Raw genomic sequence first — 72089 nt, 5'->3', positions numbered from 1 at the left:
CTTTTGTTTCTGATCAATACCACAAATGTTTATCGCTGTAGTTACGATACGCTGATTAAAATTGAGAAAGAAAAACAGCACTTTTGTATCTTCCTAGTTAGGTCAATATGAGATCGATTTTTAAAAAGTCAAATTTAAATTTTTGAAAAATAAAGGTCGCTTATTTAAAAGGTCATGACGTGTCAGCCAGGTAATTTTGTAAAGTTTGTGTGTAAGAGTATAAAGAATTCAAATATCTGTTTACCTTCAAACAAAGTTTTTATCAGACAACGATCTTTTCAAAAACATATAATAATATGACTGTGGGAAGATATTTAGTCATGCAGCTTAAACAATTAAAAACAGGGGTGTCAAAAGATCTGAAATTAAAAACTCGGATACTCGGTCACGATACTTGCGAGTACTCGAGTACTCCGATGATTCTTTAGCGTCTGTTTTTTTTTTGTATCCGACAAAGTAGACACTATGTATCATCTGTTCATGTTAAGTTAGTATTATTTATATTACGACTTATCAATTAATTTTTCAACAACAGTATTGGACTTCAAATTACTAAATTAATTCAAAAGTACATGTTCGTGTTGCTCAGTCTAAGTTTTCTGTGTTATTTTGTTATGCACTATCGTTGGTCTGTTTGTGTTTTTCCTTATTTTTTAGCCATGACAATGTCAGTTTATTTTCGACTTATGAGTTTTAATATCGCTCTTGTATCTGTCACCTCTCTTTAAATTGTAAATTAAACAATAAATAAGTTTCAAATAAAGAGTAATTAAATAAATTAAGCCTTGACTAACAAACAAAGGGAAGTGGTGATCCGTGTACAAACACCGTTAAAATGTTTCCAATCAGTAGGGGTCTCCGCAGGGGACTTTGATCATGTTCTTTTTCAGAAATATGATCTGGTCAACAACTTCCGATGAAAGACTATTTGACTCTCAATTTGTTTAACAAGTATTGCACATGAAAATATCTCCTTAGAGCCTCGGAACGAACGTACTGCTATTTACCAATACCAAACAAAAATCTCAGTATAAACGTACGCGTAGAATTTTAAATAGTATCACGCAGAGAATATATTTCAACGGAACTAAGGTGAGCGGACATGGGAGGAGAAATATCTCACGATTTATAATAAACAAACTAGTATCCGAGTTCTGAAATTGTACTTGAGTACTCGGCCTTTCGAGTAAGTACTTGAGTACTTTTTTTCATTTCTATAAAAACAACATAATTTAAAACAAGTCCCATCATATTGCTATGAATCAATTTCTCAAAATAATATACAAGAAGGATTTTTTGTAGAATTCACTGTTGATGAATTAAGGACGAATAAAAAGAACTTCGGATCCTTATGTTTTTCTTTGTAAAGTTAGCTCTATTAATTTCTATTTTCGCTATATCCCTGGCTTTCAAATACTTTTGCTTAAACACTCCTGATGAATAAATCAATTTCAGCGGTCGAGCGTAAAGAATTTGCTTCATTCGCTTTGTCAAAATTAAAACGTTGAAGAAAGCTCTTGAATTGATATACTGTATTATCGGCGAAATGTTTAATAATTCTTCATTAACGATAAAAGAAACATTTTTGTAGCGCTAGATATTGCTGTTTAAAAGAAATTTGTACAAGTTAGATAATAAATGTGTTTTTAAAATATTGCATTGAAGGATCTAAATAAACGTATACATATTCGAACGATATATGGTTTTGCCTCTCATATTATTTAAATATTATAGTTTTGTTTAATGATGTTCAATTATCACATTTTCATTTAAAACAAAAACTCAGTTATGCACACCTCTGTAAAATTTTAGTCGGAAGTTTTTAAGTCATTTTTAGTATAATTAATATGTTAGAAAATACACAATCATGTGTTGTTACAGTTCGAAACTCACATTGAAATCTATAATCATGATAATTGTATGAATTTAAGAAAACAAGTATGAATAACATCCTCATTGAGATATCGTGTTTGTAAAATTGATTCAATTGTATTTAACCTTGTTTTTGTTAAATTGAAGTACTTGTTCAACGAAAGCCATAACGCCAGCCTTAAACCACTTTTTTTTTCTTAAAATGTCCTGTACCAGGTTAGGAATATTGCACTTACTTTGTTTTTCTCTTAAAGCTAACGTGTTTCTCTGGGTTTAAGTTTGTAACCCATAATTGTTTTCTCTAAATTGATGTATGAGTTTTGAACACCGGTACTTATGTTGCCTTTATTATTCTTTATTTATTAAAATAGATGTAGATTTGTGTTTTCTTAGCATTAAAGAAATTTGTAAAAAAAAAAAGATAAAAAGAAAACAAAAATAGAATAGAAAATGAGAATGAGAATATTAAGCAATAAAAAAACAAAACCAAAGACTACCTTAAAAACCGAACAAAAAAAAAATAAACATAAAAACACAGATCAATCGTACATACCGTAAAACAGAATTTTAGCAAACATCGTCAAAATATTATAACCTAAACAATCATATATAAATAGCAGTTATGTAATTACCGACTTTATCACTTGAGTAAATACTAACATGATTAATCTGAATATTAAACTTAAATCAAAGTAATAACATTTAGTCTTAGATGCATCCTTTTTTTTATATATTAGTTGTTATTGACTTTGAACTGGCAGTCAGTAACTGGGTGCTCAGGGTTTTTACTTAGCTCATGTGCACGTGATTTTGTTAGAAGTATTTCTATTTGTATCCAACTGATGAGTAGTTAATCTTTTTTCAATTTTTTTTTAATAATTCATTCTTATGTTGTACTCTGACACCACTGTTCCAGGTTATGAGGAGGATTTTGATGCTGCTAACATGTTTAACCTTGTCACATGATGTATGTATGTACCTAACCAAAGCCAGTAGTCTGCCATTCAGTGGTTGCTGTTTGTTATTTTTTTTTACATAAAATTGAGAATGGAAATGGGGAATGTGTCAAAGAGACAACAACCCGACCAAATAAAAAACAACAGCAGAGGGTCACCAACAGGTCTTCAATGTAGCGAGAAATTCCCGCACCCGGAGGCGTCGTTCAGCTGGCCCCTAAACAAATATATACTAGTCCAGTGATAATGAACGCCATACGAATTTCCAAATTGTACACAAGAAACTAAAATTAAAATAATACAAGACTACCAAAGGCCAGAGGCTCCTGACTTGGGACAGGCGCAAAAATGGGGCGGGGTTAAACATGTTTGTGAGAACTCAACCCTCCCCCTATACCTCTAACCAATGTAGAAAAGTAAACGCATAACAATACGCACATTAAAATTCCGTTCAAGAGAAGTCCGAGTCTGATGTCAGAAGATGTAACCAAAGAAAATAAACAAAATGACAATAATACATAAATAACAACAGACTACTAGCAGTTAACTGACATGCCAGCTCCAGACTTCAATTAAACTGACTGAAAGATTATGATTTCATCATATGAACATCAGGCACAATCCTTCCCGTTAGGGGTTTAGTATCATACCATCATAACATATATGAGAAGAACATAACCCGTGTCATGCCAACAACTGTTTTTAGAATAAATGCGTTTAGTTCCGATACAAAGACCTTATCAGTGACTCAATATTAACGCCAAAATATGCAATCTTTAATGACTTGACAACAGTATCGTAATTATATCCCTTCTTAATAAGTCTATTCAAAGGTTTTGTAAGTTTCTGAGGTGAATACTGACACCTTTGTGCTTTATAAAGAATATTTCCATAAACAATTGGATGTGAAATACCTGAACGTATTAGAAGTCTGCATGTTGAGCTATATTTACGAATGATGTCTTTATACCGATGATAAAATTTAGTAAATGTTTTGACTAGTTTGTGATATCGAAAACCCTGGTGTAATGGTGTAATAATTTTTCAGTAATACATAAATTTCTCTCGTTAAAATCTAAAACATTGTTACATACACGAGCGAATCGTACAAGTTGAGATATATAAACACCGTAAGATGGTGACAAGGGAACGTCACCATCTAAAAACGGATAATTAACGATAGGAAATGAAAAATCATCCCTTTTATCATAAATTTTAAAATTCAGCTTTCCATTAGTGATAAAGCTATCAAGATCGAGAAAAGGGCAGTGGTCATTGTTAGTATAAGCTTTATTTAAAGTAAGTTCAACAGGATAAATTTCATTAATATACATACTGAAGTCGTCATTATTGAGAGCCAAAATATCATCAAAATATCTAAAAGTATTAATAAATTTGTTTATCAGATGTTGTTTCGATGGGTCTTTGCTTATTTTTGTCATAAATTGTAACTCATAACAATACAAAAACAGGTCCGCAATAAGTGGTGCACAGTTAGTCCCCATTGGAATTCCGATAATCTGACGATATACGGAATCCCCAAAGCGAACAAAAATGTTATCTAGTAAAAATTCAAGGGCATATACAGTATCAAAGCATGTCCAATTAACATAGTTTTTTTGTTTATTGCTACTAAAAAATGACCTAAAAGAGTTTGAACATATATATTCACATTCTGATTTTTTGAATGCCCATTTAATTAGGTGTGTGAATTTTTTTTTAATGAGAATGTGAGGCAATGTACATGTGGTATACAGGGTAGAAAAATCAAAACTTTGAAGAGATTCAAAATCACCAATATAAGCATGCAATTTATCAAGTACTTCCAACGAGTTCTTGACACTCCAAAAGTAATTTATTCCTCTATTTTCGAAGGCCTTATTTGAACAATTTATTATCAGGTTTTTAATTGTACCAAGTGTGCTGGTAAGAAGAATAGACAATTTAGTAGTTGAACAATGGCTTGAAGACGAAATAAATCTATATTTGTAAGGGGTTTTGTGTAGCTTCGGAAGCCAATACATAGTTGGGACTTTCATTGTATTTGGCTCTGCTTGTAAAGCGGTGGCTAAAAGTTTATGTTTGTTACAGATTTCGTTTTCTGAAAATGGAGTCAGTTGGAATGTTGGTGAATTGGTGAGTTCCCTCTTCAGAACCTCAATGTAAAATTTACGTCAAACAATAATAATATTATTAGCAGCTTTATCGGCAGGGACAAAAACAAATTCCTTGGCTAGCTCTTTTAGTTTATGTTTGATACGAGAAATAGGTTTATTGTGGTTATTGTTAATAGTAAAATGTTCTTTAAAATGTTGAATACGTATATCAACTATCTTCATTACTGAATTAAAAAAAGAGTCCAAAGATTTTTGGTCAGCTTTTTCCCGTTTTATCCATTTCATACAGTAAGTATGGAGTGAGTCGTGGATGATATTACGACACTCATTCCAATTAATAATTGACGGGGGACGATATTTAGGTCCTTTACTGAGGAATGATTTTAACTCTCGGTCTTGAACGATGTTAAGATCTCCTGTTATAACATGGGAAATTGGTCCATAAATATATTCGGAATTACTGCAATTACATGAAGTAGGTGTAATTTCACTGATATTAACATCTTTACATAATTGACTATAATTAAACACAAATTTCCGGGTAGATTTCTTGTAAATATAACAAATTAGAGGTAGCTCAGTATTGTCAAAATATCCAGGAATTTGTTCTTTAACAGAATGGTCGTTAAATATACCGGCAATATTTACAAAATCAAAGCCTTTATTGACATACTTAATTTTAATAAAATGTTTTTTTTTTCTTCAGGGCGATCAATTTTGGGAAATAATTTAGAATAACAATATGCCATAATAATTTGAACAACTTCATACTTAGGACTGCTATATGAAATTATGTTGCAATCCTCCAATATTTTTTTATCGTTCATATTTTCAGACATTAATTAGGCCATTAGTTCCATCGTTTGAATTGTTTTACACTTGTGAATTCGGGGCCTTTTATAGCTGAATAAATATATGCTCATTGTTGAAAGCCGTACGTTGACATATAGCTGTTAATTTGTCTTTTATACGAATGTTAAAAATCTGAAAAAAATTCGATCTAAAGCGATATGTGGACACTGAAATAACGAGCCACAGTAGCTTTCATCATTCAGAACATTTTGCATTCTTAGGTTATAAAACAATTATATTGTCGGAATAGCATATGTTGCAATACGATTGGTACGGTTCGTATTATAACTTGTCAGAACTTTTGGTTATCTCAGCTAAAATAACATACTGACTCATTCAAGCGGAAATTTACAGGTACAGATGTTAAAATCTGAAGTAATCACAAATATTGATAGCGGCAATATCTTACATCGTCTTTCACTCTGCATGATAGCAACAATCTATGAATAGTATAGTTCATTTGAATACGGTAATACCTTAGTGGTATGATAGTTTATTCTAGTCTCCTTTTAACATTGTTTTGTATCGTTTTTTCCATCATAACTTAAAAACATTCTTTTTACTGATATAAGATTGATGAAAAAAAAAATAAACGAATAAACTGTTCCCTTACTTAAGGTTTTGCTAATATATGTACTTATATCGAGACAAAAATCGATTAACCATATAACTTCTCTTCAAGATACGCAAAAGATAATAAAGGGACATTCAAACTCGTAAGTAACAAACTAACAACGTTTTTGCAATCATACAAGAACAAACAAACAAAAGACAAAACGTTAAATAAAATAAAAAAATCGAGCCCTGCACAAAATCAAGGGTAAGCAGATCTTGCTCGACCCGTTTCCCCAATCGTGCTGCTAACTAAACATTTGCTAAAGTAAGAATGCAGCGATAATTAAATTCGTGAGGGCACATTAGAGGAAAACAGAACGGGACTACTATACCAATAATTGGAACATAAACTTTGTCATCTGTGAAACAAGATATTCCATGAAGGTCTTTAATTTGACATACGGTATCATTTTTGCAAAAAACACCACTTTTGTTGTTCGTGTTATATTGGAATTATCAGAAAAAATATCAAATCACAAAAAATACTGAACTCAAAAATGGAAAATTTAAAAAGGAAAGTTCATAATCAAATGACAAACTCAAAGGATGAAAAACATCAAACGAATGGACAAAAACTGTCATATTCCTGACTTGGTACAGTCATATCTTACATGTTGGAAAATGGGGGATTCAAACTAGTTTTAAAGCGCTAAACTTCTCACTTGTACGACAGTCGTATCAAATTCCATTATATTGACAACGATGCGTGAACAAAGTGCCACAAAAATGGATACAACAACAACGTTAACCCCACTAAAAACTTGGGTTGAAAGCAATTACATCCTTTTTTAAGAGAACAAATATTGGATCAAATAAATTAATTTACAGAACTGTTATCATTGTACTATTTACCTCGTTGTCGGTAAAAGGGTTAAGTAAAAATGTTTATGATTTTATATTTCTATTGAATTTGGTATTTTTTTTTATCGTAAATATAAAAGTAATTGCTTTCCTCTACTTGCATTTTTATTCCTAGTTCTTTTCTTGTGCTTTATTTACAAAATAAATCCAGACAAAAAGAAAGAAGCTATATATTAATTAACCTAAACTATGTGTACTCTGCAACATATAATTGCATGTATGCTACCTGCTTAACCTCAATACCTCGATGTAAATTGTGCTTTTTCTTCATCTTAGGGAATAAGTTGTTGATGGGAGATAACATTTAGTATCTCATTCTCCTTCTCTTTAAAAAAAGAAGTAAAGAAAGAAAATCTTACTTCTACAATTTTGCTATTAATGCATCACATCGATTGCCTAAACTGTTATAAAATAAAATTCTATTATTTGGAAGATAAATAAGGTGCCATTCATTCGCGCTTTTTGAATTTTTAGATATCATAACTACGGATCACTGTAGTGAATAGTCAATGTCAAATTGAATTCGTATTCAAGACGAACAAATGTGGACGTGATTTAAAATTATCCAACGAGATTTAATCGTACAAAGCTGAATATTGACCCTCGGTTCGAGTCGATAGAGATTATTGCTCTATTAAATGTCATGTTAACCTCTATTGAAAACTTTAATTTTATACTTATCTTCATTTAATTGATATACCGTATAGTTTTGCTCTTAAACAAAAGATATTTAACACTTTACTTTTATAATTTTAAGAAACTTATAATGAAGTTAATATATGAATTAGGTATGCACGTTGTTCGAACTATGAATGAATTCATAACAGGATAATGAAACGAGATGATAACAAAAATAAAACAGAATTTACATTGACAACTAAATGTTTATAGTTATCAAAGGTACCAGGATTATAATTTAGTACGCCAGACAAGGACGTTTTTGTTACCTTGAAGTAGTGATTAATTTATAATATTATAGATTGAAACTTGCACTTTTTCATATTGGCCCTGGTATCGTATCGCGACTTCCATATCATCCCGGGCTTTATGATAGGACCAATATGGGTCTAGAGATGATACCAAAGTTAATATGGGTCTAGAGATGATACCAAATTTAATATGGGTCTAGAGATGATACCAAAGTTAATATGGGTCTAGAGATGATACCAAAGTTAATATGGGTCTAGAGATGATACCAAAGTTAATATGGGTCTAGAGATGATACCAGGTTAAATATGGGAAAGACATGTTATATTATTTTGATCACACAAAGTCATGTAAGTACTACAGGAAAGAGAGAAAAAAAATTTCAAATATACATGTCACAATGTGATTAACCACTAGTTTCTTGCAGCCCGAAATTTTACAGTTCATACGCACCTGTAAATACAGTTACGCCTTTTTTTGTACCAAAACAGTTGTTGTCTTTACATATCTGAAGGATGAGGGTAAATATGCGATAACCTCTGTTAAATGTGTTAACTTCATTTCCATTGTTTTAGGATCCAGGTGATGTACAACTTTACATTACGGGAATATTCGTATACACAATTTAACTACATTCAGTGATACAATTCCGTTAGGTTTTTCGTAATCGTTTGGCACAGTGATAAGAGTTAAATTTCATCATATTTTTCAAATTTCTATTATTTGACAAAAGTTGCTGTGTATTATTACTTCAAACCACAATAAAAAGAAGAAGATATTGTTTTCTTTAAAAATAGAAACTAATATCTATTACTACCTGTATACCTTGGATTTTCATCAGAGTAATGTCTTTTGAAGCGCACTCCGCATCACAATATTCTTTATTTAAACTCATGTGTAGTTTTACCTTTGAACTGCCCTTCGGTTTACACAACTACTAATAGGAGATCAGTTAGTTTTAAAGTTATAAGTTATAAGTTCTATATAACTAGACAATTCTCCAATATCATATATGTAGATACAGGAAGATGTGGTATGAGTGCCAATGAAACAACTATCCTTCCAAGAAACAATTTATAAGTCAAGGTACGGCATTCAACAATGAGCCTTGGCTCACACCGAACAGCAAGCTATAAAGGGCCTCAAAAATTTACTAGTGCAGCGGGATTAAACGTTTTAATGGTACCGAACCTTATCTGAAACAATAGTATAACATCACAACATAGAAAGACACACTATAAAATATCAATTGGAAGGATCATGTATGATCACTTATTCAACAATGAAAATCACAATAAATACTGAACTCCGATGAAAATTCAAAACGGAAAGTCCCTAATCAAATGGAAAAACCAAATGATAAAACTTATCAAACGAACGGGTAACAACTGTCATATTCCTGACATGATACAGACATTTTCAAATGTAGAAAATTGTGGATTGAACCTGGTTTTATAGCGTTAAACCGCTCAGTTGTATGACAGTCGCATGTAGCAGAATTTTGGGGATTTGGGAGGAGCAAATAGCTATTTCTTCACTTTAGCATCGAGATTTGAACATCGTTACGAGTTATATGACAGACGTTTCCATATAAAAACTCATCGAACAATGCCCTTACTTTTCACATATTCATCTATGAAATCTTTACACGTATTTAAGTAGTAAAAAATATATTTCAATATTTACCATATTTATATATTATCAAGATGCAAGGATATGTAGTTTTAAATAAATGTTATTTTAAACACTATTCAATGAGATCTGATTATTAATTACAAATGTGACAAGCACGTATTTAATGATAATGATTGCATTATTTCATTTGAAATGTTGGTTAGTTTATCGATTAATATTAAATGTATTAAAACACTTTAAAACTATCGTGTCAACATTAATAAAAGGATCTTTTGACTTGATGACTCTGATAATTAGCGAAGGCCGTACAGTGACATATAGTTGTTAATTTCTGTATCATGTAATTTCTTGTGAATAGTTGTCCAATTGACAATCATAACACATCTTCTTTTTTATACTTATATATTTTCTTAAATTCACACAATCATAGATTCGAATGTTAATGTCAAGGTTTTAACAACATGTTGGAAATTAATGTTGTATTTTAAAAATTTTTGAAAAGAGAGTCTCGTATGAGTTTTAAGTAGACGAAAAGCATGTCTGGCGAAAACAATTGTATACTTGTATCTATGATAAATTTATTTCTAACAAGTGAAATATATCATAATGATGTAAAAAGTTTAAGCTTAAAATTTGACAGAGTTTGGCAAACTTTATTTTCCGTTAAAAAAAATTCGTAACCAAAACAATAATTAATATAGAAAGTGTAAAAAAACATTGTTATCCACATTATTTAATTTTGATATGATTCTACCTTCAATGTACTATTTTACAAACACTTGTATATGTTGTAAAACTTGCAATATTGTCTGCTATAGCAATATTAATTGCTAAAATATATTTCGTACTTAATCGAAAATAATACAGAAGAATTGAAAGTTTGTGCAAAAACTTATGTTATTAAATGTTTTAGCATTTACATACTTATAGCTTTTAACAAATGTATGATAGTCGTCTCATAGAAAATCATCTTCCTATATTATATATCGATCTGGTTAATTGCCCCTACTTTGTATACCCGGACTTCGAAAATTTCTAAATGAGATTTAAAATAGGGATTTTGTCAAAAGGAAAGCAACGTTAACAAAGAACCCAACACAGCCTAAGACAACCAATTGGTTATAAACACAGAGAGAAAAATTGCACCAAGGGCGGGCCTCAGGTCGCCTCTTATCAACATTAAATTTTGACTTGTAATCTGGATTAATAAACACAATCTGTAACGATCTGGTGCAAGAAAGTTTTGACAAGACGTGAGCACAGCAAAACATTTTTGCGTATTGTCGATATATATTAACATGTTAACCAGAAAAACCTGAAACGAATAAAAAACGGCGTTCTCTGTTCTGTATTTACTAAGTAACCTTTCGATTAAAATAACACTTTATAAGTGTGGTGAGAACGAAGTACTCTTATAGGGTTTTCTTTCATCACGAGAGCTTCAACAAAAAATATTCAAACGCAAAGGACGAGAAAACTTGTACAAACGTGATGAACTTCACGATTAAAATTCATACCAGACCAACTTAGCGTGATATGCGTGATACTCTTTTACATCTGTCTAAACTGTTTGATAATACAGTTTAATTTATTTTAATTGCTTTTAATGTCGTTGTATTCAATGGAGCTGTACTATTCGTTATGACCAGATATCTTCCCACGATCAAAAGGTTAACATTTTTAAAAGGATTTAAAAAAAACAACATTAGATATATGTAGTGGTTTGATAATACTAACTGTTTTGACACAAATATATCAAAAATACCTTGTTGAGGTCTATGCTGATGAGACCTTTAATTTTCCGAAAATCAAATTTGAATTTTTGGAATAACTTTATGTTTTGACATACTACTCAAAAATATAATACAGTTGTATAAGTGTATCATATCGATGAGCAACAAAGAACTATTGAATGGCACAGATACGAACATAACAGTATTTCGACTGCAATCTAAGGTAATCATTTTAAGTAATATTTTTTATTCTGTAAATATTAATGTACTACCATAGAATGTTTTAATAAGTTAGGGATTTTATATTTATTTGGCATCTGCCACCACGGAAGAGATACTTGATGTTGGAATGAGCATCGGATGCAGAAATATTGGTACTATCCATATTATTACATTATTTTTTGTACTAATCAAAATTTTAAGATACCTCAGCGAAACAAACAAGCGACGTAACATTGCACGAATTTCCATTCATTCATTATTTTGAATACGGCTGGACAGGGAGAATAGATATTCTGTCATTTTGAACTCCTTGTAGTAATTAATTAATTTTACCAATATGAAAATAACATATGCGATACAATCAATTTACTCAAGGAGATAATTTCTGATTTCATGTTTACTACTGCAGTTCAGCAGTACAATAACCCGTTTTAGAAGGTGCCAATTGCAAAACATTAAGGAAGTTATATATTAAGATACAGTTGGTGTTTAATTATATATGACACAAATGCTCACGAGTACAACATATAGTCGGAAACGGTTGAATAAAAAGCCTGTTTAAATGCATTTTGTGATTTTGCTATAATTGTATTCCGATGTTTGATCTTGAAAAACCACACACTTGGAAATGTATTATTGATTATGCATTGGTTCTTGTATGTATATATTTATATTTAAATTTCCTCAAGTTTTAATTGACGAGTCGAAATTCTTATAAAAACGATATTTGTTTGAAAAAATATAAATTTGAATTTGAAGGAATGCTATATTTTGCCCCTTCGAAATAGAAATAACAAAAATATTTTTTAAATGATCATAAGCTATCAGAGTTTTCTAACAATTAGCGAAAAACAAATTATTAATTATGCAGAAACGAAAACAAAAAGTTGTTATTGGAATTTAAGGTTTATATCTTTCTATTTTAGTGCTATCATTCAAAGTTTTTGGGGGATCTTATGCTCCAGAAGGATAAGCAGATCCTGTTCCACATCTGCCTTTTTTCGTGTTGTTTTTGTAAATTAGATTTTACTATGTGTCAGTATATGCAGTAACTTCTCCGACAATGATTGTGGTGATATGTTTGCTACTTGAATATTAATAGCAAGTTCTTTACCCTAGATGCATTGAAATCACTTGTTGGGTTCAATTAAAGTATTATGTTTTAAGTTATAAAATCTGTTGTAGTGTAAACATGAAATGGCAAATTTATTGTATGAAGCAATTCTAAAATGTTCTTCTTTGTGGTTTAAAAACATGCAAACATTTTAATTTTAATATTCCACTTTATTAAATCTGCTTGCTCTGTTTTAATTTCAAATCTTCCATGATACTGATGCATATTTGAAAAGAGAACCTGCAATTATGTAGTTGCAGACTTGATGCCTATTTGCTTATATGATCAACTGATGCAAACACATTTTGGAATCATGTATAAAGCAAAACAGCATATATTTATTTTCCTTTTAGACTTATATAAATCAAATTAATTTATTGCATAAAAGTAAACTTCGATGAAAGATTTTTATTTTTTTTATTTTCACGACTGCCAGAACATGTAACAATGCCATGAATATGTTGCAGGTATATTAACCAGGCAATGCACAGCATAATTTTCTTAATTATGGTCACTGTTTTGAAAAGTGCAGTCTTTGGTTGTCCCTCTGCATGCACTTGCCACCATGGCACGCCGAGTATTATTTGCGAAAGTAAAGGTTTATCAACAGTTCCAGCTGGAATTCCAAGTTCAACAACACATTTGTGAGTATCCAAAACAAGATGTATAAGTTGATATTCATAAGTGTGATACAGGTTTCAGTGCTCGTTAAAGGCCTTCCGTAGACAAAAATGATCTGAAAAGTCAAGAATAAACTTCAGAAACCATTTATATTTAATACAGATTTATATTTAAAAAATAAATAAAGACCGTATGTCAAACTCGATCTTTCATAGCTGTTAACTCTATCGAAAATAGATTTTAAAAGACGATATTTGATATGAATTGATTTTTATAAACTTATTCCGGTCATTTACTTAGAATGTATACCTAAAAGGTATTTCGTCAAATCTACACATTCAAGTCATTTTTTTAAGTTGCTGTTCAAGGAACTTTGATAAAAACTTCTAGTTTTTACAAGCTTTTGAGAAGTTTTGTTAACTATTAAAGGATCATGTACTATCTTAGACTAAACTTATATACAATTTGTTTATATTACCATATTTGAATTTTGTACATGTATTTTTAATGCGTTTATATTAGACATTTTATTATAAAATGAAATAATACTCTTTCTTGTTCTTTGTATAAATTTACTAGATCTCAAATTTGGCTTTTGTGAAGAAAGTCTTCACTTAGTTAAAATTATTAAACATTGTGAAAATAAACTTTGTGTTTCTTTTGTGTCGCTTATTTCCTCTTATGTTCTGTTTCTTTTGTGTCGTTTGTTTCCTCTTATATTTGAGTGTGAATTCACATTATTATAAGACGTGTCACGGTATTTTTTTATCTCAAATTCATGTTTTTAGTTTTGATGTTATATTTGTTATTCTCATCGGATTTTGTCTAATGCTTAGTCCGTTGCTGTGTGTGTTACATTTTAATGTTGTGTCATCATTCTTCTTTTATATTTAATGCGTTTCCCTCGGTTTTAGTTTGTGAACCGGATTTTTTTCGAATTATGAATTTTGAACATCGGTATAAATTAAAATAAAATTGTAAAATTTGCAAATGTATTTCTGTTGCTCACCTTCATTTTCTCAATATGCACTAAGTTAATATGTCTGGTCAGTGTTTATGAAGATGATATAGTTTATGTTGCAGTACAATTTGATTGAAACACATTATTTATAGGCACCTTAGCAGAAATCAAATTACAACGCTAGCGGCAAATTCATTCCAAGGCTTACCGGCACTTCAAACTTTGTAAGTACATTGTTGTGAATACGAAAAACTATTTAACCCTTGTTTTCTGGTTTGCTGTCGTTATATAACCAATATATTTTTGTTATTTATATGTAATGTAAGTTACATTGTGAGCAGCCATCTTAAATAGCCCTACTTTCGTTTTAGATGTACCATTCCTATGAATTACAAAATATGTGTTAGGGACAAACGATACAGTTTAAATCTCACTGTGATTTTTTACGAACATTTTTATACAAGCAATTTTTTATGTAAAATATAAATGAAAATACATTAAGGATGTATTCTTCTGACGTTTGAGTCTCGTTGAAATCCCGTTCTTGAATTTTTTTCAAAACATGTCATACAAGTGGAACTATCAATGAATCTTAAAAACATTATAATCAAACATAACTCTGTGAAAAAATTGTGTTTTTACTATAAATAATTTTCAGTAAATCAGCTTTTAAATTTTACGACAAATCAAGTCATTTTAGCCAAAATTTTGAGAAAACAGATGAGGGGTACAAAAAATTATTTTTCAAGAATCATGTTCATCACTTATCAATTTTGTCTTTTCAAACTTCTTTGATATGTATTTTTCAATCATGTATAACAAAAAAGTTAAAATAATACGCAATTTGGTTCTTAGAATTTAAAAAAAAACCCACAATTTTACAAAATCGAAAGCATGGTAAATTTGACAAAAAAAAGCTTCAAAATATGATAAAACTTATGTAAACACGTATTTATAGATTGTTTTAGTTAAATTTAATCAGCCTGGTCCATTTCATTTTAATTGAAAATATGAAAAAAAGTTTAATTGTGGAACTGTGATTTTTTTCACGATAAAAGCCCCCAAAAAGGTAAAAATTGATGAAAAAAATGGGAAAATTTTCAAAATTGGGTATTTTCAAAGAGCCGTAGCAAAAAAAGAAGAATTGATTTTTTCTTCACCAGTGATTTTACAAAGTCTTATAACCCCCACATCAGGTTTAGAAAAAACATTTAATTCTAAATGTTTGGCTCCTCAGAGGTGTTCATCCTTAATATGATATATTCAGATATAAATGGGGGGAAAATAATATGTTTACTAAATATGTTGGTTTTGAAGATACACATATACTTAACTAACTGTTTTGTTAAAAAAAAAATTAAACACATGCGAATTTTGTATACAGATTTTCAATATTTTTTTATATACGTATCTTCTTGATTTGTGAAACAGGAAATAATTAAATGTCTGCTATATATGAGTTGATGATTAAACGGTATTCAAAATGACTTGGTTGAAAAGTTTTGATTGATATTCATTTTACGTATTTTTTCTTGAAATACATCAATGCATACAAATGATAATGATAATTGGAAAAAAAACATGATAATGATTTAAAGAAAGATCATGAGGACATTGTTTCTGTAGCAGTTGTGGAGAAATTCAGTATTGGGCACAGAGCTGTGACAACATGGGGGAAAAATAAATGGTTTCAAATAATAACAGAATGTATGTATTCTTGAAGAAAAATATCATTTTTTTCCCGAAAACATACCTATTAGATAGTCGATGGAGTATTCTATCCAAAAATTCTGAAGAAAATCAAGTAATCTTTTTTGTTGCGTTCATAACAAAGTGTCTTAAAGTCAGCTTTTTAATGACTCCTGTGTATTTCAATAATGAAATAAAAAGTAACAATAATCCAAAAGAGAAACTTAAGTTAGATAAAACACATATTAGAATGTTATAAAATGTATGACATATTTAAGAAACAAACATTATGAGGACACCATTACATACAGAACGCAACAAACATTATACATTTTTAATACATATTGTCGAAACTATATTACCCTAGTTTCAATCTTAATGGAAAGTTAACTTATTATTTACCCATTAAGTACTCTTTCAAGTATCTTTTTTAATGTTGTGTCATCATTCGCCGCTTATATTTAATGCGTTTCTCTCGGTTTTGGTGTGTGATCCGGATATTTTTTCCTATCGATTTTGAGTTTTGAACATCGGTATACTACTGTTTATTTGTCAGATAAAACTGTAATTGAAATACATCAACCAAATATTTATAATCGTTCTTATTTTTGGTTAAGATTACACGAAAAATATCTTTAAACTAAAGTCCATCATTTATTAGATTGATAAAGAAGAACATCTACAGATTTTCCAAGTAATTTTTAACCAATGTTTTATTTTCATTTTATCAAACGTGTAAGATGTGCTATAAGGATGTCTTTTTTTCAAACCAAATAAAAATTGACTCTAAAACATATGTTTACTAAATGTAATCACATGAGATACAGATGAAAATTAGGGTACACATATTCATGTATATGAAATGTAGAATACATAATGAGAGGCAAAGATGTAAATATCCATAAACATCAAATATCATAGTTTCAAGAGTATATTAGATATATCAATTTAGATTGCAGCTAGTAAAGTTCAGTCTAAAAAAGTCATTAATCACTACATTTTGTTTTGTTTTGGCTTGGAGCATTACTGAAATGTGCATTGGGTTCAGACAAATAGTACATACTAAGCAATCCTAACTGTAAAAAAAAACATTTGTCAACTTAAGAATAAAACTTCCAAAAGAAAAGTGATCTGATTCAGCGTATTCAATTAGTAAATCTAAATTCAAAAACAATAGGCAATTGTTCTTAGGAAAAAATCAGACGAAACGGAAACTTGTCTATGTTACGATTGGAAATTCGATGTTGAATTACGTTTGGCAAAACGTTTTTTCCGGGATCTGTCCGGAATCATATCACGGCGCTACCTGAAAATCTATTTCAAGACCTGACCAAACTTTAGCAGTTGTAAGTAAATCAATTATTGAAACAACCATTGTATGTCCATGTGTTACTGTATGTTGTTTATTTGTCGTTGCTTAATAACTTTCATCTTTCATCTTTTTTGTTTGCTTGTTAGTTTATTTAAAACCATAAGCAATACAGCTTAGGTATACCAAAATATTCACATATTAAATATAATAACACACATCAAATACAACATTACAATAGACGGAAACACAAGGAATAACAGTTTCTTACACTTTTTAATGAGTATTCTAGAAAATTATGTAGCGTGATATTTTCCTAAATCTAACAATTCCCTTATATTCTTTGTTGTAATTAATTGTACAATTTCAAAACAGATACGTTTGTACAAATGTTAATATTTAATAAAGGAAATGCGGTATAATTCCAAATGAGACAACTGTCCATCAAAGATCACGTGAAACTGATGTTAGCAATTATAGGCAAACATACAGCCTTCAATAATAATAAAAAAAACCAAACCGTATAGTCTGCAATAAAAGGCAATGACATGAAAAAAATATAACAATATTTAATTGCGATTTTTTTTTTGTAACGGCACAACATAAAAAAAAATTATGCAAAATAATAAAGAAAATCGATAGCCACTCAATAGTCTTTAGATTTTGGATAGGAACATATCTAGAATGTGGTTGGGTTGAATTAGTTAGCTGGCGTCGAACCCTCCCCTACCCTGGGACAGTGGTATAACAGTACAACATAAAAACAGACTATACAAATCAGTTGAAATGGGCTTAACTCATCGAATCGATACAAAGCAGAAAACATCTAACGAAAACACAGACAGTCCGTACCTTTCACAACAAAACAGACACTATGTAGAGATTTGTGAGTACTCACAATTACTGACAGCAAGTTGAAAGCCAATAACAACTATTAAAGGATCATGTACTATCTTAGGCTAAAACTATATAATAATTTGTTCATATTACCATACTTGATTTTCGTTGATGTATCTATAATGCATTTATATTAGACATTTTATTATGAAATGAAATAATACTCTTTCTTGTTCTTTACATAAATTTACTAGATCTAAAATTAAGCTTTTGTGACGAAAGTCTTCACTTAGTTACAATTATTAAACATTGTGAAAATAAACTTTGTGGGAATTTCTCGCTACATTGAAGACCTGTTGGAGACCTTCTGCTGTTGTCTTTTCTATGGTCGGGTTGTTGTCTCTTTGACACATTCCCCATTTCCATTTTCAATTTTATTTGTGTTTCTTTTGTGTCGTCTGTTTCCTCTTATATTTGAGAGTGAATTCACATTATTATAAGACGTGTCACCCAAATTCATGTTTTTTTAAGTTTGATGTTATATGTGTTATTCTCATCGGATTTTGTCTAATGCTTAGTTCGTTTCTGTGTGTTTTACATTTTAATGTTGTGTCATCATTCTCCGCGTTTTAATGCGTTTTCCTCGGTTTTGGTTTGTGATCCGGATTTTTTCCCTATCAATTAATGAGTTTTGAACATCGGTATACTACTGTTGCCTTTATTTGTCAGATAAAACTGTAATTGAAATACATCCACCAAATATTTATAATCGTACTTATTTTTGGGTAAGATTACACGAAAAAATAGCTTTAAACTAAAGTCCATCATTTATTAGATTGATAAAGAAGAACATCTACAGATTTTCCAAGTAATTTTTAACGAATGTTTTATTTTCATTTTATCAAACGTGTAAGGTGTGCTTATAATCTTTTACACAATTGATAGTTGAAAACATATGCATGTAGTTATATATAACGTTTTACTAGTGAAAAGTAAAATCACAAAAATACTGAACTGAGAGGAAAATCTAATCGGAAAGTCCATAATCACTTGGCAAAGCCAAATATCAAAACACATAAAAAACGAATGGACAAGAACTGTCATATTCCTGACTTGGTACAGGCATTTTCAAATGTAGAAAATGGTGGATTCAACCTGGTTTTAAAGCGCTACACCTCTCACATTTGTCTCACTTTGATGACAGTCTCATCAAATTCCGTTATATGTATTATATTATATTCCAAAGGAATTGCGTTGTAATTTCATTTGTCCAGTCTTAAGTAGTAAGGAAGAAACGGTTAAAGGTATATTTATTTCGAGATGAAAACTTCATAAAAATTTAAATATTAATGAAGATTTACGTCTTTGATTAGTGAAAAAATGTTTTGAATAGACCACATTAGTGACTGAGTTGACACGTTTATACAATCTGTTTTACATATTCAAATGACGTCATCTTTTTTTTGTCATTTTTTACAATTTCAAATATGACGTCACTTGGCGTTGTGGTTTAAACATATTCGAATGTGTCTACATATTGTGTTGCAAATGTCTGGTTATGTAATGTATTTCAGTTGTTTCCTGTAATTAGTTAATATTTCAGTTCTATCATGTACAGCTTTTGTTTATTAATTTAATAAATTTACTGTTTGCAAAAGTATAAATTATTTTAAATGATAAGGATGTTCTGGTAACTAACAGAAAACCCTGGCCGTTTTTGGCACAACTTTTTTTAATCTTTTAGTCCTCGATGCTGTTCGACTTTGTGCTTGTTTCTGCTTTCAAACTTTTGTATCTGGGCATCACTAGTAAATCTTGTGTGTATAAAATGCAGTTCTGGCGTATTAAAATTTTCAACTTGTTGCCTTTTGTTGGCTGTTGTTCGTGTGTTTCTTTGTCAATTGTATTCTCCAATTTATTTATATTGTAGTCCTGTAGTGTTGAGTTGTCATCTTAATGTTATATTTCACATGGCTATAAAAGGGGAGGTTTGGCATGCCACAAAACCAGGTTCAACCCGCCATTTTTTTCTTTAAAAATGTCCTGTACCAAGTCAGGAATATGGCCATTGTTATATTATAGTTCGTTTCTGTATGTGTTACATTTTAACGTTGCGTCGTTTTTTTTCTCTTATTTTTGAGTGTTAATTCACATTGCGATAAGACGTGTCACGGTACTTGTCTATCCGAAATTCATGTATTTGGTTTTGATGTTATATTTGTTATTCTCGTGGGATTTTGTCTGTTGCTTGGTCCGTTTCTGTGTGTGTGTTACATTGTAGTGTGTCGTTGTTCTCCTCTTATATTTAATGCGTTTCCCTCAGTTTTAGTTTGTTACCCCGTTTTTGTTTTTTGTCCATGGATTGATGAGTTTGAACATCGGTATACTACTGTTGCCTTTATTTATATTGACATTCTTTGCCTTGAACCTTAGAATTCTGATGTAACAGCAATATATCACATTGCATGACATTTTCAGGAATCTTGCAGAAAATAATATTACTACTATAGATGCGAACACATTCCAGGCATTGGCCAGTCTTCGCAGACTGTAAGTGTAATTAAAACATAGATTTTTTGCATCAATTGTGATGGAGTAGTGCAATGTTTTTTTTCCTGGTATTTGTACAGCAATCGAATTTCATCTTCAGACTCAAATTCATTCCAAGTGTTGACGGTTCTTATAATCTTGTAAATATCTCCATTCTTGACGTGAGCAAGTTTGGTTCTATATGATGTTGGTTTGATGTAGTATTTAATCTCCGATCTCTTTTATCTATCTCATGTGATTACCTTTAGTAAACATATGTTTTAGAGTCAATTTTTATTTTGTTTGAAAACAAAGATGTCCTTTTTTTTCAAACAAAATAAAAATTGACTCTAAAACATATGTTTACTAAAGGTAATCACATGAGATAGATAAAAGAGACAAATTGGGTTCAGACAAAAAGTACATACTAAGCAATCCTAACTGTAAAAAAAACATTTGTCAACTTAAGAATAAATCTTCCAAAAGAAAAGTAATCTGATTCAGCGTATTCAATTAGTAAATCTAAATTCAAAAACAATAGGCAATTGTTCTTAGGAAAAAATCAGACGAAACGGAAATTTGTCTCTGTTACGATTGGAAATTCGATGTAGAATTACCTTTAACAAAACGTTTTTTTCAGGGATCTGTCCGGAAATCATATCACGGCGCTACCTGAATATCTATTTCAAGACCTGACCAAACTTGAACAGTTGTAAGTAAATCAATTATTGAAACAACCATTTTATGTCCATGTGTTACACAATTGTTTTAGGTTGGATGCCATGTTCATGATGTTATGCTTACATTAAATGTGTGTTTCATTATTATATGTTATTTTGATTGGCTAAAATCAATCCCGTGTCATTCGTCGATTTAAATTAAATTTCATGAAATGTAATATACATGATGACACACGTTTTCACAAATAAGTGCACAGGTTAGTAAAAGAAAAACGTGATCATATTAATTGTGTTTACATGATCATAGCAAACAAATGTAATTATAAGTATTGAATGCTTCTTTTAGTTATTTCATAGGGTTGTAGAAGCGTTGACTATGCGTACATTTTAAACCAGAATGTTCTTTGGTCAACTTTTATTTTACATCCGAACGAATTTACAAAAAGAAGCATTTAATTCTTAAATGTTTGAACGTAATATCATATTTTTTTGGATTTGGGTTTATTACGAAAATGGTTTCTACGTTTTTAAATAGCAATGTTGTAGAGTAATGTATATTATGTCACTTTGTGAGTACCAAACTGAGCAACAAGATGAGTATAACATGGGCAACATTAGATGCTCAACCTTCAAGAACACCTGAAACCACATCCGGGTTGTGGTAGGGTTCGTTTTGCTCATCCTTTTTTACCTTTTTTTTTATCAAACCTTAACTCCGTATATGTATATTTCGGAGAATCTTGTTACTTATTTACTAAAAATTCTAATTACCAACTGAAGTTTGTCGAAAGGTGGAATCACTATATCCTTATATCACACATTGTCGTGGATTTACTGTTATTACTTTACTATGTAACAAACGTCACTAACGTTACCTATTGTTAGCTTTGTACGCAACGTATCATTACATGAGTATAATTTGTTTGAACACAAGCCCTACTAATTCAAACGAAGTTCTAACTACAAGATACACGATAGTGATAATACAGTACAAACGACCTTCCGACAGAAAAAAAACTAATAAAATTGTAAAATTTGCAAATGTTTTTCTGTTGCTCACCTTCATTTTCTTAATATGCACTAAGTTAATATGTCTGGTCAGTGTTTATGAAGATGATATAGTTTATGTTGCAGTACAATTTGATTGAAACACTTTATTTATAGGCACCTATCCAGAAATCAAATTACAACGCTAGCGGCAAATGTGTTCCAAGGCTTACCGGCACTTCAACTTTTGTAAGTTCATTGTTGTGAATACGAAAATCTATTTAACCCTTGTTTTCTGGTTTGCTGTCGTTATATAACTAATATATTTTTGTTATTTATATGTAATGTAAGTTACATTGTGAGCAGGCATTTTCAATGACCCCTTTTCGTTTTAGTTGTACCATTCCTATGAAGTATACAATATGTGTTAGGGACATACGATACAGTGTTAATCTCACTGTGATTCTTTACGAACATTTCTATACAAGCAATATTTTATGTAAAAAATTTTAAAAAAATACATTAAGGATGTATTCTTCTGACGTTTCAGCCTCGTTGAAATCTCGTTCTGGATTTTTTTCCAAAATAAAAAAGTGGAAATATCAATGAATTTTAAAAACATTATAATCAAACATAACTCTGTGAAAAAAATGTGTATTTTACGATGAATAATTTTGAGTAAATCAGTTTTCAAATTTTACGACCAATCAAGTCAGTCTTTTTAGCCTATTCTTTTTTTTAGAAAACGGTTGAGGGGTACAAACAAATGATTTTTCAAGAAGCATGTTCATCACTTATCAATTTTGTCTTTTCAAATTTCTTTGATATGCATTTTTTCAATCTTGTATAACAAAGAAGTTGAAATTATACGCATTTGGTTCTTAAAATTTAAAAAAATTACAAATTTAAAAAATTGAAAGCATGGTAAATTTGACCCAAAAAAGCATCAAAATATGATACAACTTATATGGACACCTATCTAGAGATTGTTTTAGTTAAATTTAATCAGCTTGGTCCACTTCATCTTTATTGACAGTATGAAAAAAAGTTCAGTTGTGGAACTGTGATTTTTTTCACGATCAAAGCCCAAAAATAGGTAACAATTGATGAAAAATGAGTAAATGATCAAAATTGGGTATTTCCAAAGAGCCGTAGCAAAAAAAGAAGTGCACCACCATATAATTTTTTCTTCACCAGTGATTTCTTAGTCTTATAATCCCCACATCAGGTTTAGGAAAAACATTTAATTCTTGAAATTTTTGGCTCCTCAGAGGTGTTCATCCTCAATATGATATATTCAGACATAAATGGGGAAAAAACAAAATATTTACTAAATATGTTGGATTTGTAGATACACATACTTGAAAATTATCTGTTACTTTTTGCATAGAAATTTGAATAAAAAGGCTTAATACAATATCAAGGTCAACTTCAATTTAGATGAGGGGTTAATGTACTTATTTTCAAGCAAAGGATTTACATCACTCGGGAAGAAATACAGTTAACGTCGCAGAGAGTAATACTTGACGTTGTTAACGTAAACTTACCTCCCATGTACCATCGTATCCCTTAAAGAACCGCGTTTTGTTTTTCATAGATAGTCACATGTAAAAGCCAACAAAATGTTGGCAATTGTTTAGTTGTTCTTACACGAAAGAGTGACATTAATACACAGGAGGCAAGGAAGAAATCAACACATTTATAAAAACGAATCTGAATGTATAAATCTTCGATAAGTCAGAATTTGCATAACTACCTGATAATTTGTTTGTATAAACACTTCTAAAACTGCTATATATGAGTTCATACTGACTTGGTTGAAAGGTTTTAATTGATATTCATTGTACATATTTTTTTCATGAGATACAGCAATGCATACAAATGATAATAATAATTGGAAAAAAAACAAGAAAGATCGTGCAGGATATTGTTGGTTAAACAGTTCTCAAAAGGGTTTAGCATTTGAACTTTTGAACAAGGCGAATAAGACATCAATAGATCAATATGACATCCCCTAATTGATGAAACTAACTATTCTGAGAATTATTTCTGTCCTCACTTATATATAGAAAAAGTGATAAAAAGGCGTATTTAGGAATCATGGGAGTAGAAACAATCAAAAGTTTTTATTTAATTGATGCACCTATAACCTTTAAAAGACTTGTACCTGCTTGTACACACATTCTGCAATGTTATCTCATTGCCCTGAATATAATTGTAATGAGTTTATTGTGTCGATATTATCATAGTTATACGAAGATATACATGTCAATGCGACAATTTTTCATGTAAGTCATAGTTTGTAAAAAGAAAACCATTCTAGGTCAAATTACGGTCTTCAACTCGGAGCCTTGGGTCACACCGAACAGTAAGCTATAAAAGACCCCAAAATTCTAAAACATAAACAGTCAGTGCTATCTTAATGTTAAAATACATTCTAGTAAATAGGTGTTTATATGTTCAAATCTCCATTTATGATGTTAATAAACGGTCTGAGAAGTGTTTAAAAGTTTAAGCACAGACCTTCAATTTGATATCTTTCAACTCAAATTATACAAAGCATACATGAATAATGACTAAGCATTGCAAAAGAAAAATCTGTCCATAGATATTTCCTTGGTTCATGGCTGCTTTAATTTAAGGTTTTCGAATGCGTTCTACCCAAATCTGTTTGTATTTATGTAAAGAATAAATAAAAAAAAAGATACCAGGATTCAATTTGTGAACGACAGACTCATCAGTGACGCTCGAAAGATAAAAATTGATACGAGGTGAATGAGGAGTGAAAAACAATTAACAAAACACTTTCACAATGTTTTTTTTTCAGGAACCTTCAACTCAATAAGATTGCCATGCTAGATGAGAATTTATTTAAAGGCTTAAATGCTCTTCGCGGTCTGTAAGTAAATTGATTTTCCTATAAAATAGTGAAGGCCTGCTGTTACATTGTATGTATTCAAGAGATCGATTTTATTCTAAATGGATATGGGAATTTAAGAGTTCACTGACAACTGAATTAAACTTATATCTTTATACCTGTCACAAACGTATGTAATGCCATATTCACGTTCCAATGGTAGCGATTTCATCAATTATCACCAAATCTGGGACATAATAAGTAAAATCCCCTAAATCACGACTCTTATTTTTTTCTATGTTGTACTTTATGTGCTTTTGTTTGTAGTAGATCTTTTGCCTTTCTTGTACCATTGCATTGTCAGGTTATTAACGACAAATGAGGTTGAATATCTGTTTGGTTTATATTTTATTTTCATTTATACTTTTATACTCTAATATATAATTACTAATTTGTTGTGACTAAAAATACGTCACTCTTTTACATTCGTGCGAGTCGCAGTTTAATCTTCGTTTGTGGAGTACTGGTGTACTGTCGTAAATTGGTGGAAGGTGCCTTTTGTTAATCTGTGCTTTACATGCTGTAATGTAATAGTAGATCATAAAACATGACTTTGTATATTTGTGCATTGACTGTTCATGCGTATTTTTTTCTGTATTCTTGTCAATGCTAACCACTGGACATCAGATTCCCGACCCAGAACTGGTGCACACTAAAGGTACCAACCTTCAACCTTACCTGACAAAACAATGTAACATCACGACACACTATACCATATCGATTCAAATGGGGTAAATCATCCAAAAGACATATTAACATAAAAAGTGAGCATACACTATCGAATTCAATTTTCTCTACGACACAATGTAAATACACAAATAGTCCATTTCTATGTTGCCGACTGTTTTTTGCAGTTCAGTGTGTCCGTTGTACCGTTGTTTTCCTCCCATAGTTCATGTGTTTTCCCGGTTTTTAGTTATCAACTTAGACTTGGTTTCCTTGATCGATTTTTGACTCTTGCACATCGTTATACTACTTTTGCCTTTATATCACCACCGTATCAGAATATCTGTTGGTAGCCTTACAGTATGAATACAAGTTGAATAGATAATATTATGCTGGATGACGCATCGCCAAGATTAAAAAAGGTATCGATCGGATGTTATCAAGGACACGTCAACACCGATTGAATCAAGTGTCCCATTGACAATATTAAAGGATGTAAAGAAAACGACACATATTCCACGTTGTATTCATACACGTTTGTTTATATTCGACCCTTTACTGTAAAAACTGTGATATACTAGTATCTGATACATACTTTAAAAAAACTTGACATCAAAAGTTACAATACAAACAGTAGTGATAATTGTATTGCTTCCATTATTATTTCCGGTATTCAGCGTGCTTTACGGGGACTTATCTATGTCAATGACAATTTTAGAATAAATGACTTAACAACAACATATGTCTTTCTCAACATGTTATTCAGCCTGACAAATACATATATCAAGTACACCATATCGGTTACACAGAGAAGACTTTTAGATAAGAAAATTGGCAACAGCCATTCCCTATGGATACAATGACAACATTGATGCTGTATTTATTTTGTCAAGGTGTAGTTAGTGTAAATATATAATATTTCTGCTTGGAAAGATAGAAGTCATGGTCACAGAAATTATATACCACCTGCTATTCACATCGTGACAATTGATAGTCTGTTGCCATCTGTTCAAAACCGTTAGGAGTTCCCATATCAGAAATGAATTATACTCCATTCAATTATCTAAAGAGACCACAAATGCCTCCGTTAGTATGGATCAAAGCAATTCAATAATGCATTCAGAAGCGCATTCAGAAACTACGATATACTATGAGGACAAGAGTTTCTAACAAATTCAAGAACAACGAGGTTGTGGATGTTTTATCCTCCTTTTATATCAAATATGTCGTAGCAACATCTGATTAAGCCTTCAATGATAGTATCTTCATTTGTAAAAACCATTACTTGGAATGTCTCACAAAAGAGCTTGGAATAAACATCAACACTGGTAGTCTTGAATTTCTTCTGGGAATAGTATATTCAACGGGAAATGAATTTGATATGCTTTTCAATATAAAGTCTATAAAATCTCGAATTTTACGAAAATTTGCGAAATGCATTGATTTGGTAGAGTCTGACTAAAAAACCAAAGGCACTGCTTATATCTGACATTGCTGTTTTGTTTGTAGTATCATGTTTCTGAACAAAAAATGAAATACATAATTATACAAATATCATTAAATAAAATAAGGTTTTCATTCAGAATGACTCCACAGTAGTACATTTTTTTACCTGATTACATGTTAAGGTTAAGTTACAGGAAAATCGGCGACTATGCGACTATTTCCTATATAAAATGGCTGGTGGTTACGGAGAATTGCTCTTTATAAATTGACCACATAATTTCAAACGTTCAATAAACACCAGTTTTATAGTAAAGCGGATATATTTTGTCATAAAAAATATTCAACATAAGTAATATTTATCTGATATAAAGGGTTTTATATTGGTTTGTTACATAAATAAAGAGGGACGAAAGATACCAGAGGGACAGTCAAACTCATAAATCGAGAAAAAAAAAAACAATGACAACGTCATGGCTAAGAAAGAAGAAGACAAACAGACAAATAATAGTACACAAGACACAACATAGAAAATTAAAGACTTAGCAACACTTGTTAAATAAGCAGTAAGTTGATATTTCTCTCATCCTTCATTGCATTGTTTAAAGTCTCAAGCACCAGCAGATTTACGTGTGCGCTTGACTCTTTATTATCGCAATAAGATTCTGAAATAGTCTAACTTTCGTAATCAAAACATTTTTGTCAAGCATCATTGACTTAAAGACGTACCTTCCCCAACCCCCACCCCGCCCACTTGAAAGTGGCATAAGATGCACTTTATGAACTAAAGGAAATTCTGTTCATTATTCTGAAACAGTCGGATGAACAATTGAATTCCCATTTGAGCACGTGCCCAGAAATGTAACCAAAATGGTTTGGTTTGGATTAAACCCATTGAAATTATTCTCAAATATAATATATCTCTGGATACTCTTAAAAAAAATCATTGACCAATATTTTCAAAAAATATAAGAACATTTTTATCAAATATAGGCGCAAAAAAATATGTGTAAAATTTTATTAGAATAATTGATTGTGAAGATAAATAATATATAGAAATTAGTAAAAAAAGAATGATTTCAAAAAAGTGCACAATATGACTTTTTTCAATATCAAAAGACACAATACTTAATGGGTTCAATGTTAGAATAATACAATGAATCATAGGCACAAATGTATGTGCTTTAAAATAATTACATGTACACAAATGTACTTACTGCAGTATAGTTATTGAAGATAGATTGCACATATTTTACATGCTATAACATATCAGATTGATAGATTAAAATCAGTTGGATAAATAGTAAAGCACAAATAATAATAACATTTAATACGGAATCTTTTGTTGTAAATCATGTAAATATAGTTATTTAGATAAGTCACAATAAAGTATATTTTTTTTCTGTCCATTTTTTTTAAATAGCAATAATAAATGCATTAAATAATTTTTGTATTTACAGTACATATAACAAATATTGTTTAATAAACATACCCAGCATATATGCAATAAAATTTACACTCTTAAACAGAACAATCTGATATTCAGTTACTTGCTTGTAGATCTGTATATTAGAACATTTTGTTTTCTTCAGGTACTTGAGTTACAATCAGATCAAGGTGCTAAATACTAATGTATTCAAAGGATTGACGGATCTCCAATACTTGTAAGTAAACAGAGGCTTCAAACATTTTTTCCTACAATTTGTTTGCCTGCTGGTTCTGAAAACGTTTCTTATTTTCAAACTAATGTTTGATTTAGTTCAATATAGATTATTTAACGTTTTAAGTTATCATGAGAAAGAACTACAAAATACGGGTAAATAGAATTTTTATTATGATTAGCATTATTTGAATTTTTAAATGGTGAAGTTTTATTGTAATATAAACATATAGAAGTTAGCATAAAAAAGACATTGTGTTTAAAATATGTTATGCTAAGATAAATCAGTGTTTGTGAGAGTAACATCTCAAAACTTGTGTCTTTAAGCACATTCTTTTATCTATCCAAACTGTTTGCCGCACAACTATGAACAAGATGAGATAATATTATAACTAGTTTACGTCTACAGCTGAAGTCTAACTAAGTCTGTATACAATGGCGTTCCCTTATTTGTTTAAATATGGCTACTTAAGTAAGTGTCTCTACATTTATAAATTACATAACAGTAAAGTGTTTGAGTATAAAGTTTCTTTTAAGTTCCAGCGCTCATTTCTAACTTAATATTCTTGAAAAATATATATAATAACAAACATTGAGCATGAAATTTAATTGTATTAATCTGTCAATACATATGCCATTTGAGAACAAGTCCTCATTTAAGCCCTATCTCACATCTAAGTTCAGCAATATTTGGTATGCATATCTTTTGTATCTAAACAATTAGAAAAATGTGATTTAATATAGTTATTCTAAAATGTTATTTTCAGGGATCTGATTGTTAATAACATAACTACACTTGGTGAAAATGTCTTCAACGACTTAACGGCAGTTACACATTTGTAAGTCCTTGCAGCTACAACATTGTTGCCACTGTGTGTTGATTGTTTGTTGACGCATTATTTATTTATTTTATCTTATTTTCCTATCATATTGAATACTTTGAACTTTATACATTCCCTTTTACTTTAATGTATGTCATTCCTGTAAAATGCAAAAAAAAAAGATTTAAATCATTTTGTAGGTGAATTGATACGATAGTTGTGTTTTGTTAATGGCGAAGGTTTACATTGCATCCTTATAATGATCAATTTTCAACAGAAGCAGAGATAACATTAAATAAATGCGCTTTTGATATAATTAGCGTTACATATTCCTTAATCATGTAAATGTGATAAAACATGCGAAACCAAAATTATTTCCACTGAAAAATACTTTTCTCACACAAAACAAGAAAAACCATTGAAAAAATATTATTAATGAATTAAAGCCTTTATTGGTTTTATCATGATGATCTTAAAATCCAAGTTGAACAGTTTTGACTGATACTCTGTCCAAATATCCTTTAGATTCATTTGCCTGTTTTATACAGATTATTTATCTTAAATCATTTGCCACTGGTGATGACCATATATTAAAAAGCCTTACAAAGTCTGCTCACCATGGAATCGCCTTTGTTACTGAAAACATGGTCAATGGACATTTATCAAAGTTTTTCTTTATCTAGAATCTAGAATGTCTAAAGATTTTCAGATTAATTAATTAGGACATTTTAAAGATAAAGAGCTTACCATGCTTAAAGGAAAAACCCTGATCATAAATATGTAAATGTTTCAAAACAAATAAAAAGGATAAAAGTTTTAGATAAAGGCAACAGTAATAAACCGCTGTTAAACATTCATAAATCGATTGAGAAAAAACAAATCCGAGTTACAAACTAAAACTGAGGGATATAAAGAAGAACAACAACACAACAGAAACACTAAATTGAAACAAAGAAACGAAGTATAAGATAACAATAGCCATTTTCCTTACTTGTTACGGGACATTTTAAGAACCAAATGGTGAGTTGAATCTTGATTTTTTGTGCTAGCCAAACCTCCCGCTTTTATAGCAATGTTACATATAACACTTAAATGACAACATTATATGGCAGGACTACAACACAAATAAATGGAAGAACATACAGGACAGAGAAACACACAAATAAACAATACAATAAAACATGACGACAACCTAATAGTTATTAAAGATACCAGGCCCACAATTAATACGCCAGAGGCGTGTTTCGTCTACATAAGACTTATTAGTGACGCTCAGGTCAAAAAAGCAAAGAAAGCCAAACAAAGAGGAAGAGCATTGATGACCCAAAATTCCAAAATGTTGTGCCAAATACGGCCAAAGTTATCTGCCTAGGATAAGAAAATCCTTAGTATTAAGAATAATTCATACTTTTGCAAACAGTTAATTTATAACCGAAGTGGTGACTAACTTCAAGATAATAACGAATATGTAAAACAACCTAGATCAGCACATAAAAACAGCACAGCCGAACAACCCATTGTATTTCAGCCGAATAGGTCGACGCACAAAAGTGACGTCACAGCTAAATTTCTAAAAAATAATTTTAGAAATAGTTCATTGTCATGTTACATGCTTAATTATGTGTTAGTGAATGCAGTTTTAACTGATGAAGATACAAAATATGATGTAGCAATTTATTTACAAAAAGTTGTTTTTGCAGGTTCCTGATGTACAATCAAATTACTTCTATTGGTGCCAACGCATTCAAAGGATTGACCGCTCTTCAGATCTTGTAATTAAATATATTCAGCAAAATACGATATGTAACCATATGTTGCTCGTTGGCCCTTGCATTATACCGATTGCCACCTCTCCAAAAAATGAGTTTATCAAAAATAGAAAAAAAACGTTTTGTTACACATAAGTTATGAACTAAGGGTTTTGTTTGTTTTTTCGGGACGGCATACATATGTATATATGAGTAGCAGATGTAAACTTTAATCATCTCTTTTCTCTATCGAGACTGGTTATGAATGTATATATAAATCATACATTTATCAATGAGGACATTAATATTTGACGTCAGAATAGCTCAATTAGGAACTGTCTTCATCAGCATCAGCCTAGGCTTTGTATAAAAAGGTCTTCTACTGCATTCCAAGTTTAATCAAGTTTAATCAATAAAGGAAAGACTAAACTGTCTGACAGCAGAAAGCTTAAAGTTTAGGAGCTATTTCATTTTTAGATATAAACAAATAATGATAATCATTATGTATCGTTTTATGAGCTACTGTTAATACTTATTATACAGGTTATCAAGTTTTAACAAAAACTCTGTACCACCTTCATGCTTTTTTTCAGGCTCCTGCTACACAATAAAATAACAACGATTGATGCAAATGCATTCGAAGGCTTGACCGCTCTTCAGAACTTGTAAGTATATTTATTCAATCACATCCTTTTCCGTCAATTGATGCAGATTTATCGTCTCATGATTGCATGTAAGATAAAATTTGTATAAGGTCCTTTCCTTTTTGATTTGGTAAACACATACAATTGAACTTGTTCATGTTTTGTGTATAACTAAAATACGACCTTCTACTTTTGCTTCATTAACAACGGCGTGAAATAATCTTCGATTGATCTATACTTTATGGTGGCTCATAGATACATACTAAAAGCTAATACAGATCCTTTTTAAATAATAAATACCCATATCTACATGCAATTTGTTGCAGGTTAAGTACAATAACTTTCGTATGTCTTTATTCAAACGATTGTTTTCGCTAATAGTTTAGAATGTATGTAATGCATCCGATTTTCCGTAAGAAATGCATTGACAAACGTCACACTAAAATAAACTGAAACTTCATCCTATTCGATCTAACATTTATATGTCAAAATCTGTGTGACTAGTTGTAAAAGTTGCGCAATAGTTAAACATGTTAAAATGAAGCATACATATATTTTCCTGTTTTGTTATTAAAGAAGTTTATCTGGCAATCCACTCAACTGCACCAATTGTGAAATGAAACATCTACAGTTATATTTACAAAGTCAGGCTTTTGGGAATGCTGGTGCAATGTGTGATGGGATTATGATAGTTGACTTTGTATTCACTAACTGCACAGGTATTAAACTACAGAAATAGAGTAATAACAAAGAGAAACAGTAAACCCTTATATAGATATAAGATGTGATAGGACTGCCAATGAGCCAACTCTCCATCCAAATCATAATTTGTTAACAGTAAATAAACTCATCATAGATACCAGAATTGAAGTTTTATATTTACGCCAGACGCGCGTTTCGTCTACAAAAGACTCATCAGTGACGTTAACCATTATAGGTTAAAGTACGGCTTTTAATACCGAGCCTTAGCTCACACCGAACAGCCAGCTATAACAGCCCCCAAATGACTATTGTGAAATCATTCAAACAGGAAAACCAATGGTCTAATCTATATAAAAATAAACGAGAAAACGAGAAACACTTATGAACACATCAACATGTGTAGAGTTAACACAAAGCAATTGTAAATTTACCAAATGAATTGTTATGAAAGTCGATTTAAATAATCAAAATCATTATCAGTGTTATCACTGTTTGACCCGGATATATATAACTTACGTTATTATGAAAAAAACAACGTTGATAAGTTTGACTTGAACTTACACAATTTCCCGACTATCTCGTGAAACAAAGAAACCACTTGTTTTTATCATAAAAAATAAACACACAATCCGATAAATCGATGATTAGTTTCTCTTTGAGTTGTCCTTAATTTTATTGTCATGGCTTTTTCATATTGTCGGAAACTTTTGAGTTTGAATTTTCCTATAGTAGCTTTACAATCTTTGCTACCATTTTACACGAACTGTTCCCGACATGATTTCTGTCATACAGCAAGCAGAATTTACATGTTTTTCTACAGACGTAGTATTTTGAAATAAGAAAACTAAAAACAACAAAAGAAAAAACAAAAGAAAAAACAAAAACAAAAATAAGAACGAAAGAAACATGTAATTTTCCCATTGTACTTATTGATAGAAACGTTTTTATACATTTTTTCTGTTACTGTTGGTCACAATCCTTCCATTGGTTTCTCGTTTATTAATTTGTGTCCGACATTGACATACCAATGAATATACCCACTAATGCAGAAGGATTTTGTTTTATGTTTATTAGTCTTGGCCATAGTCTAGTCCTGTTAAAACACGAAAACGAAATTGTTTGTTTAGTTTTTGATATCAATTTTGTAAACCTTTTTTTTTGTTTATTTTTATAATTAGACGTACTAGAAAACTAGAAATAAACACACAATCCGATAAATCGATGATTAGTTTCTCTTTGAGTTGTCCTTAATTTTATTGTCATGGCTTTTTCATATTGTCGGAAACTTTTGAGTTTGAATTTTCCTATAGTAGCTTTACAATCTTTGCTACCATTTTACACGAACTGTTCCCGACATGATTTCTGTCATACAGCAAGCAGAATTTACATGTTTTTCTACAGACGTAGTATTTTGAAATAAGAAAACTAAAAACAACAAAAGAAAAAACAAAACAAAAAACAAAAACAAAAATAAGAACGAAAGAAACATGTAATTTTCCCATTGTACTTATTGATAGAAACGTTTTTATACATTTTTTCTGTTACTGTTGGTCACAATCCTTCCATTGGTTTCTCGTTTATTAATTTGTGTCCGACATTGACATACCAATGAATATACCCACTAATGCAGAAGGATTTTGTTTTATGTTTATTAGTCTTGGCCATAGTCTAGTCCTGTTAAAACACGAAAACGAAATTGTTTGTTTAGTTTTTGATATCAATTTTGTAAACCTTTTTTTTTGTTTATTTTTATAATTAGACGTACTAGAAAAAACAACAAAAACTACTACTCGACTTACAACCAGCGTTACAAGAACTAGTCAAGGTAAGACCAGAATTCGTGTCAGTACTGAAAGTACACATTGTACTCTCAACAGGACTAATAAACATAGTAGTAAAATATCAACATCAAACCGTAATGGTCATATAGGCTGACTAATATCGTAACACGTCTTCAATGGAGTTGACTGGAAAAATGAAGGAATATTTTGTTTTATATTTCTGGCTTGTGTCAGGCACATATAGAAAGCACTCTAACCCGTTTTATGAGGAATATCTCGCATAAAAATACGAATGAAGAAAACATGACAGTATTAGTCTGTCAGTGTTTTTTTTTCCATTGGTATTTGTTTTTTTTTTAGGCAAAAGAAAAGTTGAACATGATACGGATACTAACAAAAAAAGTTCACACGAATGACAAAACACAAAGTTGAAAAATACAAGAGATTCACTCATTTCGTAAATCGAAATAAACGACAAGGCTAAAAAGAAAAAAAAAGTACAACAGAAAAGTATTTGCACACACTACACAACATAGAAAACTAAAACTTAGCAACATGAACCACAACAAACAAGGGGATGATCTCAGGTGCTTCGGAAGGGAACGCAGATCTTGTTCCACATGTGGCATCCATCGTGTTGCTTATGTTAATACAAACCCGGTTATAAGTCTAATTCAGTAGATAACATTCGTGGAAAATCATTCAAGGAAAAATATTAGATAATTAGATCAAGTATCAATTTATTTCAGATTTAACATCAAAGAGTTCGACTAATTTACAACGATTAACGGAGCCGCTGTTGATGATTTTACTTACTTTGTTGCTGTAACCTTTTGTATTGTTAAATTTTGCAGTTATTTAAAGAGGTAATTTATACTTTAACACCGGAAAATGTATACATTAGAAGAAAACATTTTACGATATACGTTAGTGTACGGAATGATTGTTTATAAACAAACATTGACCATAAAGAGTAGTATGCGTGGAGCCATTGTCAATGTATGACGTTTTTAGTACTTATTACGTCAGTACATATATTTTAATTTGTTGAGACCCGAGAAGTACTTTCTGCAAGGCCCTGTGTTTTGAATCTTTTAATAGGATCATTGTTATCGTGCTATCTACCGATCAGTGAATATTCGTAGTGAATATTCGTACATATATTTTAGGCAGAATGGATTATTGTTACGATTTAATTTCAAGTCTAATACAGTTCTTAGTACACATCGCCTTTTTAAGCTCACCTGGCCCAAAGGGCGAAGTGAGCTTTTCTCATCACTTGGCGTCCGGCGTCCGTCGCGTCCGTCGTCGTTAACTTTTACAAAAATCTTCTCCTCTGAAACTACTGGGCCAAATTTAACCAAACTTGGCCAAAATCATCATTGGGGTATCTAGTTTAAAAAATGAGTGGCGTAACCCGGTCAACCAACCAAGATAGCCGCCACGGCTAAAAATAGAACATAGGGGTGAAATGCAGTTTTTGGCTTATAACTCAAAAACCAAAGCATTTAGAGCAAATATGACATGAAAAAAATGTTCATCAGGTCAATTTCTATCTGCCCTGAAATTTTCAGATGAATCGGTCAATCGGTTGTTGGGTTGCTGCCCCTGAATTGGTAATTTTGAGGAAATTTTGCTGTTTTTGGTTATTGTCTTGAATATTATTATAGATAGAGATAAACTGTAAACAGCAATAATGTTCAGCAAAGTAAGATCTAGAAATAAGTCAACATGATCAAAATGGTCAGTTGACCCGTTTAGGAGTTATTGCCCTTTATAGTCAATTTTTAACCATTTTTCTTAAATTAAAGTAATCTTTTACAAAAATCTTCTCCTCTTAAACTACTGGGCCAAATTATTCCAAACTTTACCACAATCATCTTTGGGGTACCCAGTTTAAAAAATGTGTAGCGTGACCTGGTCAATCAACCAAGATGGCCGTCACGGCTAAAAACAGAACATAGGGGTAAAATGCAGTTTTTGGCTTATAACTCAAAAACCAAAGCATTTTGAGGAAATCTGATTCGGATAAAAATGTTTATCAGGTCAAGATCTATCTGCCCTGAAATTTTCAGTTGAATCAGTCAACCCGTTGTTGGGTTGCTGCCCCTGAATTAGTAATTTTGAGGAAATTTTGCTGTTTTTGGTTATCATCTTGAATATTTTTATAGATAGAGATAAACTGTAAACATCAATAATGTTCAGCAAAGTTAGATTTACAAATAAGTTAGCATGACCAAAATGGTCAGTTGACCCCTTTAGGAGTCATTGCCCTTTATAGTCAATTTTTAACCATTTTTCATAAATTTAAGTAATCTTTTACAAAAATCTCCACTGAAACTACTAGGTCACAATCATCTTTGGGGTATCTAGTTTGAAAAATGTGTCCGATGACCTGGCCATTCAACCCAGATGGCCGCCACGGCTAAAAATAGAACATAGGGGTAAAATGCAGTTTTTGGCTTATAACTCAAAAACCAAAGCATTTTGAGGAAATCTGATTGGGATAAAAATGTTTATCAGGTCAAGATCTATCTGCCCTGAAATTTTCAGTTGAATTAGTCAACCCGTTGTTGGGTTGCTGCCCCTGAATTAGTAATTTTGAGGAAATTTTGCTGTTTTTGGTTATTATCTTGAATATTTTTATAGATAGAGATAAACTGTAAACATCAATAATGTTCAGCAAAGTTAGATTTACAAATAAGTCAGCATGACCGAAATGGTCAGTTGACTCCTTTAGGAGTTATTGCCCTTTATAGTCAATTTTTAACCATTTTTCATAAATCTTAGTAATCTTTTACATAAATCTCCACTGAAACTATTAGGTCACAATTGTCTTTGGGGTATATAGTTTGAAAAATGTGTCCGATGACCTGGCCATTCAACCAAGATGGCCGCCACGGCTAAAAATAGAACATAGGGGTAACATGCAGTTTTTGGCTTATAACTATGAAACCAAAGCATTTAGAGCAAATCTGACAAGGAGTTAAATTGTTAATAAAGTCAATATCTATCTGCCCTGAATTTTTCAGATGAATTGGACAACTGGTTGTTAGGTTGCTGCCCTCCAATTGGTAATTTTTTAAGAAATTTTGCCGTTTTTGATTATCTTGAATACTATTATAGATGACGATAAACTGTAAACAGCAATAATGTTCAGCAAAGTAAGATCTACAAATAAATCAACATGACCTAAATGGTCAATTGACCCCTTAAGGAGTTATTGCCCTTTATAGTCAATTTTTAACAATTTTCATTACTTTGGAAAATTTATGTAAATTTTTATCAAATATAGTTTTCTGTTACTAATGGGCAAAGTTCATTATAGATATAATTGTAAGAAGCAAAATCGTTCAATAAAGTAAGAACTTCAAACACATCACCATCACCAAAATACAATTTTGTCATGAATCCATTTGTGTCCTTTGTTTAATAAGCACATTGACCAAGGTGAGCGACACAGGCTCTTTAGAGCCTCTAGTTTTATATATACATTGCATCCTAAATAAAGGCAACAGTTGTATACAGTCAATAGTCATAAATTGATTTAAATACTTTCAACTACATGACAATCCGTCAAATGAAATGTGATTTTGACAACCGTCAAACAGACAAATAGTTATCAAAGGTACCAGGATTATAATTTAATACGCCAGACGTGTGTTTTGTCTATATAAGACTTATGAGGGACGCTCACATCAAAATAGTTATAAAGCCAATGAAGGAAAAAGTTGAGGAGCGTTGAGGACCAAACATTTTAAAAAGTTGTACCAAATACGGCTACGGTAATCTATACCTGGGATAAGAAAATCCTTAGTTTTTCGAAAAATTCAAAGTTTTGTAAACAAGAAATTTATTTTTAAAAAATAGCATAAAACACATAATTAACAATGTACTTAAATCTTAAATCAACATAACATCATTTTTTATAAATGCATACAACCGAATCACAGTTTCTAAATATCGTACTAAGTAACGTTCATAACAAAACAAAAAAATAAACCCAAAAGATGTATATATAATGAAAATGTAAAGGACACAGAAAAAGGTCGGAATAGCACATTTTAGAGCAACTTTGCTTGATTTCTTGATAATTTCTCTTTATATGTACGAAAAATTACGTTTGTGTCCAACAGTGGTTATTAAACTCAAATGTTATTGCATGAAACTTAAAATCAGAATGATTGATTGATAGAGAAATAGAGTATATGATTGAGTAGTGCATTTCTACTTGAAAGACCACAAAGTAAACTGTGTGCTTTTTTTGTGCTTTTTTGTGCTTTTTGTTACATTTGTTTGTTTTTATAGTGATTTAGATGATAACACAATGTTGACCGCTATACCCCCATTTTTGACATTTTTACCTATTGTGTCTGTTCACGCATCGGGTATATTATAATAGAATTTGATGCAACTGTCATACAAGTGAGAGGTTTAGCTATTATAAAACCAGGTTCAATCCACCATTTTCTACATATCAAAATGCCTGTACCAAGTTTGGAATATGACAGTTGTTATCCATGCGTTTGGTGTGTTTGAGCTTTTGATTTTGCTATTTGATTAGGGACTTTCCTTTTTGAATTTGAGTTCAGTATTTTTGTGACCTTAATTCACATTAGTAACATTATACCACCTTAGTAACAATATACCTACTGCACCTGTATTCGGTTTTCAAGAGCTTGCAGCTGTGAATCAGACTTTGTAAAGATTCACCAGTGTCTGAGCAGAAAAATGATATCCCATGAGTATGTTAACGAACGTCTTGTCCTTTTTTTCATAAGTTCATTGGAAGATACGAAGATCTTGTTGATAAATATTCTGTATCAACTAATACACGATGGTTTTTAAGATTTGATGTTTTTTTTTTGTATTCTTGTCTATCGTGTTTGCAAATGTAATTTTTCAATATGCCTTTTGGTTTTTCTTTTCTTTGTATACACATTTGTCTGTTTTAAAGTAATTAAGATTATAATACAGCTTTGACTGTTTTACCCCAATCTTTTAAAATTTCTGCCTATTATGTCAGTTTGGTTTGTTCACACATCGTTGTCAATAAAATGGAATTTTACTCAATTGTCATACAAGTGAGAGGTTTAGTTAGCTTTAAAATCAGGCTTAATCCACCATTATTGGTACAAAAATGTCTGGTACAAGTCAGGTACATGCATATGACAGTTGTTATCCTTTCAATTGATGTGTTTTAGCTTTTGATTTTGCCATTGATTAGTAACTTTGCGTTTTGAATTACCCACGGAGATTGGTATTTTTAATAATGTACTTCTACTACCTACAGTAAACACATGCGAAACGATGCAACTGCACACAAAATCACATTCTGAAAACATAGCCGTATTTGACACAACCTTTTTCAACTTTTGATCTTCAGTGCTGTACAACTTTGTACCCTTTTTTTCACTTTCGATCTTTTATATCTGGGCGTCACTGGTGAGTCTTGTGTGGACGAGGCGCGTTTTTGGCGTATTGAATTTTAAACCTGATGCTTTTTGTTATCAATTAATCATGTGTTTCTTTTTCTTATACGTTATCCTATTTATTTGTATTGTAGTCCTGTAATATTATGTTGTCATTTCAATGTTATATTTAACACTGCCATTAAAGTGCGAGGTTTGGCATGCTACAAAACCAGGTTCAACCCACCATTTTTTCCTTTAAATGGCCATTGTTATATTATAGTTCGTTTCTGTGTGTGTTACATTTTAACGTTATGTCGTTAATTTCTCTTATTTTTGAGTGTAAATTCACATTGCGATAAGACGTGTCACGGTATTTGTCTATCCCAAATTCATGTATTTGGTTTTGATGTTACATTTGTTATTCTCGTGGGATTTTGTCTGATGCTTGGTCCGTTTCTGTGTGTGTTGCATTGTAGTGTTTTGTCGTTGTTCTCCTCTTATGTTTGGTGCGTTTCCCTCAGTTTTAGTTTGTTACCCCGATTTTGTTTTTTGTCCATGGATTCATGAGTTTGAACAGCGGTATACTACTGTTGCCTTTATCTATCTAAATATATAGCTAAAACATTTACTAAATTAAAACTTGAACGAGAACTTTAAAGATAAATGTAAAACACATAATACGTCAGCTTTCTCTTATCAATAATACTTGACATACTCAAAAACAATTATAACAAATCATTTCACATCGCAAATAAATTAACCATAAACAATAACATTGGTTTTTCTTTAAAAGGGAAAAAAGCATGCGTACCGATGTTCTCTCAACCAGACCAATGGCAACGTTCTACAGAATCAACCTATCTAGAGACAATTGTTTTTTGACGTTTCAAAGAAGATAGAAGCTGCAATGGCAGCGTTTAATATTATTTTCTTTTTTTCATTTTCTGTAACTATCTCGATAGACATTATATTTTTGTATGTGAACTTGTATCAATATTATACACAAAAGATATCCTACATGATGGCCAATGTGTGCTCGGCAAATTAGATGTTTGAAAACTCAAGTACTTGCGGTTTGCAGACAAACTTTTAGGCTTCACATTTCAGTTAAAAACGTTTTGTAAATATTATGAATATAGGATCTCTTTAAAACATATAAAATAAAAGTAATTCATGTGCCTTTCTTTAAATCAACAAGATTTCCTGAGTTTTCATGTGCATTTCTACAATCTATTAGATATACATATATATCTAAACATGTAGGACTGTAAGGTGCGATTGGGACGCTGGGGTACGATAGTCACGCTAAAGTGCGATAGTCTGTGCAGATAAGCGATGGTCGTTTCGTTGATTTTGGATGGTCTATATGACGCATGATGGCTTGTCTAAAATCGACAGATGTCCAAATAATAGACTGCTCGATATTTTCGTTCTGTTTCTCTACACAAAATACCGGCTTTGAAGAGGTATGCAAATGTTATGTAAATGTATTCAGAGACCGACATTTACATATATTTACAAACCGCTGCATTAATTTATCTTGTCTTTACATATTGTAAATATCAATATTTCTTGTGCTATACCCTCCGATGGGCGGTTATGAGAGACCGCGGTTAATAAAATATATTAACACCTAATCAAACCAATTTGAAGTTTAGAATTTATATATATTTATGACCGTCGCAAAAGTTTTGCAAACCTATGTATTTGTATACCCCTGAAAATGGAAATCTTTGTCATGTATTTTTCTATGATGTAAATTTATCCGTATATATATATATGTATATCTAATAGATTGTAGAAATGCACATGAAAATGTGTTTCTTTGTCTAGGTAGCAAAGCATCATTATTCAAATGATTTTATAGGGGTTATAAAGTGTAAAAAAGAGGGACGAAAGATACCAAAGGGACAGTCAAACTCATAAATCAAAAACAAACTGACAACGCCATGGCTAAAAATGAAAAAGACAAACAGAAAAACAATAGTACACATGACACAACATAGAAAACTAAAGAATAAACAACACGAACCCCACCAAAAACTAGGGGTGATCTCAGGTGCTCCGGAAGGGTAAGCAGATCCTACTCCACATGTGGCACCCGTCGTGTTGCTTATGTGATTACAAATCCGGTAAATAGTCTAATTCGGTAGGTCACATTCATGAAAGGGAAGGGGATTGTAGTTACGACGTAAGGAACATATCCGATATCATTTGTGAAACCGTTATTCCATAACGGTCAATTAACTCGTGATGGCGTCCGTAAAATTTACGAAGGGATGATTTCAACTTCACCATTTGGAACTCTTGGTTTAATAGCTTCCTTGTGAGCAGTAACCCTATATCAAGAAAATCATGATAGGAAATGCAAGCACGGGAATATCGTATCAATTGGGAGATATATACCCCGTATGCAGGTGCTACTGGAATGTTGCTACTTAAAAATGGAAAGTTCACAATTGGAAAGCTGAAATCATCTCTTTTGTCGTAAAGTTTTGTTTTCAACCGACCCTCATTTTCAATTTCTAGATGTAAGTCAAGATATGAAGCCGACTTAACTGTATCTGTAGTATCCTTTATCTCCCATTTTTTTGGACCCCCTTTATTAAATACGAAAAATCTAAATCCTTCGTGTATTTATAGTCAATTAAAATATTCACAATTCTAAACGGTTCTATCCTTCAATTTAAGTTCTTGATACATAAACTAATTTGTGTAAAAATGAATTTACCGTAAGACAGATAGATTCAAGCCCATTTCGTCGGTTTGTTATAATTTTTGCTGTATAGCTTATTATATTAATACAAGCATTCCACAATAATATATATTTACGAAAATATTATCCCCATTTTAGTTGTCCAGTTTCAATAATGCAATCAATGACATTTATGACATATACATAAATTTAGAATACTTGAAAGTACTGTAAATATTCTTTTATTCAATCTCGATTAACTTTGCACATTTCAACAGTAAAAAAATCTATGCCTACATTTGCCTACATTATTTTGTTAAACATCATGTGAAACCTGATCGATTCATCGGTATTTATCTGTTTAACTCGGGATCCGCTTTTAACCGGAAAATACTTTTAGAACAGTTTAAAACAAACGGTACAAAGCAAAAATATGCTAAATTAAATACAATTTTCCATGTTAAACTGCTGTAGTTTAAACAATTCTTGTCCGTTTTTCAAGTTTTTTTTACATCATACGACTTTATCTGAAGGTAGAGGTTTTATATGATACAGCGCCACCTTCTTATTAATAAACCTGGGATTTCACACAGGTACTTTAAAATTACCGGACTCGATAAAATCACGTGACTGATAAGAAATTGCAGATGCCATTTTACAACCGCGGTATCACAGATAGTAACCAAAGGGGTCGTACCGCTGAGACTATAATTCACTGGTGGTAAGCGGATGGTCGTAACTTAAAGTTACGACCATCCGAAGATGGGAGACAACTCTAGTAATAAATTTTTCTTTTCCGATTTTCGTGCAGTAAAAAAAATGTTTCAGTCAAACCGCTTGTCTCATACATACTAATCGTCAGTGCGTTGATATTGAAACAAAATTTGATACATAAAAACATTCCAATTTTCGTAAAATGATCATTCAATAATTCGAGCATGATGGTCGTAACTAAAAAAAACAAAAAAGTTCAGGATAGTCGTAACTTAAAATTGTGATGGTCGTAACTCTTTATTAAATAGGAACGAATAAGACAAGTCAAGAGTTTTAAATGTGTCTTTTGTTATATGAATATATTATATGATATATTTGTGGAGTTGATTTCACTAAATGATAAAAACTAAAAGGGATGAAGAGAGGGATACCTGTAAAGTGCGAAAGGAAAGAAAATTGGAATGAATAAAAAAAACAAAAAAAACAATACAAAATGAAATGACCAGTCACTGTTACTTAAAATATAATGTATACAATCGACCAAGAGGCAACTAATTATAAGCGGTTAAGTTTAATAACAATATAAATTTCTCAAAAGTGGAGAATTCATTTTAAAACACAGCTCTGGTTATGAGCATTCTTAGTTACGAATTAAGAAAAGGCGCTTTTAACAAATTTGACATCACATGAAATAACAGTATCCTGATTTATTTTCTTTATATTTTGCATGTATTGAAAAGATAAACTTTTTAAAAACTAGTATGTACTTACTAGGTGAAATTCAAAAGAAAAATCTACAATTTAAAATTGATACTTTAAGTCGAGATAGCATAAGTAAGGAATCAAAATAATGGTATGGGGGTCGTTATCGAGACAAGACCATATCCGCGAATTCGCAGGTCCGTGATCGAATTAAAGAACATACATCTTATTCTTAGCCTGGATTTTGAGAAGTCGTATTGTCATTTGGTATATAGTCAAGCTGATTATAAGGTGCAATTTCGAAGTTCAGGTATAATTATAACCCGTGGTTTTAGAAAGTTCTGAATACCCCTATTGGTACCATGCTATCCGCTATACATCTTTGTGTTTCTTATGGAAAATACCATGAACCCTGGACCACAGGTTTTTTTATTCCAAATTCACAAAGGGAATGATGCATCCGATCTTAATAACCATCGAGGAATTACAATTACTGATTCATTGGGGAAGCTGTTTTAATAAGATACACATCTTTGTAAATTCTTAGATAAATATCATATCATTGGTGACAGCCAAATTGGGTTTACCAAAAAAAAAAGCGACCATATGTTCATTCTAAAAACTATTATTAATAAGCATTTGTAATACAAAAGTAGGTAGAGCGTTTGCCTGCTTTGTTGATTTCCAGAAGGCTTTTGATACTGTCATTCTCCCAGGGATAAAACTTAAGCTATTGAATATAGTTAAAGAGTATGGTAAGAGATCTCTATAGAACTAAAGTTGGAGTAAAACAAGGAGACAATTTGACTCCAAATTTGTTTAAAATTTGAATAGATGAACTTCCTGATTGTATTTAAAGTTCCCCTGATCAAGCTGTTGTTTATTCACGACCAGTTTATTCTTTACTATATATATATGCTGATGATATTGCCATTTTTTCAACTTCAGCAAAAGGACTTCAAAGTAAACTTGATGGATTAAGATCGGTGTTTGAAAATGAATCCCAGTAAAACCAAGGTGCTTGTATTTAACAAGACAGGCAGACATATCAAACATGATTTTTATATTGAATAACAGACTTATTGATTGTGCTCAACATTGCAAATATTAAGGAATAACTTTTAGTGCATCTGGATTTTTTTCCTTCGCTCAGAGAGAATTTTATAATAAAGCGTTAAAAGCCTACTATAAGCTACGCAAGGACATTCTGTCACTAAATCCAAATTTAAAAAACAACAGTCTTCATGTTTTTGAGCATACAATAAAACCTATTCTCTTATATAGTACTAAAATTTGGGGATATTTCAACCCTTTCAAAAAAAAAAATCTATGACTACAAATGTAGATCAGGCTTATCCTTATCTTTCAGAAAGACTACGCATGAAATTTTGTAAACATTTACTTGGTGTACCCAAAAGAGCAACACATTTTGCCAATCTTTCTTAACTCGGTAGATTCACTCTGTATTTTGACATTGCAAAGTCTATGATCAGATACTAGCAAAGGCTTGACAATTTGGGATCATCTTTCAACTACTAGATGAGCCATATTTAGAGTCAAAATTACTACACGAGTAAAAAAAATCCTTCACAGTATGAATCCTTAATCTTCTTTCTAAAGAATATCAAAGGGGTTAGCAATTTACATTGTTTACTGTATGCATTTTTTGAATTTCAGCAAACAGTATTCATACATAGCTTGTAGCCAGGATAATATTTAAAAGATAGGACTTTATGCTTCAACTCAGCGTGCTGGTCTTTTAAATCTGAGTACATTTATACAATATAAACATATAATATAAACATTATTTTCAACCTGCATATGTATGTGATAGTTGCCGCAGTACATTTAGTTCTACCTTGTAATATTATCCTAGCTACAAGGCTGGCAATAAACTACTAATATTTTTTTTTGGATCTTATTCTTAAATTCAAAGCGTGTAGCATTGTAAAATATTTACATGCATATGTATGTAATATTTGCCGCAGTACATTTAGTTCTACCTTGTAATATTATCCTGGCTACAAGCCTGTCTATAAACTACTAATATTTGATCTTACTCTTAAATTCAACGCGTGTAGCATTGTAAAATATATACCAACCTTATTCATACTTTCTAGGTTAACACAATGTTCATTGCGACACCATGGATTAAGTTTTTTTTATTCTAAACCAAAACTTATAACAAATATCAATGATATACCGCAAGATCGTCATGCAATCGATAAAAAATAAAGACAACACTTTAAAAACACCAGGCATTTGTGGATTTTCATTAATCATGATTCACCAAAAGCCGAATATTTGAAAGCCAATGGTTTATAAAAACTGCAATAGCTGATTAAAAATTAAAGAAGATTGTTCAAAATTGTACGTTCAATAATTTCATCTGCCGACATAATTGCAGATAATAAAAAGTCGTAAATAAAAAAAAATCTGAAAGCAAATATTCAACAATTTTATGCCTTAACGTACAGTAAAAAATATATTAATACTCAACCCTAACATACTATTTGGCTTAATGCGAGTTGATTAGTTTTCAATGTTTCTCCTAAATGATGGTCGTTTGGAACATATCAAAAATGTATGTTTGATAATTCTTTAACTTAATTTCTGCATACCATTATCAGAGTAACAAATGAAATAATATTTTTTGTAGTAAACTTTATATAACAACTGAGTTTATTAACATTGTTATGCATATGCACAGTACTTTTAAAATAATTTGATAAAAGTTCGTCTAAATACTTGAGTTACGGTCATCTTTCAAAGTTACGACCATCTTTTGTCAATTACGACCATCATCCAAAATACTATAGTTGACATTACGACCATCACAAGTTAAAGTTACGATCATCATGTTCGAATTTTTGAATGACTATTTTACGAAAATTGGAATGATTTTATGCGTCAAATTTGGTTTCAAAAACAACGCACTCACGATATGGGTATATAACACAAGCGGTTTGACTCAAATGAACCTTTTACTGCACGAAAATCGGAAAAGAAAAACTTATCCCTAGAGTTGTCTCCCATATTCAGATGGTCGTAACTTTTAGTTACGACCATCCGCTTACCACCAGTGATAATTGGATAAAATCATATAACTTTAGTACAGGGCTCTACAGGCCGTTAATACATGCTAATTACTCGATGTTATTCCTTTTAAATATTACTTCCATGATATAGCTAACCTTGTTTATTGCAGTATAAAAGTCTTGAAATAAATTGTCAAACTATAGTAAACACACTTATTTTCTTTTAAATGTTTAAAGTCACGAACATCGGCTGGTCAGTGTTTTCGTTATAACTTCAGTTTTTGGCAGAAATTTATGACAGATCTTTGCTTGCTTTAGTTAAATTTATTAGAAACTTTGATATTGGGCGAATAAGTGCCCGTTACATTATAAATAGACTATTGTTCCGGACTGCCACGGTATTTTTCCCTTTTTAAATGTCTACTTTTTATTTTTGTAGTTGGGTTGTGGACTTATTGACGTACACATCACAATTTATTCATAACAAAAACACATGCTGCTATAAAATGCTTATTTATTACATATTGTTCTGTTTAAGGGAGTAGACATTATTTATTTTATAAACATGTAACAGACAGCCAGAACAAAAAAAGAATGTTTCCAAACTCTAAAGCAAATATTCAAGTTATGAAAAAGACAAAAGAGACAAAAGAAACAAAAACAGGCCTTCAAATATTACCATTAAAATAAGTGATATTAGAACAAACAAAAGCATATATACAAGAAAAAGCATAACACTATTCCTCCTATAGAAATAGGAAGATCTGAATAAATCGGGGTATTAGAGTAAAAAAAACACCATTAAAATCTAAAGAAGAATAAGATGACACGTAAATTGTTACATTTTACTAGTAAACTTGTCAAAACCGAAAGCAAATTTATTTTGCATGTTTATAACATAAATTTGAGATAAGAGACAAAAACTACAAGGTGTTAATTGCCAGACCTCGTTATGTAACCATGCACGCTGGGATGTTGAGATAGCAATGTATACTCCGAGTTATCTGTCCTTGAAAGGAATTTTATCAATAAGATTGGATTACCTCCCTTAAACCGGACTAATTCTTGGCAATGCTTGAAACAATAATTACCTAAAACATAACCATTCTGCCTCCAGAAAACTATTAACAAAATTCATCATTAGCGAACACACTCTTTTAATAAATAAGGTCAGACATCTTAAGATTCCTAGATATCAGAGATATTTCAAATTCTGTAATGAGATTGATGACGAAAAACACTTCTTTCTCAAATGCTCTAAATATAACTTTTATAGAAAAAAATTTTTTTGACTCAACGAAAATCAAGTTGTAAATGCTCATGTATCTCTTTATTAAATTTGATTTCCATGTGCATTGATTTAAATTCAATGGAAAAGTATGGTTGTGAATGATAAACACGTTTTGCAATCAACATTTTAACCTTAACCCTATAGTCATTGATGATATTGTACGCAACTTATTCAAAACAACTCTAGCGGGACTTTTGCCAAAAACATCACATTAACAGTAATCGCCCTCGGCATTAGCATGATTCACTATTATTGTCCTTAGAAAAAACTAACCCTTGTTTAAGTGTGCAATACTATAAAAGAGGGACGAAAGATACCAAAGTGACAGTCAAACTCATAAATCTAAAACAAACTGACAACGCCATGGCTAAAAATGAAAAAGACAAACAGACAAACAATAGTACACATGGCACAACATAGAAAACTAAAGAATAAACAACACGAACCCCACCAAAAACTAGGGGTGATCTCAGGTGCTCCGGAAGGGTAAGCAGATCCTGCTCCACGTGTGGCACCGTCGTGTTGCTTATGTGATAACAAATCCGGTAAAAAGTTTAATTCGGTAGGTCACGTTCATGAAAAAGAAGGGGATTGTAGTTACAACGTAAGAATCATATCCGAAATTTTTTGTGAAACGGTTATTCCATAACAGTCAACCAACTCGTGATGGCGTCCGAAAAATTTACGAATGGATGATTTCAACTTCACCATTTGGAACTCTTGGTTTAATAACTTCCTTGTAAGCAGCAAATCTCTATTAAGAAAATAATGATAGGAAATGCAAGCACGGGAGTATCGTATCAATTGGGAAACATAATTGGAAAGCTGAAATTATCTCTTTTGTCGTAAAGTTTTGTTTTCAATCGACCTTCATGGTCAATTTCTAGATGTAAGTCAAGATATGAGGCCGACTTAACTGTATCTGTAGTATCCTTTATCTCTAGTTCGATTGGATAGATGCGTTCCACATAGTCACCAAATTTTGAATTATTTAGTGAAAGAACATCATCTATATAGCGAAAAGTAGAGTTAAAGGATATTGCTAACTTCTTATATTTCTTCCTAAGACGTTCCTGCATGAAGTCAACCTCATAATAATAAAGAAACAAGTCGACAGTCTGTTGAAAAACACCTCCTCCGAACGTAACAAATATTTTGTCAATCAAGAAATCAAGCATTTGATAATATCAGTTTCAGTGAATATTTTGTTTGAATCAGAGTGATCCTTTTCAAATTAGGATTTATCCCTCCCTAAGACAAGATATTTGTATCTACGTTGGCCATTCAATTTTATGAAGCAAAGCAATACCAACTCTTTCAATTTGTCTTTTAGTTTCGAATGTCACTGTGGAATACTTCATTCCTCAGTAAAGGACCTAAATATCGTCCCCCGTCAAATATTAATTGGAATGAGTGTCGTAATATCATCCACGACTCACTCCATACTTACTGTATGAAATGGATTAAACGGGAAAGACATTCTAATAGTCTACAAGGTTCATTCATAATTTTTTTCAGATCACCTGGAATATCACCGACTTTGCAGATTGAATTTTACCAAGGTGATACCAAATAAAGTGTATTCAATAACATGGAAATAAAGTTACCTTTTAAATATGAAACGATACTGTTGACATACCAAACTGGTTACTCAACCATAAATGTAATAGCAGCAGCATGTTAACATAAAATGCACACGTATTATTGTTAACGAGTTTCCAAATAGCGGACCTCTTACATAATTTTAGAGTAATACATATAAAAAGTGTATGTAATGAACTAGTTATTGTCACCCTTTAGTCACTATAAAAACAAACATATATATAAACAAACATTTACCATAGCACAATAACACAATAACACAAAGATGGGACATATGAGTACAGAGCGATTGATTGACATTAATTGTATATATGTTTTGATTATATGCATATAATTTCGAAAAAGAAACTTTTTATAACTATTGATCAAAATGCCTTTAACATAGCATCCTACATATATCAGTTTGTCTTTAGTGTAGACTATTTTCAATTGAAGACTCTTGATTCATTTATTTTCGTGAGTATCAATATGAAATAGAAGATATGGTATAATCTCCACAAGAGACTAAATGACACAACAATTAACAACTATATGTCACCGAACGGCCTTCAACAATGCGCAAAAATATTCCATTTGCAAGTCACACAGAAGGAGACTTCATTCCAGTGATTTTCTCGTTGGTTAATTATTATTAATCTTATTTAACGGTCCATTGTTTAAGTATAAATCTTGCTGATGGTTTAAATGTTTTCAAGATTTAACCATTCAGTAGGCTGATCCTACTCTGTCAGTGTTTTATTATTGTTGAAGGTAGCATTGTGGCATACGTTGGTGGTCGAATAAAAAACTATAAATAAGATTCAAATAACATCCCCATTTTGTTCATTCATTTCAAATACAAATGTTTACCTTAGCTAGAAATCATTCTTTTTTTAGACATTACCTTAGGAGGTTTTTCTAGCCATACATAACAGTTCAATCTATCATTATTTCTTGAAATGTCCTGAACCAAGTCAGGAATAAGGCAGTTGCTATCAGATTCTCAATTTTTTGGTTCGACTTTAGTATTTCAGTTGTTTCGTTGTTTTCCTTGTAAAGTTGATGTGTTTCCCTCGGATTTGTTTTCTCATAATCGATTCATGACTTTCGAAAAGCGATATACTACTGTTGCCTTAATTTGTATATAAAACCTGAACTCTCGATAAACAAAAGACCTCTGAATTCTTAAATAAAATATGACGTACAATAAGTGTTTTGGTTCTGCTTAATCAATGCATAAAGATAAGGGCGAATATCTTTATTCCCCTCAGCCCCTCCGTAAAATATGAAAAGACGACAGTCGAAAATAGAATTAAATACCATCATAATTTATTTCTATATGCATGTGTGCACATGGAAGCACCAATATACCTAGTTTAAAATTTTGAACTGAAATCAGATAATAATCCCTTCTCCATGAGAATTTTTAAGATAATTTGATAGTTCCTAAGCTAAATGCCGAGCTGTTTGTGAGCTGTTTATGAAATCTTTTATTCGTTGCTATATAATTAACTACCACACACAATGTGAGAATTCTGATGAAAAAGGAAGATGGCATCAAATTGAATCTAAAAGATTGTTTTCGTGTCTCAATTGTGTGGATTCTGGTTGTTCCCAGTTAACGTATTTTAGGTCGTATTTTAGAACAATGTCACCTGTTAAGGTAATATGAACTGTTTAAATACAGTCAGTTGAAGGTCGTACGGTAACAAATATTTAAATATCCGGCAGTTTCTTTTGTCATAGATGTAATAAACATTCAGATTTTGTTGGCTTTTATTTACATAGATTTTATATTAATAATGGTTTAAATAATTTCTTTATGTATTGTAACTCTTTCATTTACTTGAACTCTAAGTTTATCGTTAAAACAATTATTTTCAGTATTGTAAAATTTAGGAGAAAAAAATATTAGTTTTGAAGGTGGTCCTCTAGTATTGTAATATGAAAAGCCTCCATTTTATTTGGTATTCTATCAAAACTTTTATTTTTCTTCTTTATAAAAAACAGCCATAACATTATAACGACTTACTGTGGATAAATGGAGATAGTGAAAAAAATCATTTTGCAATCAAGAGGCTGAGTCCAATGTCGATGAATAATGTATCATGGGTAATTATCGGGGGCCAAGTATTTGTAATTAAAAAAAAGAAAAAGGAAGTAGATGTAAAACTGATATTTTTGAAATATGTAAGACACTGGTTCTCCGTTAAAGCGCCCATTTTATGACGTTATTTTGTCCCACCATAAGAAAGCAAACATAACGACTTCCAGTTATATACTCGTAGCTTGTTATACTTATATCTGAGAGTTTTAAATTTCTTTATTATCTATATTTTTTAATTTTTATAAAGGTTAGTACATATTGCACCACGATGGTGATCGTACCGGCGTTCATAATGTTTTCTTTGAAAAGCTGAAATTTCCGTTGACACTATAGAATGTAATATGAGTTTAATTTGATCATAAGGTTACCATAAATAATTTTATTTATAACAATGGTCATTTATTGCAAGTTACACCAGTCTGAAAAACGAAGCAAAGTTAGAAACTGTAGATATTTGTTAAGCGTGTAATCTCCGTGGAATAGCCAATTCTTAAAAAACATCAATTTTGAAAATAAATTCCACATCCAACAGATCGATATCGGTGTCAACAATAAATTTTTAATCTTTAGATATATATATATTATGGTTCATAAATGACGAAATCGTCGAAATGTAACCTCCGTGGAATGTAATCTCCGTTGACATTTTGGTAAAGAGTGCTTTCTATCACGTCCGCACCTTTATCGAGTTTGGCATGCCAAATAAACATATTAGATAGTTATAATGGATTGCGAATAAATCACTTACAGATCAATAATATATTGTAATTCAGACGACATAAGAAGACACCATGTAACAATTTTTATAAATCAATTGTTTTAGTGTAACAGAGTTGCTTCTTTCTCAAATCTAGAATAAGAAAAAAAAAAAAACGAACCGGATGTTTTTATATCAATCGTAATGCATGTAAATAATTTAGACCTGTTTTTAATATTTAAGATATGAAGCTTCTATATGATTAATATAAATTTGATTCCGAATTCAATACGATTTAACAATTAAGCAATCGCAAAAAGCTATGAAAATTGTTCTTTCTTTTTTTTGTGTTGCACAAGGAGAGAAGCTTTTAATTTCTTTCATCGAAATTAGGACGTCGGTTGAAAGGGCATGATATATTGTCTGCTACATTTATTAACAACACCTTGTACAACATTCTTTTCGAAATTAGAGCAGTTAAATAGATTAAACAAAACTATCCGTCAAAATGCTATATATTACGGTCTGTATTAGGGGAGGAGATCTACATTTCTGTATTCTATAATTCTTTTAGCCATTTTTCTCTATTCAGTTAGAAATATATGCCCTTCTATTTAAAATTCTTCGGTTCAGTTCCTGCATTTGAAAATATAATATTTTGACAATATATAGTGTCTTGTCTGTATCAAAAATATACGTATAACGACACTACTCCGTATAGCCCCTCTTTTTTATTCTGTCACTGTACTGCATAAATGATACCATGCTTAAAATAAGTATAAAACTTGGAGAAAAAAAAGTATTTCAATTTCTTCGAAATCAGTTGCATATCTGGGATAATAAACAAAAGGAAAGATGATATGAGGTATACTTTATCATATTTTCCTTGTGATTCGGGGTACTAGTAATGAGGAGCTGAATGTTCAGTTTTATAACAGTGACAGTACCGGTAGCTAACCGACATTAAGAGAAATCTGAAATCGGATAAAATAAAAATTTGATCACCAAAAAGATTTTATCATTGATTACTCATCTGTCCAACAAAATATAGAAAGAGACATAAGTTATCAATCAACTGTTTTGGTGAATTATAGTGAAATATATTTAATATATGTTGGTACTAAAAAAATGTTATACCCAAAAAATTGACCTCGAGTATGGAAATTAAAACGTACGAATTATGACAATGTTTGATTCTGCAAATCCTTACAATTCCAATCAATGGTCAATTTATATATTTTGGAATTATAAAGATACCTAAGGTTTTAAACTTCATCAATCAATGTTACATTCGACTGATTTGACTTTTGTTTGTGTGTCATTTTCGTCATATAGTTCATCAACTCTTTCTATTCTTTCATATCTTTTGATTTCAAATACTTGTCGCTGAGGCGTAAATGATGAAGATCAATCAAAGATAGTGCCAGCTGCGGACGCATGAAATTTATAACTTTTTTTTTCGACCACTATTGCAGATCTTTTTGTTATCGGATTATCGTGGTCTGACATCTGTCACGAACTATTTTTTTTAAGGTGAATAAAATTAAATAGTAAATACGAGAAGGATGTAAGGTTAAATTTGCCTATAATAGGAAACAAAATGACAAGTTAACTCATGCAAGATCGTGATTTTGGTGAAAAACACTGAACGGATGCTTATATGAATGTATAACATTTGCATCGGTTATTTCATTTGACCAGTTGCGTTTACAACCAATTTGAAAGTTCAACGTTTCTTTCGAAATGATCTACTAGAATATTGTCAATAATGTATTTAATATGCAGAAAACGGAAAGTTTCATTTATCTTTAAATCATTTATTTCCGTTATTTTTAATTCAGCGTATTCTTATTTTTCATAATTGTTTTTTTAATCTATAAACCACCTCCTATATCTTGGATTAATTCAAATAACTTTATGATATTCAAGCGGAATACGATGCATAGTACTATTAGTATAAGAGTATCTACAAAAAAAGCTGTTCAATTAGTCGTTACTGGTTGTCTAAAATTCGAAGTTGCGAGATTAATAGACTACAACTAACCAACAAGGAGGATGAATAAAATATCTATGAAAAATGATTTTATATTTATATTTTGCTGGGTCATTTTTTGTCGTGTCTGTCTCATCATTGCTTTTTTATATATTTATATTGAAACTGTTTAAATTCTTTATCAATGACAACGCATGCAACATCTTATTTATTTTTTGAATATTCTTCTCCCGCTCATAAATATTTGCCACTGTACGTCCAGAAAACATCCATCAATAAATCATATCTCCTCTAAAGTTGTAGTAATATACTAACTGTAAACATTATCAAATAAGTGATTCGTTTAAATTCTAGTCAGATATTATCAGTTACACAGTATGTTTACTTAGTGACCTAATACGATAAATTCGGGATCAGTAAATTAGGTCAGGTCACTAACACACTGTATAACGAATTTATCGTGCCGACTATCTTTATTAGTTGAATTTTAGACTCGAGTCTCATTTGCAAGCATACCACATCTTTTTAATTGTTATATTAAAGTGTTCAAGTGTTCAGTTTTAAGAAACATACTCCCATTGGTCTGCTATATATCGATGGGTTAATGCAACAATCTCGTATCTAGAAAGTTGTGACTTTTCAGAAACCGACATACAAAGTTTGACTGTAAATGTAAATTCTATTTTACTACAGAAATGTACCAAATTAACATAGATTGCAAAAATAGACATAGTTACTATCATTTTATAATTTGATGCTAATTGGTTGTCAGATAAAAGATATAATTGCACTTGAAACGTTTAACGGATATAGGTATTCCATAATGATTAAAAAGTAATGCAGATGATTGTGTCACAAGGTCATTACTAGTGATAACATATTTACGGCTGTGTGGTATATCATATTCTAAATGTTGTTTGATAAGCATCATTGCATTTGCAAGCAATAAGAGATTGTGGAATTTGAAAAACGAATAAATATAACTAATTATTTTTTATTTGTTTTGAATGATATACTGTGGTAAATTCAAAATAACACTTGATATAATTAAACATTGTTAAATGAAAGAAAACAATTCATAAGGTGATGTAATTACAGGGAAAACTATACACAAAGTTATCACGGAATGTGAATTAAAAAATATATATTATTATTCACGAACAAAATTATTGTTTTTGACAAATTATTTTCCAATCATTTTTTTTGGTTGTTTTAAAAGGTTACATTATTTTACAGAATTTATGGTAATGGATGATCTTTATTATATTTGTAAGAAATACTATTATTTTCTAAAACACATGATGAAATTATATACACATAAAAAAAATTATTAATATATTGTGTGAAGTAGTTTTCACTGAAAGAAGAAAAGACAAAATTTCCAATAGAAAAAGATTGGATGTTATTAATAAAACAAAATAAAGTAATTTTAAAATTGAAATAATAATAGAGGAATAACGACTTATTTAAACTTTCCCTTAAGAATATTCCTTTTCTTTCAAAATTAAAAACTTTCTTATGTTTCCTTCGACATTTGTGGAAATTAGACTTAAAAAAAAACCAATGTACTTGATTACAATAAAATATAACACAGCAAAAATCAATGAATTTCTTAAGGCTACGTGAATTGAAAATGAAATGCATAATTCACTATAATATCAGTTTATGTTATATTATAACTGATAAACCAAGATTGTAACATTGTTTTTGTTTTGAAGACAACTGATGCAGTTTTCAGTCTTAATCATTATTCTTTTTCGGAGTCAATTTCATCCTCCTCAAAATCCGGATCTGGGAGTATATCTGGTGTTTTGCTGTCAGATTGTAATCCTTTGTAGAAACTGTGGTACTCGCTTGAAATAACACCAGTTTTACGGAACGAATCATCAAATTTATGTTTAAACGATATATGATCTGGATCCTTCTTTTCAAATCTCAACCATCTCATTTTCAGCCATTTGATTTTTTTTTCCATTGATGTCTTCCTTTCTGTACCGAAAAATCTGTTTTTGAAGTCCTTTGAAGTCGTATATATCTTCAAATGTGAGAGGAACTATCAAATATGGATCCTTCCTCCTGGCCATGCGGATTACTGTCGACCATTGCTGTGGAACATAAATCTCGGTCTTTTTTTAGCAAATTCAGTGGCAGAATGCATACTGTCACATTCCATCTGAGTGTGTCCACTTTCTAGGAATTTATGGTCAATTGTTTCGATATTAGGAAGTGTTGTAACAGCATGCATTAGGCAAGTAGCGACGAACTGATTCCTGTTCTGACCAGCATATGCATCAGAATACAAAATAACATGTTTGATGTTTCGTTGGAGTGGCATGAGCTGGAGATACAAACACGTTCCAATTTCACATGATCCACGCTTCGCATCAACTTCTGACCAAAGATAACAAGTGGCATGTTTGCTTGCAAGATTGCATATAGACAAGTTGTAACTGTTTAATTTTCTCATATAATATATCTGACTGACCAGCGAACATGGGATCTGTAGAACAGCTTGCAGGTCAAATGTTGCCACCATTGTATTCAAATTTTCTTTAGTATGGTCTTTGTCTGCTTTTTTCTCTTGTCGAGTTGGATGGTTGATTCCGTATCAGGGTTTACAGTGACATCATCCTGTTGGATGGTTGATTCCGTATCAGGGTTTACAGTGACATCAGCCTGTTGGATAGTTGATTCCGTATCAGGGTCTACAGTTACATCATCCTGTTGGATAGTTGATTCCGTATCAGGGTTTACAGTGACATCAGCCTGTTCCGTATCAGTCTGTCCAATTCTGTTAACAGTATTAGTATTATCAATACTCACAGCTTCTACTTTTTTGTCACCACTTGTTACATCAAGTTCAATTGCATTCAAAATTTCCTCCAAGTCATCATCTGAGGACCACTGTATGTCTGCCATATTTTTTTATATCTACAACAGATACGAAATATAATCCAGATATTTTCATTCAAACATTTTTCCAAAAAAAACATAATCTAGTATTATTAGATTAACACTGCTTATTAATTATTAATTATTACATATTTTTTTTATTTATATGAGATAAGCGCGTACAAGTGTTTTGTATTCGAAATGCTAAAAAATAAAAAGTAAATAGATATATATTTTCTTACATACTGATGCAGCCTATTTATCTTGGAAAAAACTATGTTACGATTATTTTTTGCATTTAAAAAATTATACTTAATTTGTATGTTACATTAAATAATTGATTCATTTTTCAATATAATACTTTTTCCGTATTAACTTACCAAATGATACATTTAGGCATACATTTGTTTTCCTTTTTATTTTTCTCTTGTCTCAAATCATATAGATGCTACTGCAAAAACAAAAAGCATGCGCTTATTGATACTAATGAAATTAAAAAAGATACAAACATATTAAATTTAATATCTTTTTAAATATTTTTCTCTTAGGAAACAGGTATAATGAAAATAAATTGTACCGTAAATATGTTTTGCAATAATATAAATTTTAATTAAAAACGTAAGGGTTAAGTATAATTGAATTAAAAATTAATTAATTATTTCAATATGCATTATTTTTTAATAAAATATACAAACCTTTTTTTCTAATTTGCAGTTTTTTTGCTGAATATCAAAATTCCATGTCAAAACCCATCATCAATCAAAACAATTACTTGGTTTAATCTCAGTTGATGTTTATATTATCTAATATGAGGTCATGCCAGTAACACTTAGTTGACCTTGCTTGTTTGATAACCTGCTGAAATTCACATTTCTTTAACAGCTGCAAAACATTATCTGATGTTGTGGGGGAAATGGTTTTAGGTGTTGAAATAAATAAATCAAAATGTCAATTGCAATATGAAGTTAGTACTTGTTACAGTGTTGAGGCATATGCATTTTCAAACATTGTTTGTTAATAGGAATGCAACACACCTTATCGTTAGATATTTTGTTGGGGCGTTTGGTGCAAGCTATTTAATTATAAGAATAAATCGTTCATTCTAATAGTAATACTAGATAAGTCGTTCATGTTGGCAAACTTTCGTTATCAAACTTATAATAGATTGATGAACATGTCAATTAAAAATTTATTTTATAACCAATTGCTCTAAAAAATTTAGGGAATATTATTTAATACTTTAGTGTTTAAAAAATCAATAAATCTCAAAACTGCAAAATTTTCAGTTACGTGGTTGATGCATTAACCCCTCGATATATATAAAATACTAATATACACTTCTCGCCTCTCTCCTAATTTTTTCCCCAAATTTTCGATACAATGAACAAAAAGGTATTAAGGAATATCAAAGGAAGTAACCCATCAAAGATACAAGATCATACAAGGGTTGTGCTTCGGCTTCGAAAGAATTTTTCAAAACAGTTCAAAGCAAGAAATTCATACGTTATACGCCATACTTGTGCATTTTGAAATTAAAACAGTTGATTTATATATATGTTTTCGATATCAATATGACCACATCAATGATAATTCATTGTAACAAAGATTGGTAAATAGGATGATGACGAAAAAGAGAATTCAGTGGCGAATTATATGCATATTTAATCTTCACCTTAATTTGTGTTAAAGAGATAACAAAAAGACTTATATATATATATATATATAATAATAATAATAATAATGCAGACATGACTGAATATCATGCTTAAATTTCAACTAACAAGAAAAAGAAATAAAAGTTTACGTGAATCAATAAAAAAAGTTTATAGCATTTTGGCATTGAAAATCACGACGTCAAAGGAAATAAAACGACGTTAAATGTTTTTTTTTTATTGTTTTATCATCTAAACTGTCTCGATCATTTCAAATTTACGGTAGCACATTACATGCTGAAATTTATAGGGTGGATAGAATACACTATGAAGATGTTCTATGTTCTTTATAAACAAGTTTCGCTGTAATTTATATTTTATCATTTTTTACTCTGACGTTGGGCGCTGTAACGGAGAACTAGTGTCTAGCACCCTAAATGTATGCGAACACAAATTTGTTGTAATTGTATTGCAATATTGCTGTCCATTGTATTATACATTGAATCCTGACATAAAAAAAATATGACTGATTTACTATGCGGGTATATAGATTTACAAATTAAAGTGCACATATGGTCAGTTTAAGTTGATGCAGTCAAATAATTTTGCCGGACAAGTCAGCAAGAGGTTTCAAAACTACTGTAATTTTGTTACGTATTAATATTTTGAATAAAAGGATGACATGCTGTCACCCTTAATTTATGCGAACAAAATTATTACAATATTGCTGTCCATTGTAATATACATTGAATCCTGACATAACAAATATGGCTGATTTACTATGCTGGTATATAGATTTACAAATTAAAGTGCACATATGGTCAGTTTTAGTTGATGCAGTCAAATAATTTTGTTGTACAAGTCAGTATGAGGTAACAAATCTACTGAAATTTTGTTACGTATCAAAATTTTGAATAAAAGGAGGACATGCTGGCACCCTAAATTTATGCGAACAAAAATTTGAAAAAATATGGCTGATTTACTATGCGGGTATATAGATTTATAAAAAAAAGTGCACACATGGTCAGTTTTGGTCAACACGGTCAAATAATTTTGTTGCACAAGTCAGCAAGAGGTATCAAAACTACTGAAATTTTGTTACGTATCAATATTTTGAATAAAAGGAGGACATTTGCTGGCACCCTAAATTTATGCAAACAAAAAATTTTTGTTATTGTATAGCAATATTGCTGTCCATTGTAATATACATTGAATCCTGACATTACAAATATGGCTGATTTACTATGCTGGTAATATAGATTTACAAATTAAAGTGCACATATGGTCAGTTTTTGTTGATGCAGTCAAATAATTTTGTTGTACAAAAATTAAGTCAGTATGAGGTATCAAAACTACTGAAATTTTGTTGCGTATCAAAATTTTGAATAAAAGGAGGACATGCTGGTACCCTAAATTTATGCGAACAAAAATTTGAAAAAATATGGCTGATTTACTATGCGGGTATATAGATTTATAAAAAAAAGTGCACACATGGTCAGTTTTGGTCAACACAGTCAAATAATTTTGTTGCACAAGTCAGCAAGAGGTATCAAAACTACTGAAATTTTGTTACGTATCAATCTTTTGAATAAAAGGAGGACATATGCTTGCACACTAAATTTATGCAAACAAAAAATTGTTGTTATTGTATAGCAATATTGCTGTCCATTGTAATATACATTGAATCCTGACATAACAAATATGGCTGATTTACTATGCTGGTAGATAGATTTACAAATTAAAGTGCACATATGGTCAGTTTTAGTTGATGCAGTCAAATAATTTTGTTGTACAAGTCAGTATGAGGTATCAAAACTACTGAATTTTTTTTACGTATCAAAATTTTGAATAAAAGGAGGACATGCTGGCACCCTAAATTTATGCAAACAAAAATTTGAAAAAATATGGCTGATTTACTATGCGGGTATATAGATTTATAAAAAAAAGTGCACACATGGTCAGTTTTGGTCAACACGGTCAAATAATTTTGTTGCACAAGTCAGCAAGAGGTACATGTATCAAAACTACTGAAATTTTGTTACGTATCAATATTTTGAATAAAAAGAGGACATATGCTGGCACCCTAAATTTATGCAAACAAAAAATTGTTGTTATTGTATAGCAATATTGCTGTCCATTGTAATATACATTGAATCCTGACATAACAAATATGGCTGATTTACTATGCTGGTATATAGATTTACAAATTAAAGTGCACATATGGTCAGTTTTAGTTGATGCAGTCAAATAATTTTGTTGTACAAGTCAGTATGAGGTATCAAAACTACTGAAATTTTTTTACGTATCAAAATTTTGAATAAAAGGAGGACATGCTGGTACCCTAAATTTATGTGAACAAAAATTTGAAAAAATATGGCTGATTTACTATGCAGGTATTCAAATTAATAAATAAAAGTGCACACATGGTCAGTGTTGGTCAACGCGGTCAAATAATTGTGTTGTACAAGTCAGCATGAGGTATCAAAACGTAACTAAATTTTTTATGCATCAATATTTTGAATAAAAGGAGGACATGCTGGCACCCTAAATTTATGCAAACAAAAATTTGTAGTCATGTGTTAAAATGATTCTTTCCTCTAAAATACGCCCTTTCATAGATATACATATACATAAAGTGCAAATATGGTTGAATTTGATAGGTATTGGAATATATATTCAGTGCCCTTTATCATTGTAACCAAGATCGTTTTTTAATTTATAGATTGGCAGATCACAGATAAATTTGTGTTTCAAGCAACGTTTTATGCGAACTTTATTTACAAATATTTGTATTAAATCCTGTTTATATAACGGAAGTATTAGTTTTCGATTTTTATACTACAAAACAAAGATATTAAAAAATATTTTTAAAAAATCGATGTAGAGCGGTCCTGGTTACAAGTTAACTTAGTGTTGAGCAGACCAGTCAAAAGTTAACTTGGGAACAGGTCTGGTTTCGATTGGATTTGTCAAAGCAAAAGTTAACTTTGTGGCAGGACTGGTCTCGAAGTTAATTTATGTTAACTATATGGCAGGACTGGTTTCGAAGTTAACTTACGTTAACTTTACGGCAGGACTGGTTCGAAGTTAACTTATATCAATAGCGGACCTGTTTCGAAGTTAACCTTTTGGCAGACATAAAAACAGTCCTAGGACCAAGTCCGCTTTTCAAGTTAACTAGATTTTGGTCCTAGGACTGGTCAGAGCAGTCCTAAATTTGGTCACAGGTTAACTTTGACCAGTCCAAATGACTGGTTATCAAGTTAACTTGCTGTACAGGTTAGGACTGCACCCATCTGTATGCTTTGTAAAGACAATGATATAGAAACCCTTTAACAGACAATTTAGATACTTACCTAATTTTTCATCTGACATCTTGGGATGAGCGTGAATGCAGCTACGGTCATCAGCTTTACCCCAGTGACAATACAGGATGAAGTATATTTCATACATATACAGTATATGAACATTGTCGGGAAATATCGTACTTATGTGTATGAGCTTTAGAAACAGGACGAAAGGAGAGGCTCGCTAAACTTCTCTCCTATTTTGTAGTTCACTGGCGGATCCAGGGGGGTGGGTGGGGTTCCAGTTGTTGGAACCCCCCTTTTTTTGGCCGATCAATGCATTTGAATGGGGACATATAGTTGGACCCCCCCCTTTGTCCTGGGTATGGACCCCTTCCCTTTTTAAAATGGCTGGCTCAAACAACAAAAAAAAAAAACCAATTCAAATACAAACATGTAAGTCTTGGATCAAACTTTTAATAATACCGTATATCGGGTTATATTTGCTTTGGATTTGGGTTTTAATCACGGTTTTTCTATTTTATATAATTTCAACATGTTTGATTAAAAAAAAAACCGAATATTCGACACAAGCGATCATTCCCCGATATACGGTATGATATTTACTGACCTTTACCCTTGATATGATTCCCTTTACAGTTATTTATTTCAAATAGGTTAAAATACACCTATGATAATTGTTTGTTTTAGATAGCCAGCCATGGCTCAATTTCACTACGTTGTTGAAGTGTATTAGAAAGTTTATTCAAATTGCCAACGGGACATAGTTCGCTGACGATGAAAAGAATAAAATTTTATTTTGCGTTTCTTTCATTTAACTGTTACTTTCATTTTTAAAAAAATCAGGTTTTAGAGATGGAGAAGTTACTGGCAGGACAGTATCTACACCATCAAGAGAAGACGATTCAAAAATAGGGTTTATCATCTTGATCATTGAAATGAATTAATTCATTTATACGACGAAAAATCGAACGTACATTCCATGTGGTTACCTTCTATATACACAGTAGATAATTTCGTATAAGGATTGACTTGGAAGAACATTTAAAGTTATATTTAACTGTCATTTAAGACTATATACATGTATGCAACTAAAACTAATCGATTTTGACCATGAGCTGATGAGGGGCCTGATATGAAAAATGACATGTTATATTTTTTTTATCATAATTTTATACTTCAGCAGAAGACATACAGACAAGAACTTTTTTTTAAACTTTATAAAAATCATTTATTGTATTAAATTTTTTTTTTTTTTATTTTTTAATTTCTAAATAATATATTTTTCTGTTTCATAATATTTCACGGCTCAGACAATTCTTCAAATTCAATGAATAAATATATATATACAACTCGTCTAAACATCAACGGCTCAAGCGAGAAAATCAATCTCGTTAAGATGACCAACGATAATCTATAAATATTGGCAGTGGTAAATATAACAGTTTTATTGGCAGTGGCAAATATAACAGTTATATCGTTAGTGGGAAATATTACATAGATATCGACAAGTGAAAAATCACAGTAATATCGACAGTGGGAAATATTACAGTTATATCGGCAGTGGCCAATATTACAGTTTTATCGGCAGTACATATGATGGAGTTAGTCTTGGAATATTTAAATGAAATTATAAAGTAGGTTTTAACTTAAAACTGTAAGTTAAAACTAAACAAAGCGGAATCTGGATTGGTTTTAAAATCTTGCGATGTAGAAAAAAATAAAAAAAATCTGTTTCCTATTTGATGTAAGGGGGGAATGAAAAATACCTTCAGTTTGCTTGGAATTCTATTTATGGCTCATTAAAAAAGTGCATAACTTATGTATTCGTTGTAACATGCAATAAAACTCAGCCCTATATTTCCCAAGAAAGGATCATAGTTATTTGGACTTTCTCTATAACTTAAAGTCACACAAGTAATGATGTGTCCAATGATGTTTCAAATGAGCAAAACCCATACCGCATAAAGCTACCCCGAAATGACAAATGTAAAACAATTTAATCGAGAAAACTAACGGCCTAATCATGAATGAAAAATCAATATTAGAACCATTTAAAACAATATTGAAAGACGATAAAAGGTTCCACTACGGTTAATATTCATAACCATTAGAAATAAATTTATTCAAAGGATCGATGAACGCATACGGATTTTTATCTCAAACTACGTGCTTTATAAACATCACTCACCATATAAATTAGGATGTGATATTACGTATGCAGAAGAATTATACAGTACAGCCATCTTTTCTAACCAAATCTTTGTATCTATCATAATTTAGTAAAAGGTTTAGCAGGGGCGGATCAAGGATTTTAGAAAAGGGGGGCGAAATTTTGAATGATTGCCGAGCGGAGCTTTCTGGGGCTAAAAACATAAAATAAGTGTAAAATGCACATTTTAAACGGTTCCTAAGTTGAGCATGTATATTTTATAGTTGCTGTAAAGTGTAAGGGTTGGACATTTTTAATGCTCTATTCTCCCTATTATAGTTCATCATAAAATGATAGTATGGATCCCGGGCAAAGCTTTGTACTGCTAATCTGCTATATTGTCAGTAAAAAATAGACATGGAAAATTCTCGTTTGTTGTATGTTAAGTTAGAATAACCTCACAGATTTCTTTTTGTAAACCAGATATACGCCGGGCTATTCAATGAAATTTACAATACGACCGACACGATTTAAGAAAGACAAACAAGTACTTTTTATCCAAATGTTTGGTTGATATGTTTCACCCAACAAAATTAAGGGAAGTGAGGGGTTCCAAATTAACCAAAGGCTACGAATGAGTCTAACATGACAAAGAGAAACTGTTTATGAATGACAGTCGACAAATAGAGACATAAAGGCCACACCCAGCAGCCGGTTGCAGTTTTTTCTTGAAAAAAGTATTTTTAAAGAGGGAATGTCACGAATCATCAAGCTTGGCACTTTCTTGATATATTCTATTTGATCAATTATGTTGTTGCAGATTTAAGAAAAATAGCATTGAAATTGGGGAAAATTGAGATAAAAAAATCGTTATTATAGCGTTTGAAACTGATAGTCAATAAAAAATTATATGGGAAAAATGGTGAAAATTAATGAAATTGAGGCAAACAGTTGTATATCTACATGTATTGATTTTTTTCATACTTTTCATTATGCAACATATTAAATTTGAGAAAATTTCACACTTCACCAAATTTCAAACCCCTTTTTTCCCTATTGGGTACCATGGGAATGGAGCGCAACATTGCAAAAAAAAAAATGGTCTGATATATTAGCATTGTTTTACTTGACCCACAACTGGAGTAAAAATTAGTTTTTCAAAAAATGTAGTTTCAATTAGTTTTAGGGATGAAGCTTGATGGTTCGTAGCATTCCCTCTTAAAAATATAACAGTTCGAAACTTCAGCGAAACAGACATTCCAGTCACACATGCAAACCCCCGCCCCCAAAAAATACGCCCGTTTTTTTTATTCAGTATTTTTAATGCTAAATAATTCTGTTGGAAATTTTATTTTTTCTGTCAAATATATATCTCGCACTGACTTCTCAAACAAAAGGTTCGTTCCTTATACTTTAAATTATCTAGAGCTTATACTGACTGGGATCATAATTCATCTATGTTATTTCTGGTTAAAATAGGCTGGGGCGTTTGGGGTTACACATGTTTTCGTAGGTAAACAATATTGCTGTGGAACTTTTTATCATGAAAGTGTAATAGAGTATAACTTTTTGTCTCGTGGAATTGTGAAATAGAAGTCAATACGTTCTTGCTCAATCCTGTGTCGCTTTGAAGATGTCATGATTGTCATCCTCAGACTATCTGTGTTACTGTAATTTGAATTTCAAAATGACTCAGCGACGTTTTTACGGCGAACTAGTCAACTCCACCATAGCGAATCACATGAGCTCGACATAATCAGTAAATAACAGCAACACATTTCATTATAAGTAAATTTTAAGAATTGTCGCATAAAAAATAAATACACGGGAAATGGCAAAGTTTTCGAAGTCTTGTCTAATTAATCAGTTTACAAAAAAAAAAAAAAAAAGCAAGGGGAGGGCGTACGCCCTCTACGCCCCCTCTGGATCCGCCACTGTTTACTGAGTTGAATATTGTGGTAATGAAATCCCTGGCTCAATAATTTAACAGTGTCGATCTGGGGTCTGTTGTTCAACTTGTGATTAAACTAATCATATGATTAATTTTAATCAGTCGTTAAACGTTAATCGGATGATTAGTAAATGCAATGATTAAATTGCGTTGTTCAACTTATTTTAATCATTGTATTTACTAATCATCCGATTAATTTTTAATCATATGATTAAATTTTGGTAGTTAGCAAGTGTTTCCCACAATGCATTGTAAATCAGGGCCTACAAAACTTCCTTTGATGCATTAAATTATAACATTCTTCTTTTAAACAGGTTTTGGGTGCCAATAATTATTGAATAAATATCTTATAACATGTTCATGTTTTTTCTTATGGAAACATAAAAATATTTTAGATATGTTTCCAGTTCAAAATGAAATATGATTGAATGAAAAAATAATTTCAGTGAATGCACTGATCAAGGATTTGTATAGTGAGATTAAGTAATCTCAAATTCAAAAGTAATATGCATTTATTTACCATGAAAATGGTTTAGGGTGCATTTTGTAATAATCAGCATTTGCATTCCACTTTAAATTATGACTAGGGCCAGAGTTTTTCATGTTATTGCTCATAAATCTTGGTATCTGAAATGATGAGGTCATGCAGGTGGTCGAAAAACCAACATTCAATGAGTAACTTGAAATCAGTTTGTTTCTTAATTATATTAAAAAATTTCAATAGTTGTTGAAATAGTCTTATCATGCAACATGTGACTGTTCTAACTCAGAAGCAATGTCAGAGATTGTCTTCGGTCCTCAATCAATCATGACCATGATTTTAATGCCGGAATTTGGTGTCTGACAACAACGACTGTGTCCGTGATTGCAATGATAATTCAGTTGAAGTCTTTGTTTTTACATAATGATTCCTTCAAATATCTGTTAAAATATTTTTTGTTAATTATATAAAGTCATACCTTCTACACATGCACAATATACGCTTTTGTTTTATAAATGACGAAATAATTTGGAATAACGATCTCCATTGACGCGTATGTGAAGGGTGCTTTCTTTCACGTCCGCATTTTATCAAGTATGGCATGCCAAGTTAACATTTCAGATCATTTTTACGGATGGTGTAGATCGTAATAAATAACAGAACTGTAATCGATTGCAGTTCACACGGCATAAGAAGATACAGCGTGACAATTTTAAATATTCACTTGTGCAAGTGTAATGGCACAGTCCGAGAACCTTTTCAATGATTTTTTAAAACTGAAATATCAAATTGTTAGTTCTAGAAATTTTCATAAAGGGGGAGGGGCACTGACTGCCTAGGAGGGGGCCCGTTCCAATCATGCTTCAGTGATTCCCTTTATATAATCAACCAAATGTTTTCCTCAAAAGGGGGAGGAAGCCTGGGCCCCTGAAAACACCTCTGAAATAGTTCGTTCTGATTTTGTACTGTTATACCACTGTCCGAAGGTTAGGGGGAGGGTTGCGATCCCGCTAACATGTTTAACCCCGCCACATTATTTATGTATGTGCCTGTCCCCAGTCAGGAGCCTGTAATTCAGTGGTTTTCGTTTGTTTATGTGTTCCATATTTGTTTTTCGTTCATTTTTATATATATATATATATATATATATATAAATAAGGCCGTTAGTTTTCTCGTTTGAATTGTCTACATTGTCTTATCGGGGCCTTTTATAGCTGACTATGCAGTATGGGCTTTGCTAATAGTAAATATAAAGACAAGAAGATGTGGCATGATTGTCAAAGAGACAATTCCCTATCGGGAACCAAAAGATGTAGTAGTTAACAGATATAATATAGGTCACCGTATGGCCTTCAACAACGAGCAAAACTCACATCGAAGCATAAGCTATAAAAGACCTATAGACATGACAAATCAAGGCAGTAAAACAATTCAAACTAGAAATCTAAAGACCTTATATATATTCATGAACAAAACTAAGAACGTAAAACAATAATATATATAGCAACAAACGACATGCAACAACTGAATTACAGGCACATTCAAATGCTGATTTACGGTATACAAGTAGAAGATGTTTATTTGGTCCCTATTGGCCCGAGAACACAGTTATTTCGTAGAGCATTTCTTTTAGACAATATTCAAATTTAAAAAATCGCACCTACTCTTTCTCAAAAAGATTTTTACAGTGTAGTGTACTACTAGTGAGACAAATAATATCAAATTAATAGAAACTTCTACCAGCTCTAACTGACAGCTTCCGATGTAATGAAAATTGACCTTTTTTAAACTGACCAAATCACTACTTAACATAAAGATTCAGCACCCAACTTTTTATAACATGTAATAACAGCCCCCTACTTAATATTTCATGCATTAGATATCAAGAAATAAATTGTGAAAGTGTATCAAATACAAATGCAAGTTATACACTGTTCACAGTAGGGTCTAACTAACGAAAACCAAAGGACGACAACTGTGTCCTTGAACCTAGTGTGTGGTCTTTTTTACCATTTGATGAGATTGTGCTACAACCGACCAACAAAGATGGCTGCTCACTGTGAATAAAATAACTATGAATTATGATTATGTATCATAGTTTAGCTTCTTGTTTGAAATACATTCTCTTAATTGTTCTCCGTTATATAAAGGCATGAAGTATTTGCCACTGGATTTTTAACATGATAATTCACAAGATAACAAAAGAAAGGAAGAAAGACCAATCACAATTTGTCTATTTTTTTTATTTTTGAATTAAACTGAAAAAAGATAGAACTTTCAAATAAAAAGTTCTTTATATAAAAATATTCCCTGGATGTGGAACCTTTGCTCCCTCTATTTTCAACACTAGAAATGAGGTTTTCCAGTGTACTTAAACTTCAAACCTTGCTTTCTAACTGATCTATTCAAGGACGTCATGACTGACAACAACTGTCTTTATTTAAAAAAAAAAGAAAATCTTCAGTGTCGTTATATACATGCATGTTGTCTGCTTGAAGTTGATCCCCACCCGGACAGGAAGAAATAGCCCAACTCCAAGATGTTTATTATTAATATATTCCTGCATCAAGTAATTTTTCGCCTTGGGCTTACATAAGAATAAATACAGAATATAGAAAGTGAAACTAAAATGGAAAACATAAAGTCTGAAGTCACATAGAAGAGAAATAGATTTATGTTTTTTGGGGAAAACAGCCGGTGCCAGGGGTACCCTCTGTGTGTTCAAATATGCATGCCATATTTTCCACTGCCCCATGTACATGTCTGTTTTATGAATTCTGACCCTAAATTTTCCATCTGTTACATGCCAAGAATTCCTCTCTCAAAACTCCGGTGGACCTCCTACTGCACCCATTACCTGGATCCATTCGTAGATTGGATTCATTGTAAAGTGAAATTAATTTATGAAAGAGGGACGAAAGATACCAAAGGGACAGTCAAACTCATAAATCGAAAATAAACTGACAACGCCATGGCCAAAAATGAAAAAGACAAACGGCAGACAACAATAGCACCCACAACATAGAAAACTAAAGAATAAGCAACACGAACCCCATCAAAAACTAGGGGTTATCTCAGGTGCTCCGGAACATGACCTGCATGTACGTGTCGCCACTGAAGATCACAACCATATAACAAATGGTCAATATAAATTATCCGTGTTATTTGCTCTATGAGATATTTGCATGCTCTTTATTTTTTAATATTGATGAAATTTATGATCATTTCTTACTCGGACTAACCAGAGAAGCATCTATAGATGAGTTGGAAGTTAAAAAACTCAAAGATATATTCTGTGATGATCTGGAAAAACAAACACTAGTCACATAAATCATACATTGTTGTACCTCTCTCCCAACGGTTGTATAATACTTCTTTTGAAATATATCTGACACTCGAATATGAGATTTCCTAGATTCTTAATAACAGGTGCTTGTTTTTGTATATTGTGTCAGATAAAAAATATGAGACATTTTATTGACTCAGTCTTTTAATACCTAATCAGTAATATTAAACACTGATGGCAGTATATTTTCATTATAAATATTTGCAGTTGTGGATCCTCGGCCTAAGGGGGAGTCCGGGGGTTGGAATCCGCCTTTTATTTGACAATCAAAGTTTTTGAAAGGTGACGTGAGGTTTGAAACAACCCTTTTAATCTGGGCTACGTTGGAACCCCCCAAAATGGCTGGATCCACATAGCTCATAAGCTTTACTAAATGGGAAAACAATATACACTGTTTAAAAACTCCCTGTAAAGATAAAAATCGTAAGGTCCGAGATATACGGGGACGAGTTCACCCATCATAATTTACCTGCGTAAACAGTTAGGATTAGGTCAAGGGCGCTACTGAAACTGAAAGTGCTAATACTTGAACTTCGAAAATGGGGAAATTAGCAAAGACTTGCTTTGAAAATCAACTAATGTACATTAATGCTTTGGTAACATTATTTATTTATGAAAGCTGTTCGTCATAATTTGCTGAATGGTTCCGCACAATAACATGTGGCCCGTCTCAGCGTACGTTTAGTTTTTTTGCAATCAACAATGTCACTGAGCAGTAAAATACAAACGAAAAACTGCCGAAATGTGCAATTTCTCTCTGTTATTAAATGCCCGTTGTATGAGTGCGTCCGATCCTTCGCCTTATCTTGTCAAATCTCTTTCCAATTTATGTTTCAACTCAACTCCTAGCAACTATATTGTGTTTCTTTCAAATATTAAGGTATTTTATGGCTGAAATCTCTTTCCAGGAGCTAAATATCTCTTAAACGCCTCATATTTCGAGGTTAAACTAATTTTTGCATTGATACAGCAGCCATATTGGATGCTTTAATCATATGATTAAAATTTAATACACCTCAAAGAGGTGGATTAAGTTTAACGACACGGACAGTTTTAGTCTTTTTAACGCAGCGTTAAAATTAACGACAAGTTGAACAACACACTAATCATATGATTAATTTTAATCGAATCATTAAGAAATTTTAACGAGTCGTTAGCACTAACGACAAGTTGAAC

The 72089-nt window shown here is 31.2% G+C and overlaps 1 protein-coding gene across 2 annotated transcripts; it reads left to right on the top strand.

The window, feature by feature from the left end:
• Window positions 1-11591: 11591 nt before the first annotated feature.
• On the top strand, window positions 11592-41489 carry LOC139515644 (reticulon-4 receptor-like 2). Of its 2 annotated transcripts, none has more exons than XM_071305269.1 (14): window positions 11592-11791; window positions 13372-13548; window positions 14639-14710; window positions 21491-21562; window positions 22695-22766; window positions 25345-25416; window positions 29136-29207; window positions 29971-30042; window positions 31725-31796; window positions 32366-32437; window positions 32993-33135; window positions 34878-34943; window positions 35649-35765; window positions 41107-41489. In XM_071305269.1, the coding sequence occupies exons 2-13, from the start codon at window positions 13388-13390 to the stop codon at window positions 35726-35728; spliced, it is 1026 nt and encodes a 341-aa protein (XP_071161370.1). In that variant the 5' UTR covers window positions 11592-11791; window positions 13372-13387; the 3' UTR covers window positions 35729-35765; window positions 41107-41489. The 2 variants fall into 2 exon arrangements, with proteins under 2 accessions (XP_071161370.1, XP_071161369.1); XM_071305268.1 differs by having other exon boundaries at window positions 13341-13548.
• The last annotated feature ends 30600 nt before the right edge of the window (window positions 41490-72089 follow it).

This window comes from Mytilus edulis, chromosome 3, assembly GCF_963676685.1.
Source record: "Mytilus edulis chromosome 3, xbMytEdul2.2, whole genome shotgun sequence".
In the NCBI taxonomy this organism is placed as follows: Eukaryota; Metazoa; Mollusca; class Bivalvia; order Mytilida; family Mytilidae; genus Mytilus; species Mytilus edulis.
The sequence above is the reverse complement of the archived record's forward strand: the minus strand, read 5'-3'. Positions and strand labels throughout refer to the sequence as shown.

Bases quoted from the DNA above. Each gene is read 5' to 3' on its own strand.
- LOC139515644 (XM_071305269.1), top strand. From the start codon at position 13,388: ATGCACAGCATAATTTTCTTAATTATGGTCACTGTTTTGAAAAGTGCA. The intron at 32,438-32,992 runs GTAAGTATATTT...TTGTTATTAAAG, and splicing joins TTGACCGCTCTTCAGAACTT to AAGTTTATCTGGCAATCCAC. The intron at 33,136-34,877 runs GTATTAAACTAC...TTTTATAATTAG, and splicing joins TGTATTCACTAACTGCACAG to ACGTACTAGAAAAAACAACA.